Genomic DNA, 72,089 nt, shown 5'->3' with positions numbered 1-72,089 from the left:
AGAGAGCAAGGTAACTAGCATGGGCAGCTATGGCCCCAACTAGGAGTTGTGGTGTTTATACAAATGGCCTGTAGATGTCACTGTGCCCAGACTTATACTGTGCATACTTCATACAGCTTAAAAGTGAAAGTTACTGTTGTGTAATGCCTGCATGACTCTGCTAATAAAGCAAACCCAAAACATAACAAATGGCGACAAGGATACCTCTGCAGCAGCCGTCACCTTTTCTTCCAAACCCTGGTGAGCCTACAATACCTTTTACTGCTTGGATCCGTATGTTTGAAAATTACATTATTGCTGCTGACCAAGAGGAGATTTCTGCTGCTAGAAAGCGTGCTTTACTTATTCACTGCCCGGGAGCAGTGAATAAGTAGCATTACCTGATGATACTTATGAAACTGCTCTTACTGCTATAAAGAACTTTTTGTGCCAAGAGTAAATGTTGTTGCTGAAAGATATAAATTCCATCAACGTGGACAGCGTAATGGCGAATCCACAGACCAAATTGTAGCAGCTTTGAGAGAGCTGGTTATTACCTGTGAGTTTGGGACTCTAACAGATGAAATACTAAGAGACCAAATAGTGGAAAAAACAAACTCAACTCGCATTAGAGAGAGACTTCTCTTAGAGCAGGATTTAACCCTTGCAAAGGCTATTACAGTTGCTAGCCAAATTGAAACAGCAGTGACAGAGGCTAAAACTCTCAGTCATGGAACTGCTGGGAATGTACAGACTGTGAATTCAGCACTGTGGCCTAATAATGCACAGCCACAGGCAAAATACAGTGCTAAGAAAAGGGATTCACCTACACTGCAAAACCATACAGCAAATACAAATACATAATTCTGCTTTCGCTGTGGTTCAACACAACACACTGCAAATCATGTTACATGTCCTGCAAAAGCTAAACAGTGCCACAAATGCACAAAAGTAGGACATGTTGCTAAGATCTGCTGTAGTTCTGCTAAAGATGTTCATGAAGTCACTACTATAAATGTTACAGTATTAAGTGTGGATAAAGCTGGTACATATTCCAGACAAGTTTATATGCACTGTCAGTGTCAATACTGTTTCTGCTGACAAGGGACACTCCATTAACCTGATGCTTGATACAGGTTCAGCTGTTTCTATACTACCAAAGGATATTTTCTTGAAATACTTTGCAAAAGATCTGCTTGTTGCACCTGCCCTGGTCAGTTACTTAAAGGATCCAATCCCTGTGCTTGGTTGCTTGCCAGTGACTGTACAATTTGAATCAAATACTGCAAAATCTGACTTTTACATAGTGAATAAGGGTACTGCTATACTTGGAAGGGATCTCTTTGCTGCATTAAACCTACAATTAGTTGATGGTCTCATTACTACAGCACCAGTGCCTGCCACACAGCCAGAGTCTAAAATTTCACCACAAAGCAACACTTCACTGGGTTGTGCAAAGAAGTTTGTACACAAAGTTAAGTTGAGACCAGATGTAAAACAAGTATGCCAGAAATTGAGGCAATTTCCCTACTCTATAAGGGAGACTGTCTCACAGGAACTAAGGAAACTGGTAGAGCAAGATGTGATTGAAAAACCAGAATCCTCCGAATGGGTTTCACCAATTGTAACAATGAAGAAAACTGGAGGTATTTGATTGTGTGTGGATCTCCGTGAACCTAATAAAGCAGTTGTTATGGATAATCATCCCTTGCCACACATAAAGGAAATATTTTCAGAACTCCGAGGAGCAAACTTCTTTTCTACTCGGGATCTTCAGAGTGCTTATCATCAAGTATTACTACATAAGGAAAGTAGAGACCTCACTGCATTTATCACCCATGATGGTTTGTTTCAGTTCAAGCCTGTAACCTGATGGACTAGCTTCAGCACCGAGTTGTTTTCAAAGACTGATGTCTTCTATACTCCATGGCATACCTGGTGTAGAAAGCTACTTGGATGATATAATGGTCTACGCTCCAACTATGGATCTTCATGACAAGTACCTAGAAAAGGTTCTGGAATGCATGGATTCTGCAGCACTGAAACTGAACCTTTCCAAATGCCACTTCAGACAAACTCAGCTGTCATTTTTGGTTCATATAATCTCACAAGATGGATTACTGCCTGACCCTGACCATGTCAACGCTACACAAGCACCTCCTCCGTCTGACTTCCAGACCTTACAAGCTTTCTTAGGTCTTACTTGACGGTATTCTAAGTTTATTCCCAACTATCCTTCAGTTGTGGAACCACTTAGAGCACTACTACATGGAAATTTAAGTCTGGTGTGGTCAGAGTCTGCTCAACATAGCTTTGAAATAGTGAAACAGCTAAGTGTGAACAGTCCATCGCTAGCTTTATTTGATCCTGCACTACCCACTATGGTTACTATAGATGCTTCAGACTATGGCGTTGGTGCAGTTCTCACACAGATCCATGCTGATCATACAGAGAAAACTGTTGCATTTGCATCCAGAACACTTACAGAGACAGAGCGTAAGTATTCCACTGTTGAAAAAGAAGCTCTAGCATGTGTTTGGGCAACAGAAAAATGGAGAACCTACCTATGAGGTAGAGAATTTACCTTATGCACTGATCATAGCCCTTTAACTACATTGCTTACAACAAAGGGACTAGGAAGAGCTGGAGAACGTACAGCTAGATGGTCAGCAAGGCTACTGAATTTCAACTACAAAATGCAATACAAACCAGGTTTGAAAAATGTTACTGCTGATTGTTTGTCACGTTTACCTTTACCTGCAGCTTCTGATACACTGGATGAGGACATAGAAGTTGTAGCATTGACTGATTTACTATCATCTACAGTTACAGCTGCTGATTTTAAGCAAGCTTGCCTCACATGTCCAATTCAAGTAAAACTACGGGACATATTACAAAGCAAATGGCCAAATGCTGAGAAGAAACTCAGTCCTGATCTTCAACCTTACTTCAGGATTAGACACGAACTGTCCTTAGTAGAGGGCTATGCTGTCCGTGGAGCCCATCGTTTACTGGTACCAGAGACCTTGCGAGAAAAGCTCATGCAACTTGCACATGAGAGTCATCAAGGAATTGTACATACAAAACAAAGACTTTGAGAACTATACTGGTGGCTAGCAATGGATGCTAATGTGGTAACTGCCATTCATTCTTGTGTTACTTGTCAGAATCATGACAAAACAGCTATCACACAAACACCACCACTTCAGTCAGTACCATTCCCTGATTCAGCATGGGAAAAACTTGCTATTGATATTGTCAGTCCTTTTACAGATGCTCCTATAGATTGTAGATTTGCTGTAACCTTTATAGACTATTACAGTAAATGGCCTGAAATTGCATTTGTTTCTCACATAACATCAGCTACAGTAATAACATTTCTGTCTACAGTCTTCAGCAGAGAAGGTAATCCAAAGTAGTTAATATCAGACATATTTTTGTGGTGGAGTCCAAAAGACTTTTTAGGATGTGTTCTAACCCCTCGGCCAATAATTTTAATACAATGAGGTAACACACAGAAATCCTTCTTATGATCGCTCACCTTGTAACTGGGTGGGTCCAGGTGCAAATGCCCGGACCAGTCGCTTAAATTGTTACTCTCATAGGCATTCAAGTCAGGTTACTCACCACTCCACGACTCTGGTTTGGGTGCAACGACCCGAACCCGTAGCTTAGGGAGGCCTGGCCGTCAGTCGAAACATAGTCATACGACTACGTGTTAAAGGAAAACTATACCCCCCAAACAATGTAGGTCTCTATAAAAAGATATTGCATAAAACAACTCATGTGTAAAATCCTGCTTCATGTAAATAAACAATTTTCATAATAATATACTTTTCTAGTAGTATGTGCCATTGGGTAATCATAAATAGAAAATTGCCATTTTAAAAAATAAGGGCCGCCCCCTGGGATCGTAGGATTCACTGTACTCACAAACATACCAACAAACCATACATGTTAGGTCACATGAGCCAATTAACAGACAGAGTTGTGTCTTTTGCTTCCACACTTCTTCCTGTTACAGTTAGAGTTGAAGTATTTCTGGTCAGGTGATCTCTGAGGCAGCACAGAGACCATCACAAAATGGTGGCTCAAGGCAAGAGATGTAAAAGGGCAAGATTTACTTAAATATATATTCCAGTTTGATAAGATTATTTAATATGCCACTTAATATGATATGAACTATCTGTTGCTTAAGTGTTCATTTTGGGGGTATAGTTTTCCTTTAACACACGAAACGCGCTAGGAGGAGAAATGTTGGGGAAATAAAGTTACTTTTTAATCCACCCCTGGCCTCTGGTTTGTGAAAGTGCACACAACAGTTTTGAAGCGATTGGAGTCCAAAATAGACAATATTTTGGTAACATATTAACACTAAGGCAGTTATTTGCTAAACTTGATTTTTTCTGGTCAAGGCTTTTTGGGCAAAAATCTTTAAGAGGAAAAACCCCTCCATTTTTTGGAGATTTCGTATATCGTATACCCCAAAGCTGCAAAAAGTCCAAACCCAAAACTCCGCTATCTCAAACCTGTTGAGGTCATGTATAAGTCAATGGGACATGTCCCATTACAATTTTAACATATTGCGATCTGCGATCTGATTCAGGGGTTTTCAGCCAATAACCCAAAAAGATTGAGCGATTCACGTATCAAATATGAAAAATTAATACGATTCGGGTTTTCTCTCAATTTTATTGAGGTTTTTTTCTCCACCTAACTTTTTGAGTTATTTTATTGATGAAAAAGATAACATCATGGATGGGAGTTTGGTCGAGCTTGATTCAATAAAAATTTGAGATGATTTTGAGTTTTAGTTAATAACCCCCATAAATGAATAATAGGCTTTCACCTAGTTAAAGATGCAGCAATAGCATTCTTAAATGCTAAAATCATACAAGGGACATTAAAAGAATTGTTTGGCACTCTCTATAGACCAAGGGACAGATTTATCAAGGGTCGAATTTCGAAGTAGAAAAAACTTCGAAATTCGACCATCGAATAGAATCCTCCAACATTCGAATTTGAAGTCAGAGGATCTTATACATCGTACGATCGCACTCCGATCGTACTTCGAATTGAACGATTCGAACGATTTTATCATGGGATCGTATGATTTTCCCAAAAAATCCTTTGACTTAAAAAAACGTAGCAAAACACACAGGAGGTCCCCCACAGGCTAAACAGCAATTCGGCAGGTTTAAGTTGGGAAGTATTGAAGTGGAAGTTTTTTTTAAAGAGACAGTACTTCGATTATCGAATGGTCGAATGGTCAAATAGTCGAACGATTTTTAATTCGGATCGAAGTAAATTCGAAGTCGTAGTATCCTATTCGATGGTCGAAGTATCCAAAAAATTACTGCTAATTTCGAATTTTTTTACTTCAAAAATTCTCTTGAATTCACTTCGACCCTTGATAAATCTGCCCCTAAGTGTGCCATAGACTTAATTAGTTTATAATTCAGGAATGTGCACACTGCATTTTTAAAGATAGGCTGAATTATTAAAAATGCATCTTCTGCTGCTGGAGCCCTTCTGCCTACATGAAACATTTATATTGTACAAATATAGGATCCTTTATCCGGGAACCCGTTATCCAGTAAGGTCAGAATTACGGAAAGGCCGTCTCCCATAGACTCCATTTTATCCAAATAATCCAAATCTATAAAAATGATTTCCCTTTTCTCTGTAATAATAAAACAGTAGCTTGTACTTGATCACAACTAAGATATAATTAATCCTTATTGGAATCAAAACCAGCCTGTTGGTTTTATTTAATGTTTACCTGATTTTCTATTAGACTTATTAGACTTATTAGACTTCTATTAGACTTAAGGTATTCCAAATTACGGAAAGATCCATTATCTGGAAAGCCCCAGGACCCGAGCATTCTGGATGACAGGTCCCATATCTGTACACCATTTCCATCACATTTTCTCTGACCAGTTACATCACCGATTGGGCACGGAAATCCTGTCTCCTTTAAAATATCCAGTGGCAATAATTTTGGAATTGTGACCTACAAAATCTGCCCCTGCAATTTTACAGCACATTAGCTTAGACTTGAGTAGATTGATGAATTGCAGTCCACTCAACATTAGTATTAGGGATGAGCAAATTTTTTTCCACCCAGTACGGTTTTGGAAAAAACTGTATGCTTCTAGCGAATCTGTGCTAGAATTTTGCCATGCATTTCGTTTTGCTGGAAAAAGAGATGTATTTTTTTGCATAGGAAAAAAAACAGATGAGAAAAACACTAATAACAGTACAGAAACCTGTTATCCAGAAAGTCCAGATTATGGGATGTCCATCTATCATAGACTGCATTTTATCCAAATAATCCACATTTTAAAAAAAATATTTCCTTTCTTTCTGTAATAATAAAACAGTACCTTGTACTTGATCCTAACGAAGGTATAATTAAACCTTTTTGGAGGCAAAACAGTCCTATTGGACTTATTTAACATTTAAATGATTTTATGGAGATCCAAATTACAGAAAGACCCCTGGAAAACCACAGTATTCTAAATAACAACTCCTTTACCTGTGATGAAAAAGTTTTTTGTGCAAGAAAAAATGGCAACAGCATTATTAGAATTAGAATTTCTCCATGTATTTTTAGGTGAAACATTTTTTTTTCACCAGGAAAAAATGCCCATTGGCTCCAATTTATTAATTTCTAAATATCCAAACCGTGACAGGATTTAAAGAAATGGTGACATTTTGGCAACATTTAACTTTTTAAAAAATTTGTACACAATTTTGATAATTTTTTAGGGAAGTGAAATAGGGGAAAATGTTGCTTATATTTAATTATATTTAATATTCAGTGATAATTGCAGAATTCCTCATGGTTCCACCTTTGTTGTTTCCTCTTCCAACATATTTGTTCCTCACTCCAGATTGCTGAGAGTTGCATAAAATAAAACTGGTTTTAATATATGAATTCTTAATTTATGATATATTTAACAGAACGATTACAGTTAATAATCCCCTTCAGAATTGAGATTTATTTGTTGAGATTTGTGATATTCAGCTTTCAAACAAGAAGGCTACTTTTAAAATAAGTAGGAACACAGAGGGGGACATAAAGACTGTAAAAAGACAGTTGTCCCCAAAATTATCAGAAAAATACCTGTACTTAAAATGCCATTACTGCACAAATTTACTGGATGGTGGTATCATTTCCAATGAACTCAGTTGAGATACAGATATTACATAGGTTGTATTTGTATTAAAATGTATAAAGAAAATGTTTACAAATGCACTCTTTGACAGAGGATACATATCATAGTCTATCTCTAATGTCTACCTGTAATGTCTACTTTCTATGCTTTCATTACTGTGAAATGTGATTAAGCAGGATTACACTCTGCCCTTCTTGAAATGTTACTGAAAATGGCTATATATATAATGCTTCCAGCAAGGAAAAATTGTATCCCATTCCTTAAGGTTGTAAAGGAATTAGGTTGTATTGTTTCATCCTGTTTGCTAAATGATTGCCCCTTGTTTGTTATAATATTATTGTACCATAGCTTTCTGGCACTGTATAAATAATACTGATGATTGAAATGGAGCCTAGTCGGTTAGAAAGGCATCTGAACTTTAGTTGGGAAATTGCAGCTTGTTTTAATTTTCTAGTTCATTAGGTCTTACAATCAGTTTAGAGACTCCAGACGTTTGCTTTAAGCACAAGGAAAAAGGCCCAAAGGAGTAGAATAATTCTACTACATTCACAGAACCATTTCTTAACTTTTCACACTAGGAAGAAACTGCCCTACACTACTTTACCATTTCTAGCCAATGACCAATGTTTTAGTTCTGCATGGGAACAGTTCCAGAGTCATCTTTGTGCAACAGACAAGAACTGGATGTTTGAAATATAAAATCTAAATTGGGCATCTTTCAGTAATATTATTATTATTATATTTATTTATAAAAATAAAAATGTATTTATGAAACTACTGTGAATGATGAATAGTAGCTAAACAAGGCTTATTTTACATAATATGCTGTTTGTTAACTATTGTTGCTTAACATTTATTAGATATTAAGATTTAAGTCAAGACTCCATGTATCAGTGGTTTTTAACAGTATAACTACAACTGGTGGATAACAAGTCGGACTACGCTGATCTACATACTGTAGTTTTCTCTGTTATAGCACAATCTTCCCAGGCCCCTTTTCTGTAATTCCGGATGAGAGGAAAATAACTTGGCAGTATGTTGTTCGATTACAAGTATAAAAAATAATAAAATTAAACCAGGTCATTTAAAAGGTAGTTTAAACCTTGATTAAATAAGTCATCTGTAATATATTGCTTTGTCACCTTAAAGTCATACTGACACATTCCTAGAAAAATAGGAATGTGTTGGAAGAAGCTGCACCCGAAATATAAGCAGCTAAAAGCTTGCCAAAGCCGTCCCAGCCCGGTGAACCTTAGTAAAGACAACCTTTCGACACAGTTAAATCATCTTCCTGAGTTATTTCAGTCACGCTGGGCTGGGGGCAGCACAATCCCTCCATAGGCTGGAGCAGGCCCGGACTGGCAATCTGTGGGTTCTGGCAAATGCCAGAGGGGCTTCCATAACATGCCATAGAAAGTCACTATTTAGTGGGCTGGTGTGGAGCTGATTGGGCTTTTCTATCAGGGCCAGAACTAGGGTTAGGCAGAGTGGGCGCCCGCTTGGGGAGCTGCTTATAATTCGCATGCAGCTTCTTTTCACTGATACCGACAAATTCCTATTTTTATAGTAATGTGCCAATATCACTTGAAGTTTGGAACATTTTAGTGGTTTTAGATACCACAAAAAAACTAATTTCTCTTTAAAACTATGAATGCCATGTTATTTACTAAAAGATTTGAATATAAAAAGCATGAATGCAAAAAAGAACACTGACCAATCCGAAAAAAATATGAGCACCTCGAAAACCTTTAAAAAGCAGATTCGGACAATTAAAAAAAAACCCTCTAAAAGTCTGAATGGCTAAAAAAAAGTTCCAATAGGATTAGCACAGCTCGAATTGACTTCTATGGTATCGCGACAACTTTTAATTTTTGCGTTTTTGTGGTTTTTACAAATGATAAATATCAAATTTTAAACATTTTTAGAGTAATAAAACAACACCAATTTTTTCGAGAAAAAGTTTGATTCATGAACATTCGAATGTTATTTAATAAGCCCCAAAGACGTACACACATTGCATTAAAGGGATTCCACTTAAGCTACAAATCCTCTGTATTCCAAAGCGCCTTCCTGATCCCTGGAGCAGTGAAAGGTCACCTCAATCTGAATTGTGTCTTTAGGGTTATCAGACAGCAGACAGTAGTTCCCTTTCCAGAACAGCTCAGGTCTTTAGGTCAAATGTCAGAGGTCATCAGCCACCAGAACTTCATGTGGCATGGATTTAATCAAACATTATCTGTAAGGGGCACAACAGCAGTCTGCAGAGAACATTCATCACAGGCCTCGTGTAAATCAGGGCTGACATAACATGACTTCTAACTCTGCCTTTTACACTGATTTAATACACAATAAAAGTGAAACAAGCAGTGGCCTGACCTTTTTCTTCTGAAACCCAATTATTAACATGTATTTATATAGCGCCAACATATTGCGTAGCACTGTAAAGTAACTGTGATTATACAACTACATCACATGAATTACATACATAGAATATATGGAGTAACAAACATCACAATCAATACAGGTACAAAGAGGTGAGGAAGGCCCTATGCATAGGCATACAGTCTAAAGGGAAGGGAGTAATACACAAGGTGTGGGAGTGGGCAAGATCGAAGTAAGTGGGTGAGAAATGTGGTGTTGTATGTGGTGTTGCGTTTGGTAGTTAAGCAGAGTGAGGGTAGGCTTCTCGAAAGAAGTGCGTTTTCAGAGATTTTTTGAAAGCAGAAAGGTTGGGAGAAAGTCGGACAGATCGTGGGAGAGCGTTCCAGAGGAGGGGTGCAGCCCTTCCAAAGTCTTGAATGCGAGCATGTGAGGAGGTAATGAGAGAAGAGTTGAGTAGCAGGTCAGTAGAGGAGCGAAGTAAGCGAGTGGGTGAGTATATAGAGATGAGTTCAGAGATGTAGGGTGGAGCAGAGTTGTGAAGTGCTTTGAAAGTCAGTGTCATTAATTTGAATTTGATTCTGAAAGGTAACGGAAGCCAGTGCAGGGATTGACAGAATGGCGAGGCAGAGGATGAGCGGTTGCTGAGGTGTATGAGCCTCGCAGCAGTGTTCATTATGGACTGGAGAGGTGACAGTCTCTGGAGGGGGAGGCCGATTAAAAGAGAGTTACAGTAGTCTAGACGCGATATGATGAGAGAGTGAATAAGAATTTTGGCAGCGTCTTGGGTGATAAATGATCGTATTTTGGATATGTTCCTTAGGTGGAAGTGACATGATTTAATAAGTGACTGAATATGAGGAGTGAATGACAGGGCAGAATCTTGGATAACCCCAAGGCACCGGGCCTGGGGAGAGGGGGTGATAGTGGAATTGTTAACTATGATGGATACTTCGGGGATGCTACTGGTGTTTCAATGCATCAACTCTCCAGCGTTGCACTCTAATGGCCAAATTACACCTTGGGTCACACTGTGATGAAAGTAACTCAAGCAATATAAGTTTTTTTGTTTTAATAAAAATCTTCAAGCATTCAACTAAATAAATATAATTTGGTTTAGGAAAATCAGACAGCAAAAACTAATCAAGGCGTATATGGTTCTTTTTTTGTATAACACTGTGGTTTAATAACATATAATACACTGTATTATATGGATGATTATACAACTATATTGGTCTTGAATATATGGAATATTACAACAAACAGCAAAGAAAAAAAGTATACTTAAATCACTATTTTAATATTTCAGTTGCAATGTAATGCCTAAGGCAAAGCATGCATAGATCAGCTGTTCAGTGCTACACGTCATTCCCTGAATCTGCCAGTTGATGGCAGTAGTTGTTTTTTTCCCCTTGTAATGTGAAATTCTAGTCATTTTTGTTGAAGCAGTAAAAAAACTTTTAAAAGTATTTGTAATACTGAGCTCTAGCAAAGTGTACGTGAAGAGGTGAGACAAAGACAGTTCCTTTGTCTCCAAGGAACAGAAAATAAAACTTCCAGCATACTGTAGTACTTCATACAATACTTTGTGAAATCCACTCAGATCATTTGCGGTCTATTCTTCAAATTAGCGATGATAACTGCTGCCAGAAATGACATCAGACTGACTAATTTACAATGAGTAACCACAGCAGGCAATAAAATAAGATTTTATAAGCAACTAAAAGCCTATAGTTTAGTGGCTATTATTTCTAATGCAGTGTTTTTGTTTTAATAGGTGTTTATAACCAGATATTGGCAGAACAAGGATTTGAAGAGGCCCAGTTTATATCATACACCAACTAACTCAATATATATTTAGTGTACTTGTCGGGATTTTCACGGAGAAATAGAAAGCTTGCTGTAATTGAAACAATTAATTATTCAAAATGCTAGGGGAATTCAGCAGCCATTTTGATTTCTTCCTCGTGAGATGCCATGACAAAGGAAACACAAATGTTATTTACCACCATTGTTTGTCCCTTTATCTGTAGCCAGCATTGCCAATCCACTGCATTTGAATAAACCATACGCCTGTAGTAAACACATGGAAACAATACACCTTCATTCTCACTCACCAGAACTAGAAAGAGAAAATGATTGCAGGGTGCCAGCTATTATATAAAGGGTTGTATGTTTGCGTACAGCAGATATATATTTATATATAAGTAGCTTCCTTTAGTATCACAGTTATGCCAACAGAAAAATACCGCACACCTTCCTGTTGTCGACAAGCATACACAAAATGGTGGCACACATATACAATAACCCTTTATTTGGAATAATAATATGCAAGTTTTAGAATTTGCCTATTAAAATAAAATATTATTGCCCAATGAGCCCAACATTTATTAGTTATTTTCTAGTTACATGTTGCATTGGATAATGCCATATTCAAAAAATATACTAGTCTGCCCTCGTATGAGGCACAGCTTTCACACAAACTAAGTGCAGACATACATGCTAGGTTACATAAGCCAATGAATGGACAGAGTTGTGACTTCTACTCCCACATCTCATCCTGTTGCATTTTTTCCTGTCAGGTGATCAGTGAGGGGCACACGGAACATGACAAAATGGTGGCTCTAGGTAGAAAATGTAAAACTGTCTGGATCAAGAGAAAGGGGTGTAGCATGTTACTATACATCAAGTGGCAAATTATTCAAAGTACTGTTCCTTACACAAGAAAAGGATGGTTGCGCAGGCCACATGTTTTCACAGTGTCTGTTACATTATACGATGTGACATCAACCCTCTGTGTTACAGCCTTAGAATTAATTTGCTAAAACATGTTCTTAAATAATATCAGCATTTATATATAATAATTTTATTTTATATTTTATAATTTATATAAAATCTTCTTGAAAAAAAAAAACAAGAGAATTTTCAAAAACAACCGGAATTTCTTTTGTTCAACCTTTCTATTGAACTCTATGGTAAATGATTTTGGCTATGTGAAGTGCAGGAATGGTTCCACTGCAACACATTGATGTACCCATAATTGGATTTTGGAAGGTTTCAGTTAATAAATCTTTGGTTGCAACAACACACCAAAATACTTGAAAAACGGCTAAATACTAATAAAGTGGAGGATTGTGTCATTTCTTTGATGTCGAACATTTGGACCTGCTCCATTGTTTTCTGTATGCTTCATAATATGTGTGTATTGGTGTCATAATATATGTGTGTGCCACACTCAGAAATGCAAATCTTAGAGGGAACAATATACAGCAAGCTCCCTGGAAACGGATGGTTCTTAACATACAAGTGCAAAGTGAAATAATACATGCAAGACTAAGCATACAAATAGTATTTACAGTGGTACCTGTGCTCAGGGCCGCCATCAGAAATCACGGGGCCCCACACAACAAAATTTTCGGGGCCCCCCTCACGACACCTCCCCTAACCACGCCCCTAACCATGCCCTCACCTTAACCACGCCCCCTCACCACAAAGGTCACATTCACAAACTGTATGGTGGCCCTGCAGTATGGGGCTCAGGGGCCCTGCAGTATGGGGCCCAGGGGCCCTGCAGTATGGGGCCATGGGGCCTTGCAGTATGGGGCCATGGGGCCTTGCAGTTGCAGTATGGGGCCATGGGGCCCTGCAGTATGGGGCCCAGGGGCCCTGCAGTATGGGGCCCAGGGGCCCTGCAGTATGGGGTTCAGGGGCCCTGCAGTATGGGGTTCAGGGGCCCTGCAGTATGGGGCTACGGGGCCCTGCAGTATGGGGCTACGGGGCCCTGCAGTATGGGGTTCGGGGGCCCTGCAGTATGGGGTTCGGGGGCCCTGCAGTATGGGGCCCGGGGGCCCTGCAGTATGGGGCCCAGCAGTATGGGGCTAATGGGCCCTGCAGTATGGGGCCATGGGGCCCTGCAGTATGGGGCTCAGGGGCCCTGCAGTATGGGGCCATGGGGCCTTGCAGTATGGGGCCATGGGGCCTTGCAGTTGCAGTATGGGGCCATGGGGCCCTGCAGTATGGGGCCCAGGGGCCCTGCAGTATGGGGCCCAGGGGCCCTGCAGTATGGGGCCCAGGGGCCCTGCAGTATGGGGTTCAGGGGCCCTGCAGTATGGGGTTCAGGGGCCCTGCAGTATGGGGTTCAGGGGCCCTGCAGTATGGGGTTCAGGGGCCCTGCAGTATGGGGTTCAGGGGCCCTGCAGTATGGGGCTACGGGGCCCTGCAGTATGGGGTTCGGGGGCCCTGCAGTATGGGGTTCGGGGGCCCTGCAGTATGGGGTTCGGGGGCCCTGCAGTATGGGGCCCGGGGGCCCTGCAGTATGGGGCCATGGGGCCCTGCAGTATGGGGCCATGGGGCCCTGCAGTATGGGGCCATGGGGCCCTGCAGTATGGGGCCCAGGGGCCCTGCAGTATGGGGTTCAGGGGCCCTGCAGTATGGGGCTAATGGGCCCTGCAGTATGGGGCTAATGGGCCCTGCAGTATGGGGCTAATGGGCCCTGCAGTATGGGGCTAATGGGCCCTGCAGTATGGGGCCATGGGGCCCTGCAGTATGGGGCCATGGGGCCCTGCAGTATGGGGCCCAGGGGCCCTGCAGTATGGGGCCCAGGGGCCCTGCAGTATGGGGCCCAGGGGCCCTGCAGTATGGGGCCCAGGGGCCCTGCAGTATGGGGCCCAGGGGCCCTGCAGTATGGGGTTCAGGGGCCCTGCAGTATAGGGCTATGGGGCCCTGCAGTATGGGGCTATGGGGCCCTGCAGTTTTGGGCTATGGGGCCCTGCAGTATGGGGTTCAGGGGCCCTGCAGTATGGGGTTCAGGGGCCCTGCAGTATGGGGTTCAGAGGCCCTGCAGTATGGGGCTCAGGGGCTACATTGGTGGCTCAGGGGCTACATTGGTGGCTCAGGGGACTTACCTGCTTGTGCTGGTGTCTTCTTCTTCGTCCAGGAGGGTCTTCTTCGTCGTCTTCACCGTCCGTTCGCTGTCTCCAGGAAGCACGTCCTCCTCCAGCGAAGTCCTCGATCTTCTGACTGCAGGCGGCAGGCGGCGGCGGCTTAAATAGAGTTGCGCCCGTGCGTACTGACGTCACGCGTACGCACGGGACGCAGCTCTGAGAGGATAAATGCAGGGCAGAGTCAGGTCGCGTCCGGGCCCCCTGGAAGCGGGGAAATCCACCGGGCCCGGGAGGACTGTCCCCCCAGTGACCCCCTGATGGCGGCCCTGCCTGTGCTTATGCACAGTCCATGCAACTAGTGCCAATCTGCTAGTTCAGCCTATTTTGATGCATGGTGTGCAAAGTGTAAAGTACAGGGTGCATAGCTCCCAACATTTCGAAAATAGAAAGTGGGACAAAAAGATTTGTCTCATGGAGCGTAGCCACACCCCCTAATTACCATGTTCATTTCACTAAATTTGGTATGTTATGAAAGTTTGAACACATTTCTGTGGTTTTTAGGTGTTAATGCAGTTTTGCTAATGAAAGTGAATTGTCCTTTAAGCTGCAAGTCACAGTTTCCAAGAGAGCTGCTTTTTTAAACTTGTTACAAATGTTTCTTTGCTTATCTAAAATTGTTACAAAAGTATCTAAGTGCACCTGCCATGAATTCTGGGCTCTCCGCCACAAGCCAATTAAGTTAGAAAATTTGTATCTTTTTCAGGCTGTTCAGTGCAGGAGATCAAAGAGAAAGTCAGGACATTTCAGTAACAATCCGGGACTGTGGGTTGAGCTGTCAAAAACTGGACAGTTGGGAGGTATAAGGGTGTACAACTACAAGGGAGCCTTCCAGGGCTTTATTTGCATTTTGTGCCTAAACACCCAACTGACAGCTAACAGATTCTGACAGTTTGGGCATCAGTAAGAAAACATGGAGCGCCAGCAAGCAAGTGATTAACCACTGGGGTACTTGGCAAATCTTGTGATAGTTGGTTATTTTTCTGGGTATTCAGTACACTATTAAAGTGGAATGGTAATAAAATACACTGTCCTGTGGCTAAGACTTCATGGTGAATGTTGTGCATATAAATGCTTAGCATTTACCACTTGCATTTTAAAATGAATCCTTTAGGGATGAAACATGGGACACATTTCTATAGGAAATAATTAGCATTTGAAAAAATATATTATCAGCTACTTTTTCATCTGAAAGTATTCTGTCAATTGTATTTCAAAATTTGCTGGCATTCAAGATACATACTGTATACACAGTACAGTATGTACAGTATGTACATATCTTATTTACATGAAATAATGATTTAAAGGGAATGTCAACCCAAAAAATATATAAAATCATGACAAATTTTCTATGGTTATGTATATATATTGCTATTGAAAGCAGTGTCTGCCCCTCTATTCTCTGCCCTGGTGGCTTACAAATAATGTAAGACAAGCCAGCTGATGTATCATGTAATAATATCTGTAGAGATAATAGAATCTGGGGAACTATATGGACACGCAAAAACAGAACATCTGGATTCCATGCTGGCTTTATCCACCCTACTAGAGGAAAGGTAAATGTGACAACAGAGCCATTTTATGACTGCAGACAAAGTAATTAGACAGCATCTGGATTTAATTAAGCTTGGAGTCGTCTGCCAATCAGAGCAGCATCCTTATCAAACTCTCTAGCCAGGAGAAAGTCAGTAATATGTCTGCTCCAAGCAAGCTGAGCTGAACTAATTAAATGAAAGCTCTTTAATTACCAACATTATTACCAGTTTAGGGGATTTGCTACATAAAGTTTAAACCCCATAATGGAAAGGGGAATTTATTCTAGGCAGTTAAGCTTTTATTGGGCCAGAGGTACTCCCAGGGTCTTTAAACATCAAAATATGTTTTATTTAACATATAATACCATGCCTTCTATTCAGGTTGCTATTATATTTTTTGAGAGAATTTAAATACAATAAGTGATATATATATATATACTTATTTATATTATTACCCACCATCTTTTTAACACAACAGAATTAAGACCTTATGGGGAGAATGCATAATTTGGTTGCAGGTGCAGAAAAGGTCACACTCTATGCTCTTTGTAGAGCTCACCCGCATATTCACAATAGGTTATATGTGTCTGCTTGTGATGACCCATAACGCTCTGCTGTCAAATAAGATTAGTCTAGTGGTAAACTATGTTAAGCAGAGGTTCCCAAACTGTAGGGCTGGTGCTAAGCAATTAAAAGGGGGTCCCAGCATCAAAGCCAATTAAGGTGCAATGTAGGGGTAGAAGATTATTTGCTCTCAGCAAAAACTCAAATACTTATTGGTTGTCCTATATATTAGCACAACTACTGCAGGGTGATATAAATGGCAATACATCAATAATCTTGCTCTGTCAATATCAATATTATGTCTTTTTTTGAGAAAATACATGAACTGCTACAAACATAAAGGCTCATTTACAAACACAGTTAAGGTGGCCATACATGGGCCGTTAAAAGCTGCCGACAGACCGTGTCGGCAGCTTATTGGCCCGTGTATGGGGCCCCTCGATGGGCTTCACCGATCGAGATCTGGCCGAAAGTCGGCCAGATCTCGATCGGATGGGACAAAAAATCCCGTCGGATCGCGGCCGCATCTATTCATTGATGCGGTCCCGCGATCCGACCGATCGTTGGGCCCTAGGGCCCACGATCGGATCAGCCCAATATTGCCCACCTCAAGGTGGGCATATCGGAGGGAGATCCGCTCATTTGGCGACATCGCCAAACGAGCGGATCTCTCCATGTATGGCCACCTTTACACTAAAATGGATGCCAAATTGCACATGCATTAGCACAATTCACGAAAGGTATTTGGGCCCATATGCACCCCTTGCACTTGTGAAAACTTGTGAGGAGCACCACAGCAGCTGACCAGCTTGCTCAGATGAATACTGACAATCATGTTCAGTGATGCAAGGGCACCCCGGAATTGTCACCAGCCTGGATGTGATGGTAGTTCCAGGGTTCAACAAGAGTGTTTTTTCAATAGGCCTACTTTTTACCAGACAGACTCTACTTTTGTTTGGTGCATTGGATGCAACTGTGGCGGACACAAAGTGCAGGGTAGTCACAATAATGTTGTATGTGAAAAAGTGCACTTTGCATCATGGTTTGTCTTGATAAATTAGACTTCTAATTAGGGATGCACCATATCCACTTTTTTGGATTCGGCCGAACCCCCGAATCCTTTGTGAAAGATTCGTCCGAATACCGAACCAACCCCTAATTTGCATATGCAAATTAGGGGTGGGAAGGGAAAACATTTTTTACTTCCTTGTTTTGTGACAAAAAGTCACACAATTTCCCTCCCGCCTATAATTTGCATATGCAAATTAGGATTCGGTTCGGCCGGGCAGAAGGATTCGGCCGAATCCGAATCCTGCTGGAAAAGGCCGAATCCCAAACCGAATCCTTGATTCGGTGCAACCCTACTTCTAATGTCATTCTTTTGAAACCAGTCATGAAAAGAAACCTGTTCCAAAGATTTATGAATATAATGGATATAATGTGAATCAGAGATCTAAAACATCAACAATAAAGTGTATGATACATTTTACAACATTCTTATTTATTGTCGGTTATATGGGAGAAAGATATTGTCATATCAGTGGAGACATAAAAGTGTTTTGTATAAATTACACCAACGATGACCTCTGCAGAATTCTAGAGCTCAATGTATTGATAACCAGGATCTTCATCCAATTTCGCTTTATTTAACTTTAGTCAAAGGACAAATCTTGTGGTTCCAGAATATATACATAGAAAAGAGACTCTGTAGCCACTTCAGGAATTGGAATATTTTGGGCATTCAAGTTATCTATTGTTTTTTTTTTCATGCTGTACACTGAAAAATGAAGCTCTTCAGTGTTCAGTTTAGTCAAGAGCTTTTAGTTCTTTTGTTTAATACCCTTGTAATAGCTGATGGTTTGCTGCTTTCAGCTGGCAGTGTAGTGATTGATGCATCCAACTGGTAGTCAAGATCTTTTGAGGTCACACAGTGCCTTAGTGGTGGTCATACAGGGGTCACCCAGAGGCCTGCTACCTTCTTATCAGCTAAAGCAATGTGAAAACCAAAATACCATTTTCCGAGCTCCATGATTTTACTTACAATATGGCACAATATATATGAATACAAAGCATTAAAGGACATCATACTAAATATATATGGTTATCCAGAAACCTGTTGTCCAAAAAGCTCCAATTATGGGACAGTAATCTTCCAAAGACTCAATTTTAATCAAATAATTCAAAAGTTTTTAACATATATCCTTTTACTCTGTAATAATAAAACAGTACCTTGTAATAGATCTGAGATAGGAAATAAATGTATCCTTGAAAGCAAAACAATTATATTGGTCTTAATTTATGTTTAAATTATTTTGTAGTAGACTTAAAATATGGAGATCCAAATTATGGAAAGATCCCTTATCCAGAAAGCCCCAGGTCCCAAGTATTCTGGATAACATATCCCATACCTGGATTCAGTGTCCGGAAATAGGGGTACGCAGAAGAGGCACTTGCTATGGGCGAAACGAAAGGGGGGGCGTTGAGCAGATTCCTGTCTTTTGCCTATCCCATGTTCACTGCTCTCCCCTGCCTCCGGCGCTCTCTCCTGCCTCCCTCCCCTCCGGCGCTTGGTGCATGCATGCTCGAACTGCGCTCTGGGCCATGTGTACACAGCACATGCGCACACGTGCGCACGGGGGGGGGGAAGCATGGTGGCAGGCTGGGTCGTCTAGGGACCACTTTCTGATTTGCCTGGCACTGCCTGTATTTCACTATAAATAAATTGTTTTTTGCATAATTTCCAGTGATTCTCTAGTGATTTGTATTTTTAAAGGGATTGCTTGTTAGACTGAACTCTTATCAGTCAAAACAGATGGTGTTTTACATATAATTCACCTACATTGTACCTTTAATAATGCATTCATAATAAATTAATAAAGGTTGCATTATTTGCGTTATTTATTCCAGGTTTGTTGGTGGAACAAACCAGTTTTATGAAGCTGAAAAAGGAGTCCTACACCACATATACTGTAAAAAGATATATATACTGTAAAAAGGCCAACTACCTGCTCTGGGTCCCTATAGTTGTATAGCCCAAAATAACTGTAAATCACGATTCCTAAGAATTTAAAAATAGCTTAAAAAAAGGTAAATTATTGCAAATCTTTTCCATTGCCCAATCCCCATACCTAACTAAATGAATTGTGCTTGTGCAAAGATAAATTCCTTACAGGAGCATGAATTCTCAAATATTAGCTTTCCTCCCGAACAAAACTAACCAGACACAGAGAAAATACTTCTCTGTTTTTAATAGTTGATGCAGGGAAGCTATAAAAAACCTGCAGGCAAACCTGTATCCACCTTGTGAAGGAATGAATGTGACCTTTTGTAAAAAAAAAAAAAAACAGTCCAACAACAAGGGATAAAAATTATCATTTTTAAAGAAATCAAATACTAAAACTAAAATACTTGTGTATGGCAATATCTACTTTAATGTCAATGCATACATTCATGAGTACATTTTTAAGAAGATTTGCACTGAGTATATGTACTGGGTTTCTATCAATATTGCAGGCATGGCCTCCTCCTCTGGCCACCCACCTAATCTCGCTTTCCAAACAGCATCTGTCATGGTCTTAAACCAGCGTAAGGGAGTTAAATATGGATTGGGTCCAAAAAAAGGAGGAGGATATGTTACGCTAAGATTATTGAAACAAAATCCTCTAATCAAGGAGAAATTGACATGAATGGTTACAAAGAAAATCTGTCTTTTTGGCTTTTTTTACACTTCATCTTCATCTGTCATGGTTTTTGGATGATGTTTGATCTTGCAGTCCCTTTTCCTCAGTTTTGTTAATTAATAGCCAATCCTTTACTGCAAATTAGAAACGTGATTGGTGCTGCACAAAATATTTACATATTTTGAGCTAATCAGTAAGAAAAATATTGTTAACACCATGACAGCTGTCAGGTCATGTTCTGAAGTTCTACAGTTCTACAGTTCCTTGGCAGTAAGCATGGATGGGGATTAACCCTTTCATGAAGTGTTTGTTTAAAGAGATAAAAGCATTTTTTGCACAGAAATTGTTTATATTAATTTGCCAAGTGCATGAAGGCAGTTAATGACATGCCCTTCTACTGTAGTCCTCATCTCTCACACCTCATAATGAGGACCACTGTTATTTCAGCTCTTGCATTTGCAATAAATCTCACATTGCTATAAGGCAACTACAATTCTGAATATTTTTGATCAACTACAAATGAAAAAATAATGAGTAAAACCGAATAATATTCAAATGATATTTACCCTTCTGCACCACAGGAGGTTTCTGTCCTCCTTGAGCTTGCCTTACGAGTATGCAGTGCCATTACATACTAATACTATCAATGCCAAATTCAAGTTAAAACAGCAATCAAGGCCCTTGCACACATACCTCCCATGCTCATCAACGTGTGCACAAAACAGCAGATGCTTTCTCTGCCAGTCTTCCGCAAGTTCTCCTGGTCAACCAGAGCCTGGACTAGAGGTATACAGGCAGAAGAAGCATGTGCCTTGTTTCCCAGCATTGCTGCAAGAGCTGAGTAAAAAAGGTCTTCATCAGATGAGGAGGCTAAATATGGTACCATAACATTTTTTCAGACTGGATTTACCAGGATGGACTTTGGTACATAAACATTCACTTTTTGCTGACGCAGGTCTCATTTTCAAACAGACTGAGGAATCAGATGAACTTTTATATGAAAACGCTTTAGACCTCAGTGGTGCTGACATAACAGTTTGGGCCATTGCAGGTATACTAAACCAAATATACAGTTTACCTTATTAGTTCCACTGAATAAAATCCATTCCATATTTCCCTTACTAGGGTCCCATTTAGTTGCAGGCAGTAATGTATTCTGACATTAGTGCCTTTCATATTAAGACAGAGATATAAAAAATATCAGAAATTTTAACTGGTGAGATAATAGCATAGATCAAAGGAGTCAGAAGTCACCACAGTGCCAATATACCTACATACCTTTAGAAAAAAGAATACATGTATCTACTTTGATAGATCACAAATGAACAATTAACAGCAGTCACAACATGCATACTGTAGATGAGTATATTTACAAGCATTATGCGTCATTCAGAAGTTAGCATTATAACAACTGGAGGTTGGAAAACAGACACAAATCAATCATATTCTCCAATTCTAATCTGTGTAACGGTTCTATGTGGTATAAGATATTTATAGTTACATAGGGTTATTTTCAATGTAGCATTTTTCAGAATCATTAAATAATCTAGGGCAAGCTTCATATATGATCTGGGCTTATTCAAATATAATTCAAATCTAATTGGGTAATTGCCGTATAAGACTGTGGCTAAGGTCCTCAGATGACAGACCTGCAAAAGTCCTGCGGTGAAATCAAACTAAAAGCCAGTGGAGTCAAAAGATTAGATAATTCTGATTTGACGCACCATCCATTGGGTGGCAATATCAAGCAAATATCTGCTCACTTGGTGATAAGATAGGTTTGCTATTTTAACCCACAGGACAAAGTAGGAACCAGAGGTCAAGGCAGAATTCAAGTATCATAGTCCAGAGTCAAAGAAGAGTCAAAGAAGAGAAGACAAAATCCAAGTTTTTGAAAGGACTTCAGCAGATCCAAAATAATCTATTGGCGCTGCCCCTCCGACCTCCCTCACGGCCCCTGGTTGCTGCCATGAACAGGAAAAAAGGTAAGCGCAGGGGGAGGGAGGTTGCAGCTGTGGAGGGCTTGCCAACGCGTCTTCGCTGCTGGGGCGATCTGATGCTGGTTAGAGAATCTAAAGGCTAAAAGTGCTTTTTGGATAAGAGCAATAGTCACTGAGAGAGAATACTCTGTTGTAAAGCTAGCTAGAATTTCAGCCATAAAGTACATTAGCACTGTTGGATCTTAAGAGTAAATATAAATGTTTTTATATAGGGAAGTACATATGCTGGAATACAGACATTTCTCTGTACAGGCTATGATAAAACCTGAACTGTCCTTGTGTTGGAGAGTTCAATTGGTACCATGTCTCACCCAAAAATCTGCTAGGTCATGCCTTCTTGTAATGACTTTATAACATAAAGCAGGCTCATGGTAGGTGATAAGAAAGAATAGAAATGTAGGACAAAACAGCAAGCTATGTCACTAATATTGCCATAAAGACTATGGGGATAACCAAAGGAAACTATATTTACATTTAGCATACATTACATATACACTGACCTTTTCATTTTTCAATTAGAAATTTCATAGGCCAAATTAAACTCTTTTAAAGAACTAGTAACACCAAAATATATATTTAAAGGGAAACTATACCCCCCAAACAATGTAGGTCTCTATTAAAAGATACTGAGTAAAACAGCTCATGTGTAAAACCCTGCTTCATGTAAATGAACGATTTTCATAATAATATACTTTTTTTAGTAGTATGTGCCATTGGGTAATCATAAATAGAAAATTGCCATTTTAAAAAATAAGGGCCGCCCCCTGAGATCGTACAATTCACTGTGCACACATACAAACCACATGTACGGTCACATGAGCCAATTAACAGACAGAGTTCTGCCTTTTGCTTCCTCAATTCTTCCTGTTACAGTTAGAGTTGTAGTATTTCTGGTCAGGTGATCTCTGAGGCAGCACAGATAGAGTCACGAAATGGTGGCTCAAGGCAAGAGATGTAAAAGGGCAATATTTATGTAAATATATATACCAGTTTGGTAAGATTCTTTAATATGTCATTCAATTTGATATAAACTCTTGCTTAAGTATTCATTTTGGGGATATAGTTTTCCTTTAAACTCTAAAAAAAGATTGTTAACTCTATTGAGCAGGCAAAAGATGTATAGGTTTTATCATATTTGCCATTTGCTTATCTGATAAATAAACACTCCAAACAATTCTTTCGGATCATCCTGGTTTGGCAACTGTTCACCATCAAACAGCATATTTTCAGTCCTTGCCAGGCGAGATTTAAAATTTCCAAACACATTATTAACTCCAAGTGAACAGGGCCCTCATTAGCTCTAGTTTTGGTTATAGGCTGTGCAAACACATATATGGTGATTCTGAATATGTTGGCACATAATAGTTGTTATTATTATTACTAGTAGTAGTATTGTAATCATTATTCATATTATTAATGATAATAACAATACTACTTCTATTATTACTAATAAATAATAAGGGGGTTATTTACTACACTCAAAGCAAAAATCTATTTTTTTTTTTAAATAAAATCAGACTTTTAAAAAAATCACGAATTGATGGGAATTTATTATGGAATTTATTTAAGTCCGAATCTGAAAATCTGGCATCTCAGACCTGTCTAGGTTGCATATAAGTCAATGGGAGAAGTCCCAATGATTTTTTGATGTGCGCTGGGTTTCGTGCAATACCCCAACGTTTTTAGGGGAAAATTCCAAACAAATCGTGAAAATCGGAAGAAAAATCCGAAAAAATCTTGAAAATTTGTTTTTTTTCCCCGCAAAGCAAATTTTTGGGAAAATGTAATAATAAATAAGTGTAAAAAACCTGAGCGGATTTGATAGGAGTTTTTAGCAAAAAATATTGAGATAAATTTGGACTTTGATAAATAACCCCCTAAGTATATTCTGTCCTTTTTTAAATGGCTGTGTTTATTATTCAATCAATGTAGATCCATTTTATTGGCCTTAACAAAGTCCCAATATTTATTTATTATTTCTACAAATCATACAACTTTTTACGTAAACTAAATTAATACTACATATAAATATATACAGAGAATTATCATTTGTATGGTGTTACTAGCAACACCCATGAAAACAATGTCTACAATTAATTTAGTGCCCAGTAAATCTAAATTGGGAAGTGGTCAGTGGTGTTTTATCTCAGAGAAAATGTGCCTGCTAATGAAATCAACAGACTATTTAAAGAAACAGCAGAAAGTTATTGTAAAGCAAATATATTTAATAAGGGATGCTGCATGGAGGATATATTTCCAGAAGACAGAGACAGTCAAGAAACCCACAATGTAATTTTAACTAATAAAGCAATAAATATCAAAATATGTCTATAATTCTGTTAATTTCACAGACCACGGGGCCAAGTGACATCTGTAAAAAAATAAAATCTTACTTCAGTTACTGTATAATCATACAATAATTCAGTGTAAAAATAAAAACTGGGAAAAATAAGGGTTTTTTTTCTAATATAGTTAATTAACCAAAAATGTCATCTATAAAGGCTGGAGTGACTGGATGTCTAACATAATAGACAGTGCTTGAATTGGGATATAAAAGGTGGAGGGATGGTTGAATTGCCGCGCGCAGCGCGGCGGAAATGTTTTAGGCCACGCCCACAATTATTGGCCACACCCCTTTTAAAATGCCTCGCCCACGAACGTTTTTTTTGGCTAATTCCATGTTTATTAAAAAATTTTTTTAAAATATTGCATTATTAATTTTTTTAAGTATTGTTATTGCTACTTTTTATTACTCCTTTCTGTTCAGGCCCTCTACTATTCATATTCTACACTATAATTCAAATCAATGCATTGTTGCAAGGGTAATTTGTACCCTAGCAACCAGAGTGTTGAAATAAAAAAACACAAATAATAAAAAATTAAAACCAATTACAAATTGTCTCAGAATATTGCTTTCTAAATCATACAAAAATTTAACTCAAAGGTGAACAACCCCTTTAATATTTATGTTTTTCCAATTAATTGGCACATCAAAAGATACAATTAACACATTGTTTAAGGCATTTGTGTTAAAATTCAAATCAATGCATGGTTGCTTGGGTAACTGGGACCCTAGCAACCAGATAGCTGAAACTGCAAACTGGAGAGTTCGCGAATAAAAAAGCCAACAACTCACACAAAACAACTCCTTACATCAGCAGGAGGCGAGGCAGGGAAGGTAAATAGAATAGGGTGCAGCAGGGCAAAGGGTCTGGTGCTCTGCCAAACTAGTTACAACGATTGCAAGCCCTCAAGCAAGCCCCTTTATCTCTATCTATCTCTCTTTCTATCTATCATCTAATAATCCTCTATCCATCTGTCTGTCTATCTCACTATCAGTCTATCTCGCTGTCTATCTATCTATCTCTTTCTTTCTATTTAGTAATCTATCAGCTATCTAGATGATAGATAAATAGATATAAAGAGATAGATGATAGATAGATAATAGATAGAAAGAGATAAAGAATAGATAGATAGATAGATAGATAGATAGAGATGACAGATGGATAAAGGATTATTACATGATAAATAGAAAGAGAGCTAGATCGATGAAGATAGATAAAGGGGCTTGCAATCATAACTAGACTGAGAAGCATTGGCACTATAACAGACAGAAGTTGTAGTTTTTAGAACAGCATTAGGCATATTAAGAGGGGCCCGGAATGACAGCTTTGCTTTAGTGGCTTAGATCTTCGTGAGCACCTGCTGGTGCTGCTGTGCGCGGTAATGTGCACCCCAGGCAGCTCTAGCCGAAGTTTTGTTCCACAGCTGCAGCTCCGCAGCTGCCCCGTGTTCCCCCGAGCGACTGGCCGATCCCCGTGTGCAGAGTTGGTGCGTGCGCCTGGGTGTGGCTGCTGCCCGGTGTGCGCAAGGCTGGAGGGAGAGTCGTGCAGGGCCGGGGTGTACACTGCGCGATGTGCCGGCAGGGGCCTGCTCCGATGTTCTACCCCTGGCTGCAGGTGCTAGTCTTGGGAGTCGGGGACCGGGAACTTGCGGAAAGACCAGGAGCAGGAGGAAAGACGCAGACTCTCAGAGTATGGGAGCAGCCAGGAGCAGGTAAGCGCAACGTGGGCTGCCTTGGCATACAATGGTAGCGCGAAAACAATAACTTTTTCAATAAAATTATATTATAATAACGTGGAATCCACTTTACGCTAACCTGTTCCCCGATCAAACTACTAGGCCTTTGCATTTTTTAGGTATGTATTGCAAAAACCCCTGGCCCCTGCAAAGAAAAAAAGAGCGTGCAAATCATGCTATGAAACAACTAGTAGCTAGGAGCCTAGGGCAGCAAAATATAACTTATATGATTTACTTTGACGCGACAGGCCTGCCCAGGTCCAGCCCTTACACTCCGAGTCTCCGACTGCCTTCCTACGTACTAACCAAGACGCTATTTGTTACTATTTAAGGCCTGCACAGCCAATACGCTGTTGTTTCATTTGGTGCGCTCTAAATAATTGGACATAGCATCTGTCAGTCATTAAAAAGAGCGCAAAAAAAAAAAAAAAAAATGTTCCGGTATTATTTATCTTACCATCCCGTCCCACGGGATGGAAACTATCAATTCTAAAAAAGTGTCGGGATGCCATCCCGCCGCATCCCGCCCCAATTCAAGCACTGATAATAGAACATAACACAACTTCCTGCTTTCAGCTCTCTAACTCTGAGTTAGTCAGCGACTTTAAGGATGGCCACATGGGACATAACTGTTCAGTGAGTTTTCAATTGATTCTTAGCATGCAGCTTAGATTCAAAAAACAGTTATGACCCATGTGCCCTCCTCTCAAGTCACTGATTGGTTACTGCCTGGTAACCAATCAGTGGAAACCAAGAGAGCTGCAAAGTAGGAGGAAGAGTTCTGCTCTGTTATGTTAGACATCCAGTCACTTCAGCCTTTATACATTACATTTTTGGCTAACTAACTATATTGAAAACATTATTTATTTTACACAGCCTATCCATTTATCCAGTTTTTATTTTTATATTGCTTTAAATGTTCCATAGTAATGTATGACATGAAGGAAGACACACATTGACTTGAGGAGTTGTTTTAACCTTATTTCGGTCAAATGTATGTATTCAAACCAAGCTCGAAACATAGAACATGAGGTCAAATGGGCAAAAGAAATGTGCCTTGCCATTGACAATGTTATACACATGGGAGATGAATCAGTCTTAAGGAGCAGTTGACAACTCTAAGTTAAGTGGTAGCATTAGTAAGGGCCTTAAAGTGCCTTCTGTGAAAAGTTAAGTGTATATGTGCCCCTTTGTCATAATTTACTAATTGAACTCTTGAATAAACTCCCTGCAGTGAGCCCAGTTCTACATGCACAACTCAGGTTGTGGATTTTATGTTACACATTCATAACAATGTTAAGTTGAAGGAAATACTGTATAAAGATGTTCTTGACAAATCTTAGTGCACAATATTTCTGTAGCTGCAAACTTATGGGGCTCATGTATTTTAATCAAAAAAGCTCTTCTTGGTGTGTTGAATTGAATAGGGGACATAGGATACTTGCTTTTAGTTAAAGCATAATTAGCCTGTTTCATTGGAGATCTACATGGATATAGGATGACAAAAGTAAGACACTCACAAAATCAAAGCATTATTGAGGATGAGCTGACCAAAGATATTTTAAAGGGCACATATCACAGCCAAAATAAAACACATATTAACAAAATGACCAGTACAAACCAAACAATATAGGTAGGAGGAGCGAGTGAAATCCAAGATGCCTGCCTCAGCTAGAACTGCAGTGGAGATAGGGGAGATTTTGCAGAAGGTATAGTGAACTGATGATTTACATTATACAAACAATTCTAAAATCAGATCTTGAACTTACACAAAGTGTCTTTACTTACCTTTAAAGCTTTGTAAAAAAATAAATGACCTTCCAAAATCACAGAAAATAAAAGCACCTATAGATTTTTTAAATACAGTACGTAGTTTATGTAATTTAGCAAAAATAACTTCAGCTAGAAAAGATTTGTCTTTGTAACTATTTTCAGGTAAGAGAGTTAGATTTTGGCACCAAAACTGTCTTGATCAAGTTACAAATTGTGGAGTAAGAGTTTGAAGAAAAACAGAGGTTATTTTCTTTCTTATTTGCGCCTGAAAGATTTATCTCTTTAATTCCACACTTCATGCCTGAAGCAACCTGGATATTTTCATTATCATGTTATCATTTCTGAGTGTGTCAGCATATTTGCAAAAACAAGATATTTTTTACCAGGAAGAGTCTATCGCTTCTTTTTAGTTAATTGCGTGTGATTAGTGGTTGCCGAATTTATCACAGTCCACTCAGCATCAATCACCTCCCTTGCCAGTCCTTGTTATCACTAATCACCTTGAAGCAGAAGTTGTCCTACAATACAATGCTTTCAACTTACTCCCCCACTGCCACCCTCAAACTGGTGATTAGATACTCAGATACACAGTACTCCTTTATTTTCAAATAATTCAATACACATCAGGAACTTTTTTTGCTTAAGACAAATTGGTACGTTTTTTTAAAAAAGATTTCTGATCTAATTTATATAGCTACTAATGAGAAGCTTAGCCATATGCTACAGAACTACATTGAGGCATATGATAAGATCTGGATACCTTGATTGGCCCATGAGAAAGATGCTTTATTGTTTTCAGCATTACATGTCTAAGAATGATGGACATTGAACATATTGAGAGATCCACAATCGCATTTTACCCAGCCGCCAATTAGGTTTTTTTTTAATTGATTTGTATTCTTTGGTGATAGCATTTTTTTATGTCAGTCTTTCTTTTTGTATGTTTAAAATTAATATAAAACATTTAAAAAAAGGATTTCTGAACAGTTGTCTGCCAGACAGTATGACCCCATTCATAACATTGGTGGTACAGGTATGGAATCCATTATCCAGAAACCTGTTATCCAGAAAGCCCTGAATTACATCTCCCATAGACTACATTTTTATGAAATAATTCAGAATTTAAAAAATGATTTCCTTTTTCCGTAATAAGCAGACAGTACCTTGTACTTGACCCCAACTTAATGGAGGCAAAAAAAATCTATTTCATTTAATGAATGTTTAAATTATTTTTTAGTACACTATGGGGCAGATATATCAAGAGTCGAATTTCGAATTGAAAAAACTTCGAAATTCGAATTCAAATTAAGTTGAAGGTTTTTTTTTTGAATAGGTCCGTTTTTGATCGAATAGGTCCATATTTGGCCGAATTGTAATCGTATGAATCGAAGGAATAGCGCATTCAATCGAATTCGATTCTGAGTTTTTCCCCAAAAAACTTTGATTTTTCAAAGTCCACCAATTGACTCCAAATAGGTTCTAGGAGGTCCCCCATAGGCTAAAACAGCAATTTGGCAGGTTTTAGATGGCGAACGGTTGAAGTCAAATTTTTAAAAGAGACAGTACATGATAAATTTCAATATTCAAATTTTTGAATTCTATTCAAATTGTAATATACTATTGGATTATTCCTTAGTCAAAGTACACAAAAAATAGCTCGGAATTCAAATTTCTTTCATTCGAATTTTCATCTCAACCTTTGATAAATCTGCCCCTTAAGGTATGGAGATCCACATTACAGAAAGATCCTTTATGTGGAAAACCCAGGTCCCAAGCATTCTAGAAAACAGGTTTCATACCTGTACCTTGACCGGGTGGTTAACATTGCTGTCCCACAGTGCTGGTATCATGGTTTAGAATGATTCATGGCTTTACTCCAAATTTTTTTTTCTGCTTAAAAAATAAAAAGGTGGAATTTTTTTCCCCTGAGGAAGTCAAAGCTTGATGAAACATGTGGGGTATTGCTGCATTACTGTTTGATGAGCAGGTATTACATTCCACACTGTAAGTGCAATTTCATCTATGGAATAAACTGTTTTAACATACTATACCAGGGAACACGCACTTCTTTTTGATTACTTTGTAGATTCTATTTGATTTGACCAACCTCTGAAGTGGCAGTGCCTACTGGTTTAGAGCAGTTGTGTTGGAACTAAGGATTTATACTAAGGATTTATTGCATAACCATTCAAACTGTTCCTTTTAATAGCTTGTGAATTACCCAGAAGCACCCCTTTTTAACTTTGGTACATTAGGTTGTAAGCACCATGAGTAGGACTCAGCCAAGAAGCCTGGTGTAATTCTTTCCCATAATGAGTTTTCTGGAAACTAGGGTCTGTTGTAAGTGGGTCCTAGGAAAAGTAAGTAGAGTACTTGGCAGTGCACATCAGGGAGTGAAAATATTCTTCAGAACATGTTGTTCCCAAGAATGTGTCTAAGCTCACATAGCAAGCCATATTTCACCAGCCTTATTTGGCTGGAAGCTAGAGGAATATATGGTTGAGTGAGGTGAAATGAATGTCCCCCCAGCTTATAAAAAAATATAATGCTATCATAAGAGTATGGTGTCCTCTGATGAAGGGCCCAGTGGTGTCAAACGTCTCAGGAAGGAATGGCTTACATGTATGCTGACAGAGGGATGACATTGCTTTGTGGTATGATTAATATAACCTTAAAAGTAAGGTGTCCTCTGATGAAGTGCCCGATGGCACGAAATGCATTAGGAGGGAGTGGCTGACGTGGTATACTGCAAGAGGGATGACATTGCCGTGTGATATTTTTAATATAATATAATACTTTTTTTGTTGTTGTTTGCTGCCATTGTATTGCACCAAAAAAAGATTGGAGTGAGTTACTTTGTCGAGTGTATATAGCATCATGGTTTCAGTTTCGACTAGTAATATTTACTGTCATTAACCTCATTGCAGAAGATCATTAAAAGAACACAAAGAACTTGTTGTGGAGTTCATACAAATGGCCTGTAGATGTCACTGTGCTCATACTTATACTATGCATACTTCCTGACAGCTTAAAAGTGAAAGTTACTGCTGTGTAATGCCTGCATGAGCCTGCTAATAAAGCACTTTTATACTCCATCCTCGGCTACCCAAAACATAACAAATGGCAACAAGGATGGCTCTTCTACCTCTGCAGCAGCCTGCACCTTTTCTTCCAAAAACCTGGTGAGCCTACCATAACTTTTACTGCTTGGATTCGTATGTTTGAAAACTACATTATTGCTGCTGACCAAGGGGAAATTTCTGCTGCTAGCTAGAAAGTGTGCTTTACATAATTACTGCCTGGGAGCAGAGGGACAGCGTATATTCTGTACATTACCATTACCTGATGATACATATGAAACTGCTCTTACTGCTATAAAGAACTTTTTCATGGCAAGAGTAAATGTGGTTGCTGAAAGATATAAATTCCGCCAACGTGGACAGTGTAATGGCGAATCCACAGAACAGTTTGTAGCAGCTTTGAAAGAGCTGGTTGTTACCTGTGACTCACCTCGCATTAGAGAGATACAGGTCCTAGAGCAGGATTTAACTCTTGCAAAGGCTAAAATTGAAAGCCAAATTGAAACAGCAGTGGCAGATGCTAAAACTTTCAGTCAGGAAACTGCTGGTAATGTACAGATAGTGAATTCAACACTGTGGCCCAATAATGCACAGTCACAGGCAAAATACAGTGCTAAGGAAAGGGATTCACCTACACTGCAAAACAGTGCAGCTAATACAAATAGAAAATACTGCTTTCACTGTGTTCAACACAACACACTACTACAAATGTTACAGTATTAAGTGTGGATAAAGCTGGTACATTTATTCCAGACAAGTTTATATGCACTGTCAGTGTCAGTACTGCTTTTGCTGACAAGGGACACTCCATTAACCTGATGCTTGATACAGGTTCAGCTGTTTCTATACTATCAAAGGATATTTTCTTGAAATACTTTGCAAAAGATCCTCTTGTTGCACCTGCCCTGAAACTGGTCAGTTACTTAAAGGATCCAATCCCTGTGCTTGGTTGCTTGACCGTACAATTTGAATCAAATACTGCAAAATCTGACTTTTACATTGTGAATAAGGGAACTGCTATACTTGGAAGGGATCTCTTTGCTGCATTAAACCTACAATTAGTTGATGGTCTCATTACTACAGCACCAGTGCCTGCCACACAGCCAGTGTCTAAAATTTCACCACAAAGCAACACTTCACTGGGTTGTGCAAAGAACTTTATACACAAAGTTAAGTTGAGGCCAGATGTAAAACCCAGTACCATTTCCTGATTCAGCATGGGAAAAACTTGTTATTGATATTGTTGGTCCTTTTGCAGATGTTCCTATAGACTGTAGATTTGCTATAACCTTGATAGACTATTACAGTAAATGGCCTGAAATTGCATTTGTTTCTCATATAACATCAGCTACAGTTATAACATTTCTGTCTACAGTCTTCAGCAGAGAAGGTAATCCAAAGGAGTTTATATCAGACAACGGACCACAGTTTGTCTCATATGAGTTTGAATCCTTTCTGAGAGAGAGAAATATTGTGCATAAGAAATCTTCATTGTATTACCCACAAGCAAATGGAGAAATCGAGCGATTCAACAGAAGTCTGAAAGAAGCACTACAGACAGCGAATCTTACTGGGAAATCTTGGAAAGTATTTACAACAGAGTTCCTACATAACTACAGAGCAAAGCGTCATGCAACAACCCAATCATCTCCAGCTGGATTATTACATGGCAGACAGATGCACACTAAGTTAAATGTTGCAGACATCAAACTTCCATGAAATACTATGCCTGCAAAATCATCTACTGCTGACATTGTGAAACGTACAAGCCAAATGCAAGGCTTATACTGACAGAAAACGTGGTGCCAGAGAAGTACACTTTCAGCCTGGATCTTTAGTCTGAATTAAGAAACCAGGAATACTGAAACAAGGACAATCTAAATTTACTACACCACTTGAAGTGAGACGCCAGCGAGGACGATACACATATGAACTGTCTGATGGACACATATGGAATGCAAGTCGTCTTGCTCCTGTTAGATATGACTTTGGAGAAGCTCCATTTGATGAAGGACATTTTCCTACTCCTGATGTCAACTGCAATAGGCCTGAGGAAAGTGAACCTATAAGGTGTACTGAATAATGTATATTATTGCTTTAAAATGCATACTGTTTAATGTTGCTGTTTATTATAGTTGTCCAAATGCTTTCCTAAGCCCCCCTATAAGATTGGATCATTCATCTGACACCCAACTCAAGAATGAAGACAGAATGAGGAGAAACAGATGCTGAGAGAGGAATAGTGAAGATAAACATGATTATTTCAGAAACGGTACAGGATTTTTAATTGATTGTGTTTAGAAAGTTTCTTTGTTGAAGCTATACATTACATTTTCATTTTCGTGATAGTTCCCCTTTAACTTTAAATCTTGCATATTACGGTAGATGACCAATAACACTTGTATGCATCTAAATAGGAATTGCTGTTATCCTTCACTGATAACAATTATATGTTTGTTAAAACTACTAAAAGTATTATTACCAGTGGGAAACATTAGTGTCCTTCCCCCCCCCCCACAATTTTTTCCAGGCCCCCATGACAAAGTCATGGCAGAAAGTAGACCCCCCCCCTACAGCTAATGTAGATCTCTTTAGAGTAGGGCCCTATTTTCTTCCAGTACCATTCAACATTTGTGTGTTAGCTGTATGTGTCTGTATAAATATGTGATAATAATATTGTTATTGTTGTGATAGGGGCAGCCAAGCTGAATTAGGGCTACAGAACTCACCGAACATAGCATTTACCTTACAAACTGTGCACAAACTTTAATGATTTATTTACAAATACAGGTGCTAAATTGGGCATTTACCAATAGCAAACAATCAACAATTAGTTTTAAACAGTCTTTTACAAGTCGAAAAAAAAGCAACAATTTCATTGATTACTATTGCCAAATGCACTTCTTCAGTTCAGCACCAATATTTGTAAATCAGTCCTTAAAAAAATAAATATGAGGTTTTTATGTATATCTCAAATTTGTCATGTTTATAGGCTTAAATACCTAAATTTTTCACGTTTATAGGCTTACAAACTTGAATACCTTGAATTTATCAAATTTTTTAACGAAAACCAGCATCAAATACCATAAAACACCTAATAATCGTCAAGGTAAAAAACATCTTCAGTTGGGACCTCTGCCATTGACTTTTACATGAATTCAACAGGTTTTAGCTGGAGTATTTACGGATTCTGAGGGGGTTTTTTTTTTGCTGCTTTGGGGCATAATACATTTAGAAAAATTCCTTTTTTCCCCCCCTTGAAAAATGTACGTTTTTAAGTAAAACATTTTTCAGAGAGGTTTTTAAAAAAAAACAAATCTCAGCCTTTAATAAATAGACATCTAAATGTGCATTATAGTGATGCAAGCAATGTGTTACCGTTACATGATAAGCCTTGTCAGATTTAATTCTACAAATAAATTTCACTTAATCCCATTATTAAACTGTGATTTGTATGTGGATGGTCAATTCATAATCTCCTGAGCACCCAGTACTGCCTGTAGGATGAAAGTGGATGACTCATTAGTGAAATATCCTGCCTTTCAACTTCCCAGCAGTTATCACTGCAATAATATATTTTCCTCATGCAATAATTATCACATAAAGAAGGAGTAATAATTAGAGGGTGTATGTTTGACAAGTCAAATGGAAAGTGTGTGGCACTACTTGTGCAATTTAGCTTAAAGATACTTTATCATTTTAATTGCCAATCGATTGCCAATCTTTTTTAAGCACTGCTTAAATAACTCTTTAAAAGCCCTATCTTCCTATCAACTATTTGCATAAATATTATATCTCTCAGCAAACTGCAATCGTTTTAAAATCAGTTTTACATTTATTATTGCAGAACTTTTGAGCTGACCTCATCTGTATGTATTAGCTAAACTAGATAGGTGTTATATTATATAAGTGTATATGAACCAACTACACTCAATAATTTAGGACATATGCTCTGAAGCCAAATAGTTATGGGATTTTTTTATTCTGAAAAAAAAGTTTATAATCATAAATACTGTTGTAGGTTATATTTATAGAGTTGCCTAATAAATAAATCCCTCATTTCCCCTGTCTAAGAATGAAAACCACATGTAAGACAAGGTGACAGTCCCAGGTTTAGATTTAGATACGGTAGTTTTTGTGGCTCCATCACACTAAACCATCAATACAATTGAAACTTAATAAGAAAGTATAATCTCTTATTAATCTGTTGGATTCTTCAGCCTGAAAATGTGGGGTACAATTGGTGATATAAAACCACTGCTCTATATAGCTGCCTTTTATTTAACATTTTTTTTACAGCAGTTTAGTCAGTTGTATGTACTACTTTTTTATTACTTTTCCTTAATAATTCTGTTTTTAATTATACAGAAAGGACTTTAAATGAAAGAATACTAACAATTTACACCCTTGCTAATATAGGGACCAATTGTCTTTCAAATATGGAACAGGTCCCTTTAAAGATAAGAATTGTACTTAGTGATGGATGAATAAATTTGCGAGGCACGAATTATTGCGTGCGTTTCGCCGCAGGCAAAGAAATTCACGAATCTCCCGTAAAAATTTGCGGTTGAAAATTCAATTTCTGATTTTCACAATTTTTTCGTGAAAACAGAATTGCTCGATTTTTTCATGAAAATTTTTGAATTGCTCGATTTTTTAGCGAAAACTTTCAAATTTCATGATTTTTTCATGAAAATGTTTGAATTTCACAATTTTTTTCATGAAAACGTTTGAATTTCACGATTTTTTTGTGAACTTTCCGATTTCATGATTTTTCGTGAATTTTCCGCGGTTTCGCGCATTTTGCAGGAGATTCGCAAATTTTTTGGTCGAATTGAAACGGGAGAAATCGCCCATCACTAATTGTATTGTATTGCTCATAAATAATGCCTTTGTGATTTTCTGATAAAGCACCAGTCAAAAAAAGGCAGACAATTAGTTCACCAACGCCATTCATCTAAGGATCATTTGAAATGTAAGGGAGGGAGATTGAACTTCTTAATTGTTGAGAAGAGATTCAGCTGATCAGATGGCAAAAGTACTGGCCTTTTTGACCCATCAGATCTGAAAATAGCTTGTGTAAAACATCATACTTAAACAATTAAACAAAAGGGATATCATGTGACCAGTTAAAGCAAAGTGTATACACTTGTAATCCGCAATGATTAATGTGTACTAGAAGTTGTACACAAATGTACAGTGTGTGGCAAATGAAATTCAAGTTCAACAATAAAGACTATGAAAATAATCAGGATAGTGACTTAATATTTATAATAAAAACACACTAAAAGCCTTCTTTCATTAAAATGCTGTTAACACTTATACCATCTGCATCCAGTTAATATTTATATGCATAGATATTTTTTTATTTTAACCATTGTCTTACAGTAAGAGATCAGTTTATATTCCTTGGCATTCTGAGAGTAGATAATACCAAATTGCTTAATTGCTAATGATGAGCAAATCTGCCCCATTTCGCTTTGCTAAAATATTTGCAAAAGTGCTGAAAAATGTGCAAAACACATCGAAGTCAATAGGTGTTTTTTGGTGCAACTTTTTTTTCTCTCACTCCAATTGCAATAAAGTCAATGGGTGTTTTTTCTCAAGTTTTTTCTCACTCCAAATGCATTGTCAATTGGACTTTTTTCTCACTCCAACTGCATTAAAGTAAATTGCTTATTTCTAAGTTGTGATGTTCCTAGTTTCTCAGCATACTGTATGGGTTCCTCCCAGGGGTAGAGCAACAAAAAAAGGTTTGTGGGTCAGTATTGACGTTGAACACTGATATTGTTTTATGTTAGCTCTCTATACAGGCAATAGGCAAACGCTGGAAACTGTTCATGCTGCTTTGCCTGGAGTTTTCTTCAACTGTCTATTTTTTACTCATCACTTACCACAAACATCACATCTAAAGGGCCTATTTACCAAAGGTCAGATTTTAGCAGTAATAGAGTTTTTTGAAACCGCAACTAAACTCAAACTCTAAGGGGGTCATTTGTCAAACTCGGAATTTATCTCAATATTTTCTGAAAAAAAACTCTGACCAAATCTGCACGAGTAAATAACCCCTGATAACTACGTATGTCATGGATTTATTTAAAGATCAGAATAAAAAAAGTACAAATGAAAAATGACACTAAAATTGAAAACCTCTAAAAAGAATTTCGCACAATTCCTAGTGAAAAAAAATCAGAAAAACTCTAAGGGAGTTATTTACTAAACTCCCAATGCCAAAAACTCGAAAAAATTGTGTTTTTTTAATATAAAATCTTAATTTTTAGTGGAAAAAAAAAATCACAAATCACCAGTGCAGATTTGGTCCGAGTTTCCTTCAGAAAATATTGAGATAAATCTGGACTTTGATAAATAACCCCCTAAGTCTTAATTGATTTAAAGCAGTCCAATAGGATCATCACAGCTCCCACTGACTTCTATAGAATATCGACAACTTGTACCTGGTGAAGTTTTGTATTAGTGGTTTTTACACTTAGGGGCATATAATTTGAAAAATTTCAAAATTCGAATTCAAAAACACCAACCGAATTAAAGTTGAAGTATTTTTTGACTGAATAGGTCAGTTTTTTAAATTCGGATCGTACGAATCGTAGCAATAGGCATTCAATCGAATTCTAAATGGTTTTTTGGAATTTTTTTGGTCTGTTTTTGATCAAAGAGGTCCATATTTGGCCGAATTGTAATTGTATAAATTGAGGGAATAGCGCATTTGATCAAATTCGATTCTGAGTTTTTCACCAAAAAAACTTTGATTTTTCAAAGTCCACCAATTGACTCCAAAGGTGGTCCCCCGTAGGCTAAAACAGCAATTCGGCAGGTTTTCGATGGCAAATGGTCGAAGTAGGAGCTGTACCTTCCTATTGGAAGTTTTTTTTTAACCATTGAGGCTTTTAGAGGTGTTTGTATATTTTTTCGCAAGTAATTATCCAAAAAACCTAGAATATTAATATTTTTTAGTGTTATTTTCCATCCACACATTTTCTATTCAGATCTTTTAATAACTTTCAGGGCATTCGTAGTTTTAGAGAAGGATAGAATTTAATCGTGATTTCAAAAAAACTCTAATACCACATTTGACCATTAATAAATGTCCTTCTATGGGACCTATTTACTAAAATATGGATTTAATTTTTTTCACAAACATTTTTTTCTCTAGAAATTCATGTTTTTGAATTTCTTTAAAACTCAAAAAATTTGAGATTTATTGAGTGTAAAAACCATGAAAATCTCTAATACAAAAACTTCTGCAAGTAAAAGCAGTCAAATCTTTGGGACTTCTCCCATTGACTTTAGGGATGCACCGAATCCAGGATTCGGCCTTTTCAGCAGGATTCGGATTCGCATATGCAAATTAGGGGCGGGGAGGGAAATCGCGTGACTTTTTGTCAAAAAAAGGAAGTAAAAAATGTTTTACCCTTCCCACCCCTAATTTGCATATGCAAATTAGGATTTGGATTCCGTTCGGTATTCGGCCCAGGATTCGGGGGTTCGCCCGAATTGAGAATAGTGGATTCGGTGCATCCCTAATTGACTTATATGCAACTGAGATGACGGATTTTCGGATTCTGATTTTTCCATCCTTGGGGTATAATATATTTGGAAAAATTTGTGATATTTTTTTCCACTAAAAATTCAGATTTTATAATAAAAAAACACAAATTTTTCGGGTTTTTGCCATTTGTAGTTTAGTAAATTACTCCCGAAGTGTGAAACTTCCCCAAGTAAAAGCAGTCAAGTTCCCATAGAAGTCAAAGGGACCTGCACTGATCCTATTTGACCTTTTATTAGTCATTCAGATTTCTTGAGGTTTTAGAGATATTTGTATTTTTTTCGGATAGTACAGGACTTTTTCCCATTCATACTTTTTATATTCGGTTCTTTTAATAACTTTTATTAAATTCGTGATTTTAAAGAAAAATGCCATATGTAATAAATGTAGTAAGTGAAAAGGGCTTATGCTTCTATATGGCATTGGCTTTATAATGTTTTATTGTTTGTATATTTATTTTAAAATAATTGTATGCAAGTTTGCAGGGGTTCAATTGGAATCCTAAAAACATATTTATAGCTTTACTATACCTACACCAAACCCAAGACAACACTATGGGAAATGGTTACATGGCTTTACTTCCCACCCTAACTGGAAGAGAAGGTTAAAGCCAAGGATAATCCAATGTTCACCCAGGTGAGCAGAACTTGTAGTAACGGACTTTCCTCAAATTGCCTTTACTTTGCAAATATTCAAAAGTGTAAAGCCTACTTTGTGAACAGAATACCCCTTCCCTATATATTTTATTTTTTATTTATAAGATAGGTATGCAAAATGACTTGCCTTAGATTTGAAATTTTCCATGCAAAAAGTAATAACAAATTTATACAGTAACTTAACTTCTCTGCTAGCAGTGTATATATGACTTTAAGCAAGTAATGTGGCTCCTTCCACTAACGTTTCATGTACACAAGCAGATATGCAGTAAAGGGCACTCTGTGCACACGTAGGAGTCGATTTATGAGAGTTTGTAGAATGTTTGTTTCTCCAAATCATATTTTTTATCACAAACAAACACATTTTTCATACAGTTACTTAATCCATGATTTTTTCATAATATATGTATATATATATATATATATATATATATATATATATATATATATATATATATATATATATATATATAGTGTAAAAACCATGAAGTCTATGAATACAAAAGTATGGCAAGTACAAGCTGTCGAGGTCATGTAGAAATCAATGGAAGTTCACTTCCTTTTCTTGCAAAGATCAGCCTTTCATTTATAGTTTTAGAGATTTTCAGAGATCAAAAATTTCATTGTCGTTCTAATTTTTCATTCGTTCATGAAACATTTGTGGTTTCAGATTTTTTTGGTGGATATTTTTCGTTCGTACTTTGTGTATTTGAATCTTTTAATAGCTTTCATGGCATATGTGGCATTAGTGAAATAGAGTTAAAATAACAGAACAATGTGTCTCAATAAAATCTGTAATAAGTTTACACCCACAAGTGATTGTATTGGCAGTGCACACTTGAACTGGGGTTATCAGTAAATCATATGCTTTTATTCAACAGTAATAACAAGTAGCGGCTGGCTGGCCTACTCAATGAAAAAATTCCATTATAAAAACAAATAAATATAAAAGTATTGCTAAAATCCTCAAATTTGCCAGTATCTAAAATTTGTGCTGCTCAATAGATAAATTCTTAAAAAAAATTTATTATACCCTGAGGATGCAAAAAATATGAATCTTAAAAATCCACCATCACAGAGCAGTAGAGGTTGTATATAAGTCAGTGGGAGAGGTTCCTATACTATTTGGAACTTTCTGTGGTCTGTGCTGGAATTTGGCCGAAATCTGACTATTTCAGAAAAAAAATTCAGGATTTTTGGGGAAAAACCCAGAAAAAATTGTACGATTCAGGAAAAAAATCTTATGATTCAGCTTTTTACGCAATTTTATCAAGTCTGTCCCTGATCCGATAAAATCGTTCTTTATTATTAACTAAGGTCACATAGTGGATTATAGTTTGGTTGGGCTTTTTTTGTTAAAATAATCAGATAAATTCAGATAAATAACCCTCTTAATCTGTAATTAACTTTAGTGGGCTAGTAAAAAAAAAAAACACACGGTGGAAGAGCCACAACTGGGTGGGTAATTGATTATAGTGCCAGAAGGCCAGCAGTGTCAGGGTGTCCCCTTTAATATGCTTATAGCACCTTAAAACAACATAAGTAAAGGTCCCCCTACCATTTTACTATCACTAACATAAATGGTCCTTTTCTAATCCACTTGTACCACCTGTCCTCTATAGGTATCCGCTCATCCAATCCATCACTCAATGATTCCTTCAAAAGTTCTTTCCCTTAGACTCTCCAATCCAAGATGCCAACCGTCAGGGTTTCACCTTATGTTACACAGTGGAACGCAAATCACTAAATGCAAAATTTAATATAGCTTTTGTGAACTGTTTAGTGACGACTTCAGACAGTGGAAGAAGGTTTGCGAATTTTATAGAAGATAAAGAAGCAGGGCTGACCGGCACTCAAACGGATCCACAAGACCAGAGATATTCAGTTACAAAATAAATTTATTGGTAGAAAAGTTAAAATTATAGCTCCATCTCCATCCACCCTATGCGTTTCACACCCCTCAGAACCCATGACTAAGCACCCTGAGGGGTGTGAAATGCGTAGGGTGGATGGAGATGGAGCTATAATTTTAACTTTTCTACCAATAAATTTATTTTTAACTGAATATCTGGTCTTGTGGATCCGTTTGAGTGCCGGTCAGCCCTGCTTCTTTATCTTCTGCTGTACCGCTCCCTGAAGCTGGGGATCTGGAGCTGGTGCACCTGGACCACCTTCACTGTTTGGTGAGTTACTTTATAACTAATTCTGGAGCACCTTGTCCTCCTCTTGCGAATTTTATAGTTTGCGCCAGTGCGCAGTGAATGTAATAAAACTTCTTACTGAAAAAGTTGTTCCAAAAGATTACAACATCTTCAAGCACTTCTTAAAAGTGGTCAATGCGCAATAAAATTTGCAATGCGAAATGAAAAGTCAATAACAGTTTAAGGAAGGATATTACATTATGAAATGCACATTTTATTCTTATTTGTGCAAATTGTTTTGCTCTTTGCGACTTTTATTACATTCCCCCAATAGAGTTTGACCATGGTTTAATACCACTAAAATTGACTTTTAGTAAAAGGGTCCTCCAAAGGGCCTATTTACTAACATTAACATTTTTTAAAATTTTCTCTAAAAAATTTGTTTTTTAAATTTCTCTAAAACGCAAAAGATTTGAGATTTATAAGGGGCCTTATTAATCAAAATCCGAGTATTTAAATTAAAAAAGTCAGACCAAACTAGAATCCACGATTGGACCTTATTTATTATTAAAAAAGCAAAATTTAATTGGAGCGAGTAAAAACCTGATTTATTTTTTTACTTTTTAGGATTTTTTTGGATTTTTCCTGAAAAGCAGGAAATAGTTGAATTTTTTGGCTAATTCCAGCGCAGACCACAGCAACTTCCAAATAGCATAGGGACCTCTTCCATTGACTTATATACAACTTTGGCAGGTCTGAGATGGAGTATTTTCCGATTCTGATTTTTTTCCATCCTAGGGGTATAATAAATATCTAAAAATTTGAGTTTTTAAAAAAACTCAAATTTTTCGAGTTTTTTGGATTCGGACTTTTATAAATAATCCCCTATGTGTTAAAACAAAACATCTTGACGTAAAAGCAGTTGAGGTCACATAGGAATCAATGGGAGCTTAGCTGATCCTGTTGGATTATTCAGACTTTTAGAGGAATTCCTAATTTTTATAGCTCAGCGTTTTTTATAGTTCATACTTTTTATATTTGGATTTTTTCATAAATTACATGGCATTCATGGTTTTAAAGAAAATTAGTTTATTTGTGGTTATTTGTGGATTTAAAAACCTCTAAAACTTCTTAAATGAGAATGTTGATAAATGGGCCTCCCCAGCTTAATTGTTTCTTAATACTTTACCATTTCAAGAAACAAAAAAGCTAAAATAAAATGGTTATATCCCTTTAAATGTAATTTATTCTGTGTTTATTTAGTTTTAGTTTATTACATTTCTTAACTTAGATTTATTCATTTCAAACCATAGGTCCATTAAAACTGAACAGAAGCTTTGGGCCATTTATTAAGTTGTATTCTGCTAGTAAAACGCTTCAGATTGGATACTGGCCTAAATAAACAGAGGAAAGGCAAACTTTTTAAAACAGTGATGATTTAGCAACATCGGCCTCTAGAAATATTATGATTTTCTTGTTAGTGTTCTTTTAAAAATTATAGAATCTATAAACTAATCCACTTTTTGTTTTTTAAATTCATGGTTAACATTTTCCAGGTCTGTTGCATAATGAACAATACTGTGTTGAATTAGATGAGCTTTTAAAATTGCATTCAGACATATATCATGGAATCAAATTAGTGTCTATTCAGAATTCCTTTAAAACTATATAGAAATGATGTGCATATGGCTAAAGTCTCTTACCAGTAAAGTTTTGATTTATTTATGCACGAACACGCTGACAAACCCTACACATCAGGTAGGGATGAGTGATTTTTTTTTACCAGGCATGGATGTGAGGGGAAATTCTGCATTTTTTTCTGCAACAAAAAAAATCGCCGCAAGAAAAAACACCCATTGACTTTATTGTATTTTGAGTGAGAAATAACTTGAGAAAAACTGCCCATTGACTTAAATGCGTTTGGACAAAAAATTGCTGAAAAGTCAGCGCATGAAAAAACCCCTTATGACTTTAATGCATTTGGAGGGAGAAAAAAAGTTGCTTCGTAAAAAATTGTCACACATCAGAAAAACGTTGTCGCCTATTGAGTTCAATACATTTTGCAAATTTTTATTCATTTTTCAAGAAGTGTAAAATGAGGGGTTATGTTAAGCCAAAGCCAAACAAGATTTTAGACACAACTGGTAGGGCATGTAGCTAGGATGCAAATAAAAAAAAACACAAGCACCTTTCGCTGAAATAGAGACTTCTCTGAAATAACGTGGTGTGACAGTTTTGGCATGCACAATAAGAAGATACTTGTACAAAAATGGGTAATTTCTGCACTAACTCCACAAAAAATCCTCTTTCAATACTCCAAATAGCACCTAGAGAAGCCTCAAAACTTCTGCAACAAAATCGTTTGGAGTGATGAAACCATATGTTATCGACCAAAAATGCTATTTTTGGAGAGGTTGTCAACAAGAACAATTAAGAAAAGCACACTATCTGATCCATGGAGGTGGATCGCTGCTGTTTTGGGGGTTTGTGAGCTACTGCGGCACTCAGAATGTAACATCTTTTCAGAAAATATTGGAGAAAAATTTGCATTGATTAGCCAAGCTGCACATTCTAATCTGACAATTATCCAAAACATAATGCAGAGTTGACCCTTCAGCACAAAAAAATGATGGCTCTAGAATGGCCATCACCATCTACATCTATAAATTCTGTAAATGTATAAGCCACATTTGTTAATATATAACTCTCTCTGTAGCGCAATGTCAGGTACTTACATAGGCGGATTTTCAATAAGGCTTGGGGAGGCTAAGCCTAATAAAATTTAAAAAAAAACTTGCTCCCTTACTGACCTGCGCTGCGCTGCTATTTTAAAAGGAGTGGAAAGCTTACTGCAGTCCTTCCCGGTTCTGCTGCAACCAGCTGTGCTCTGATTGGATCATTCTCCTCATGACTCCTCCAATCAGAGCACAGCTCTCTTGACAGACAGTAAAATGTACCAATTAAGGCTACAGATGTAGGTGGGGCTGGAGAGATCTTATCTTATTGAAGGGACTGTAGAAACGATGTGTATGCTGTAACCTTTGCCAAAGCACCCCACTAGCTCATGTGCTGCAGATTTCATCCCACTCTCACAGTTCTAAGGTACTATACTGTTTACCTTCTGAAAGCTGCCTCACTTGCTGGATTTAACATTTTGTCACCTAGCATCAGTAATATTCCTATCACCCTTGCAGTAGTCCTAAATGAACTCTTTTCCCCTGAAAAAATTTTTTTTGCGTTTTTTTTGTCATTGTTTTGTTAATTTTTGGTTAGTTAAGGCAGAGTTCTCATGAAACTGCATGGATGGGCTATAACCCTATGTTTCAGCGTAGCGTGACAATGTGTGTGTGTGTGGGGGGGGGATCTGAATGTCGGGCATCAGTACCCACTGTATATAATATGTCTGGGTGCCTACCTACTGCTTTTCACTGTATGCATCTCACTGCATATAAATGTATGGGGTGTCACTGTCCATTGCATCTCACTGCATATAATGTTCCTGGGGTATCTTCCTGTCAGTAAAAAAAAAATTCATTTAAGCTAACTTACCTAGGACACAATGCTAGGTGGTTCGCATTTCAATTAACTTTTAGTATGTTATAGAATGGCTAATTCTAAGCAACTTTTCAACTGGACTTCAAAATTTATTTTAAATAATTTTTTAATTATTTGCGTTCTTCTTCTGACTCTTTCCAGCTTTCCAACAGGGGTCACTGACCCCATCTAACAACAAATGCTCTAAGGCTACAAATGTACCGTTATTGCTACTTTTTATACCTCATCTTTCTATTCAGGCCTCTCCTATTCATATTCCAGTCTCTTATTCAAATCAATGCATGGTTGCTAGGGGAATTTGGACACTAGCAACCAGATGGCTGAAATAGCAAACTGGAGAGCTGCTGAATAAAAAGCTAAATAACTCAAAAAAAATGAAAACCATTGCAAATTATCTCAGAATATCCCTCTTTACATCATGTTAACAGTTAACTCAAAGGTGAACAACCCCTTTAATGTGCCAACAGTTTATACTTTTTTTTAGCCCTTAGGGTTAAAAAATATAGTAATTGTTGCAGTGTTTGATTTAGGCTGAGAACCCATACAAACAAACCAGATTTCAGTCTACAGCACATTTTCAATTTAAAAACGATTTAAATTTAATACTCCACAAAACGATGTCCCCTTTATTAGAATTAAGGGGACTAACTGTGAACAAAGACAGATGGATAACCCCTTTTATGTAACCTCAGTTGGAATCTCATGGAAGTGCACGCGTTAGTACTTTTACATCCTGAGCATTTTAGAAAAGCACTACCACTACCAAAAGCACTATCACCTGCACTTCTGCACAGTTTTCCTGAAAGTTAGTAGACACTGCTTGAAGTGATTTGGGGGAGGAACAATAATTTTTACGCCAACAGATCAATGTCTGAGATTAGCTTTAGGTCCCTCTTTAGCCTCCCCAAACAAAAAATTCACCCTCCGCCTATGGGTACTTACAGTTAACCGGAGCCGCAATGAGGAAAAGCCTCTCCTGCACCTCCCACAATGGAACAACATTTTGAGGTGAGACAGGACTGGCCACATGGAGGAATGGCAGAAGTGCTTAAAGGCAACACTTCCAGACAAGATACAATAAATGTCAGGCAGAAATCGTAGTCGAAGGACAGACCAAGGACCAGGACAGGCTGCAGAAGATCGTAAACCGAAGGCCGAAGGTCAGTAGGCAGCAAGCAAGCAGGAAGGTCCAAGGATCAGGCAGAGGTCAGTAACAGGATCAGAAACTGGTTTAAAGAGGGCTCAGAGTCATGTTGGTAGGCAATGATCACTTTGCAAGGAAGTGAAGGGAGCAGCTTCTATTTAAACAAATTGCGCTTGAGTGCTGAAATGCAACATGTGCCACGAATGTTGTGCCATGAACATCGATCATGCGTGCAGTAAACATCACGCCAGGTTCACATATGTGGCCGCCACACACACTGCCAGACTATGGCGTGCCTGCCGCCGACGTTGCTGGAGACATGCCTGCTCCTTCCCTTTACCTTACACAAGTAATTAATTGGTAATGTATTATGGATTGTCTTGTAATACATATTAGGAAACTGCAATGAGTATCTACAATATTGACCTGTGGGTCAAGGAAAACTCGACCTGCCTTCCCTCCTCTATTTATTCCCTAAACCCACGGGTCCCGTAGGTATTGAGCTGGCCCGCACATCACTAATCTACAACCCATTGTTTTTCATCATACATCAGGGTGCATGTTTTCATTATTTGTGGAACACAACCAAAAATATTATTTGGCATGACATGGAAACACCTATAAGGGTTACAATAATTAATATGTATGTATACAAAATACAGTGTACTTGTATTTTATATTATACTTTATATTTATCCAGTTATAGGATGTATTGTTTTCTCTTGCAAATTCAGTGCTGCTATCTTCTTCTTTGTCACGATAGTTCTAATGTTCTTGCTGTTTGTTCGTGGGCAAGTGGAGGACAGGACATTATCTTGAGATCTACAGTAGATTTATTCTCCAAAATTACCTCATTTTTTACAACATTGAACAAGTGTAACTACCCCTATGACAGACTACTGCTTTTACTTAAGTGTAACTACCCTATGACACACTACTGCTTTTACGAAAATATGGACATTTAGAGGACACTTTACAGCTAAAAAAGGCCATCAACAATGTTTTTATGCTGAATAGAATGCTTCAAACACAGTTAGTGCCACAGAGCTTACACCCTATTGTTTTGGAACTTGAGGCATGGAGAGATAAAGTTACTTCACCAAAATTATAAAAATTCTGCAGGGCTTTGAAGCCATGGGGGTATATTTATCAAAGAGTTAAGTTAGAGATCACCACAGTCCGCTAGAGTGAAATAACACCTCTCTCCATAAATTTCTATGGGATTTTTAACTTTCACCGTTTGATAAACACACCTTTAAAAATCCTATAGCAATGAATGGAGAGAGGCGGTATTTCACTCTAGCGGACTGTGGTTATCTCTAACTTCACTCATTGATAAATATACCCCATGGGCTGCACTGAAGTCCACATAATGGTTATTTGCCTTTAATATTTCTGGGTTTCTCATTATGCTATTCCCCCTCCTCTATAGAACTGATCTTCTTAGGAGCACCAACAGCAATTCCAATATTTACCTGCTCTAAACAACTACTACTGCATGATAAAAATAGTGAGTTATAGAACTAAGAAATGACAAAACAAATTTGAATACACATTTACCCAACTTTATTGTATTATAAAGCCTATTTGATAATAGAATAGAATGCCAGTTTTAGGTAACTAATATAAAAGGTTTGAAGTTAACTCATCTCTGCAATGAATTACCTCGTAGAGAGACATTTTCCCCTTCATGGTTAAGACAAATGACTCGATAAATGCTCTAATAGCAGTTAATTGCATTGTAAAATTGTATCCAAATCTTTAGCTGCCTGTAAAATAATTCCTTTGGGTTATTCAATGCAGTTTTGTCATTCTGCCAGGGTGCTTTATCAGCCACCTGACCACATTGGTGGTATACATTAAAATGTATCATTCATATTGCACAGCCAGTGCTGGAATGACTCAAATCCAGGCCAAAATATACCTTAATCATATGCATCTTGTAGGGGAGGCAGAATGATAAATCACATATATGCTATCAACAGAGGCTTAAAGGGCACCTATCACAGCCAAAATCAAACACATATTAACAATCTGACCAGTACAAGCTAAACACGGTTAATCAAACTACATATATAGTTTTTTGAAAAAACTGCAGGTTTTAAAAAAATCCCTGACTTTTTCAAATGGGTTCTTTCACTGAGGGAGGCCATACTGTGACTATAACAGAGACTCTAATATGCAAATTTCAGGAGCATGCTCAGATTGTAACACTGCTTTGAGTATTCTACCCAGAATACCTTGTTTAAGTAAACTCCTCCACTAGAAGTATCAGGAGATTTCCCTATCTTGTCCCCTCCTGGTAAAGTCATTATGCAAATGAAGGGCACACAGTAACTTCCAGCAGGTGGCAGCACTACTGAACAGCAGCTAACACACAGGTTTGGCTGATTTGAAAATAGCTTAGAAGGGTTGATAAGCAACAAGGAATTTCAACTGAGCATGTGCGAGATTTCAGAGCTACAGTTGGCTGGGAAGATATAGGTAGGAGGAGCCAGTGAAATCCAAGATGGCTGCCTCAGCTAGAACTGCAGGGGAGATAGGGGAGATCTTGCAGAAGGAATAGTGAGCTGATCATTTACATTATACAAACAATTCTAACTGTTTTAAAAATCAGATTTCTTGAACTTTCACATAGTGTATTTACTTAGTAAATGATTTTGGTCATGATTGGTGCCCTTTAAGTACTAGTTCAGAAAGGACCAGCATCCTACACAGCCATTGAGATGAACTCACAGGGAATGTCTACTGTTCATCAGATGTGCCCTTATGAGATATTGTAGCTGTAAGACTGTTAAGGGGTGAATTGATTTGTAAGTAGTCCATCCCAAACTCTATAGAATAAATATTTGATACTCTTCCCAATTATGAAATGGAGAGCAAATGCTCTCTCAAGTATCTTTGTACTGGCCAAATGCCTTATTCTACACAAAACTGAACATTACTCAAATTTCATAAACCTCTTGCTATTAAGTTATTTCATGCGTGAAATGGCTTTTAAATTTGCATGACACAATAGAATAGTTGCACAGATGTATTGAGATCAATGAACTAGCATCTGTTTGACAATGTGGTGTTCACAGAGCATACCATTCGCACAGTAAATCCTGAGAGATTTCAGTGTCAGCGGTTTTTAATATTGGTAAAGCTTTGTGGAATATGTTGGAGCTATATATATAAAAAACAATAGGAATAATAAATTATATTGATGGTTCCATATTAAATACTGGGGGAATGTAGTAAAAGTCAGGAATGGAAAAAATTGCAAATTTTATCATTTATGCCAGTACATAGGGGGTTATTTACTAAACCCCGAATGCAAAAATCCAGAAAAATGTGTTATCTTTTTTACAAAATCTAACTTTTAAAAAATCCCTAATTTTTCGCAATTTATTAAACCCCGAGGATGAAAAAGTCAGAAAATCCGGCATCTCAGACCTGTTGAGGTTGCATATAAGTCAATTGGAGAAGTCCGGATGATTTTTTGATGTGCGCTGGGTTTCATGCAATACCCCAGTTTTCAGGCAAAAAGCATAAGAAATCAGAGTTTTTGGGTGAAAAAATCAAAAAAAATCATGTTAATCTGATTTTTTTTCCCGCACAGCAAATTTTCGGGAAAATTTAATAATAAACAAGCGTAAAAAACTCGATCTGATTTGATCAGAGTTTGTAGCAGAAAATGTTAAGATAAAATCAGACTTTGATAAATAACAATAATATTTAAAGTCTAAAAGAGAAATAAAATTTGCACAATACATCACTGTTATTGCATTATGCACTTTTAAGGTGAGCTTAAAGGTGAAGTAAACATAACTATTTAGGAAAAAAATTATTACATACACTACACAATTGGTTGCTTCAGACGGACTGGGCAGCTTATCTACCCATGCATTGGGGCTTCCAAATGGCTTCCCCAAAGGAATATTCAGCAGATTTTAAAATCCTGATGAGAGAGGACCACATTGGCACATTGATACAATAATCTTCCAATAAGCCAGCATAGGCCCTTGCTCCTACCTTGTTTACTTGTAGACTACCATATTTGGAATATAAAAGACATGTAAGAGCTCCCGAAACGTCACGAGTGAGAATACACCAATAAAGGGTGATTGCAGACTAAGTACTGCCGGTTCCTGGTCTGTTTCTAATTTCTATAAATTGAATGCTTATCACATGATCGATAATGTGTGTTGAAACAGCAGGTCTACACTTATCTGATTTTTTTCACTCATCCTTCTCTGATCCTTGCCTGCCTATTCCTATTCCGAACTCTGCTAATCCTGACTCCTGCCTGCCTGACGATTCTACCGGTATTGACCCTTACCTGCCTGACCTTGCTTAAACTCCGCCTACACCAACCTTGCCTGTCTGACCTTGCTTGAACTCTGCCCACACCCACCCTGGACTGACTACGCTTTGTCTATTCCAAAGAATTGTGCCTTCCGTCCAAAAACGACTGTGTCCCTTTGCTTGTCCAGAACTCTTGCTTGGCTCCTTTCTTATTAAGACCTGGTGTCATCAGATTACCGGAGGGCTCCTCCTGAAGTGAAAGGCAGCTACTACAGGCAGAAGTGAAGCCAAGACCAGGGAGCCTAGCACCTGTTCTAGATTTTGGGAGTGGTCATGACACCACTTTTTTATATAACATAACTCCCATTTCAGTTTTGGTTTATAAAACATTTCTTGCATTGTTTATACACACATTTAAATGCAAACTGGATAAATAAGTGTAAAAATTGTAGCATTTTTCATAACACGCTTTCATAAATCTCTATCTATCATCTATCTATCATCTATCTATTATTAGCTAATGTTTACACCATTAAAGAACAACTTTTACATATTTTGTTTTGTGGTCCCTTAAATATCAAAGGTCAGTCAAAGTATAAAGGTGGCAAAATTGCAAGGAATTTGATATCCCACTAATGGGACAGTGGCACAGGGCTTAAAGTCTTTATAAGCATGTCTCTTAAATAAGTGCATGTTATGGTTTATAGTGATTTTAAACAATCTGAGGCCCAGAGTATTCCATTACTCACAACTGATTGAACTATATCCTCCCTTTTCGGTCCAGCATCAGAGATAAAATATGAGTGTCATGTACTATATGGCATTCTGTTTCCTATTTTAAAATCTATTTGCTTTTTGTGAGTTATTTTCTTATCTACTGCAATTTTCCCATTATCCATTCTACCTCCCATGCTGTCTGGCTCAAAGACTCCATGTTTTTCTAGTGTCTTAATGAAATATCAAATTACACTTAAAGGTAAAACTTATGACATTTGGAAGGTTCTGTGCTTCATCTAATACAAACAATTGTTAATGCAATTTATTTTATCTGTAACAAAAGTTCTTTCATTATTCTCTAGAGCTACAAGATAATAGGTACTGTTATTGGGTAACTGCTGTATAATGTAAGCTAATACAAGCCTAAGAGAATTCAAACTAAGCAGAAGATTTATTATTATTATTATTATTATTATTTGGTATCTTTTTAAGAGTGGTACCAATCTGCACTGCTCATATGATGATATTGACCTTTTTAACAATTTAACAATTTATTTTCAGAACTGGGATGATTCATTCCAACAAACATAATGCTAGTCTGAATCCTTTTCTCATAGCATGCAATATGAATAGGGAAGCAATGATTCAGACAGGTGTTAGTGCTCAGTGCTGCTTCTGAGAATCTCTAAGTGGTGAAAATGAATGTATCGGACTGCTCAAAGCAGTCGAACACATTCTGTCAACTTGCCACTAATCTGCTTAAATAAAAGGGTCAATTTGATAAAACTTTTCTAACTGTCTTGGAACTGTTGGGGATCTGTCTGAACTCCTATTTGGTCTTCAAATCTGCCCCTAAGTACAGTATCTACATAAATAAGTATGGGGCATTCACTTGTGCCTTGGGGTAAATAAAGTAAAGTGCCCCTTTTTTTGGTTACCAACTATAGAAAGGATGAGATGCATGCTAAACTGTGTATTCAGTAACTTGGAATATCTATCCCTTTTAAAGGTAATAAAGTTAAACTTTTGTTATACCTGTCTTTTAGAGCCTGGTTGCCTGTAATAGCAAAGCTTTTGAGTAACGGTGAAATGGAACATATTTGGCCATCAAGAAATTACACTTTATTCAGGTGAACTTTCTTTGTGAAGATTGGCAACAGAAACAACAGATTTCCATTATCCAATGCCTTCTTGATAAATCCACTCAAATGGAAAATAGGTGTGCCATGAATAAAATGAGTATTTGGTTACTGGCAATTTTACATGGACTATTAAAAGGTACTAACACTGGGTGATACAGCTAACAATTTGTTTATCATATGACTTGCCCCTTAGAACACAATGGGTCCTGTTTTCATATTACTAGAAGTAGTTAGATAATAACTGCTCATAGGGATATTATTTACGTCAGAAAGAAAATGTTTATGTTTAAGAGTAGACTTTGGTAAAAGTTCTATTAAAGTCATAAAATATGTTTGGCCACTGTTTACAATGGTCAACCTATGCCACTGACATGGCCATTCAATAAGGGAAAGTCATGCCAGTTGAGTAAATAGCCAGGCCTAACAGTGGATGATTGTTCATGTACAGGTATGGGACCTGTTATCCAAAATGCTCGGGATCTGGAGTTTTCCTGTAATTTGGATCTCAATACCTAAAGATTATTCTCCAATAAGGATTAATTTAATCATAGTTGGGATCGAGTACACGCTACTGTTTCATTATTACAGAGAAAAAGAAAATCAGTTTGAAACAATTGAATTATTTGTTTTTGTTAGATGACCTTCCCATAATTCGGATCGTCCTGGATAATGGGTTTCCAGATAATGAATCCCATACCTGTACCTTGCTTCACAAGGAAAGATTTGTTACATTGGGGTTATTATGCTGCACTTATTTGTTGCTCTGTGTGACACTGTGACACTGTATAATAGGGAAGCAGATTCTAGAGGAGGAGAATTAATGCTCTCATGCTGAATTTAAAGTCTCAGGTCAAAGAAAACGATAAAGTAAAATAGTTTTGCATTCATAGAGCAGAAGTATTCACACACTAATGACAAAACTGATTGACATTTAAAAAAAGTATCTTTGCTAAAGTATCTGTGCTGTGTCCATATTGCACGTGTGGCGTTACTGCTTTCTAATTTTTTGTAGTAGAAGTGAGCGGTATAGGCCTATTGTTGGTGCAGCACTCAGTACCATTTCCCAAACCCTAATAGCCTTGGTTCGTGATGCTGAAGATACACAGCACCTATCCCTGCTAGAAGTGAAGGATTAGAGCAATACACTGAATTTCCAAATTTAGAGTTCAGGAATCATTTAAGATAAACAAGGAGGGATTTTAAAAACGAGAGGTTACAAAGTGACTGCCAGAGAACGTTAGCCTTTGTGACGAAATTCCGTTACTTTGCAGCCAAGAATCAAACTTGCTGCTGGTGCAAGAGAACGAATACTTCCTGCCTGTCCACCCGCATGGGTGGTCGAGCTTAAAATGAAATATACAGGCTGACAAATGCCTTTACAAAGGCCAGATTACAGCCTGTAAACGTACAGTCAGCTGGGTAAGAAAGGGAAAAAAAAAAGGATTGCAAATGCCTCTTATACCATTTAAAGATTTCATTTGGCTTCAGCTTGAAAGCACTTTGTCTTAAGCGAGAAAAAGCTTAGGGTTTATAAATTGTTGTTTGAGATATAGTAAGCTAAGGACAGGGAAATATATCTGCAAGGAAACGAATGACCTTCTTTACATTTTGGGAGATCTGGGTATTGTTATGATAATAAAATGTTTTAAAAAAACACCCACGGAAGAGTACAGAATCTGAGATAGCTTTGTCATTCTCTCTGCATGCAGCTGTAAAAGGGCAAATGTTTTATGTCTTAAAAGATGGAGGATGTAAAATATGAAATCCTCTGTCTAAAAAATTCTTACCCTAGTGCATACCACAGTTAACTCTACACCATAAACATGTGAGTAATGTGAGCACAGTTACCAATCCCAAAAACAGGGGTATACCTTCTCAAAACAATGTACACACCCACATTTTCGAAAACTATGCTGATTGCTTTCTTGCTTACTAATGTTGAAACATATTAATTATAGTGATGGGTGAATCTGTCTGAATTTCGCTTTGCTGGAAAATTTTATATTCTTAAAGGGATACTGTCATGGGAAAATTTTTTTTTTCAAAATGAATCAGTTAATAGTGCTGTTCCAGCAGAATTCTGCACTGAAATTCATTTCTCAAAAGAGCAAAAAGATTTTTTTATATTCAATTTTGAAATCTGACATGGGGCTAGACATATTGTCAATTTCCCAGCTGCCCCAAGTCATGTGACTTGTGCTCTGATAAACTTCAATCACTCTTTACTGCTGTACTGCAAGTGATATCACCCCCTCCCTTTTTACCCCCAGCAGCCAAACAAAAGAACAATGAGAAGGTAACCAGATAACAGCTCCCTAACACAAGATAACAGCTGCCTGGTAGATCTAAGACACTCAATAGTAAAAACCCATGTCCCACCGAGACACATTCAGTTACATTGAGAAGGAAAAACAGCAGCCTGCCAGAAAGCATTTCTCTCCTAAAGTGCAGATACAAGTCACATGACATGGGGCAGGTGGGAAATTGACAAAATGTCTAGCCCCATGTCGGATTTCAAAATTGAATATAAAAAAATCTGTTTGCTTTTTTGAGAAATGGATTTCAGTGCAGAATTCTGCTGGACTAGCACTATTAACTGATGCGTTTTGAAAAAAACATGTTTTTCGATGACAGTATCTAAGTATTTAAGAAAAAAGGTTTGCACTCACAGGTCTTATGAAAAAAATAGAAGTGTTTATTGAGCAAAATGCAACTAACGTTTCGGCTAGCACTCTAGCCTTTCTCAAAGTGAGAGGTATGGTAAATTAAGAAATGCAATTTCTTTTACCTCATCCCCTAAGACATATACAAGATAAATTCAACCTGGAACTCATTAAATAAATTTTTTTATTTTTTAAATACATTTTCTCCTTTCACAATCACTCTGAATAACTAAAAAAACACAATGATGTGGTATAGTGTACAATGAGAATATTTTGTTAAATGCTGTTTAGTTCAATATACCAGAACAATATATATTTTTAAAGTATGTTTATGAATTAATGTTTGCATCCCCAGTTTATGCCCCTGTGTTGGTTTCCAGTGTGGCATGGGAATCCCCCGTGCGTGTTTCCCTGGGGTAGAAGAAGAAGTAGAGCTAGGACAACCCCATTAGTGATGTACAGATGGTGCACACTTTTTTCTAGACATAGTCACTCGATTTAAAAACATGACTACCATACCTTTTCCACTAAAATTAACATTAAGACATATTTTTGAACAAATATTTCTACATCTTGATTTGTAAGGTGACACCCTATGTATATGTAAGTTGGAAGAATTTAGTCGCACTCTGTCTTGAAAGCAGAGACTAAAAAAAGGACTCTGTAAACCCAGAGTTCAAGCTGGCAGCCAGCGTTGTGGCTAGGTGCCACACATTTGGGTGATTATAAATAAAAATTTTGATTTGTGTAGTTTAAGACGTTTTTTTAACCACAAATGAACTCACATTTAAAAAAAATGAATATCTACTTATTTATTAAAAAATCTGAATATAAAAAACACAGAACGAAAAGATCAAAATCCTTGTTTTCTTAAGAATGTAAGAACAGAAACCCCCCCAAAAAACTTGTAAAACCAAAAGAGGTAGGTGCACAACAGGTTCTTTTTAAAAAATATAAAAAGATTAATACTTTATTAGTTACATTTAAAAAGATTGTTTCAGGCCAACGTTTCAGTCTCCATTGTCAAGACCATAAAATCAATTAACAACCACTGATTAAATAGATAAAACTCACCCAATCAAGTGTGCTCTCTTCAATCATGTGACAGAAAACCCTGCACCAAGCAGAAAGAATACATATTCTGTTTCAATATATTTTTTATTATTTTTAATAACAGATACATTATCATATGATATATTCATATAATGGTTTTGGCACTGTATCCATATACAGTATATTTCAAAACATATAATATTGTTCAATGTAAATGTAAATGTTTTCTATTGTCTAATCCAGTGACGGTACAAAGTCCAGTTCCCTCAGATGTATACATATGGTAATGGTAGAACATATGACAAATAATAAGTAACCGGTTAAAACGGAAAGAAAAGCAAAAACAGAAAAAAACCCAGAAAAAATAAGATAAAATACTATAAATAGAAAGTTTATTATCCGAGTACGGAATTCCTCAGTTTTATATTCGGGTGGTTAGAGTGTCAGCAAATGGGAAGGGAGGGTCCCCCCATACCTATAATCTATCCAAGGTTGCCATACTTTTAGAAATGTGGGAAATTTGTCTAATGCGATACTGGTTAATTTTTCGTTTATGGATATCCAATCTATTTTGGGCTTAAGTAGGATGTAATTTATTTGTGGAGATTTCCAGGACCATGCCAGGACCAGTCTAGCCGCCAAAAATATGTGATTAATTAACTTTCTCTGTGTCCCTGTTACGTATTGTGGCGGAGCACCAATCAACGCTTCATAGGGGCTTTTCTGTAAACTCATATTTAGTACTCCGCATATCAGATTGTACACCCGAATCCAGTACCTAGTTGCTGTAGGGCAGTTACACCATATGTGAGTCATGTCCCCAGGAGTGTTGCACCCTCTAAAGCAGCCATTATTAAGGTTTGGATACATAGGGGCCGATTCACAAAGGGTCGAATATCGAGGGTTAATTAACCCTCGATATTCGACTGGGAATATCGAAGTCGAAGGATTTTAGCGCAAATAGTGTGATCGAACGATCGAAGGATTATTCCTTCGATCGAAGGATAAAATCCTTCTAATCGAACGATTTGAAGGATTTTAATCCAACGATTGAAGGAATATCCTTCGATCAAAAAAACTTAGGAAAGCCTATGGGGACCTTCCCCATAGGCTAACATTGAGTTCGGTAGCTTTTAGATGGAGAACTAGGGGGTCTAAGTTTTTTCTTAAAGAGACAGTACTCTGACGATCGAATGGTCGAATAGTCGAACGATTTTTAGTTCGAATCCTTCGATTCGAAGTCGTAGTCCAAGGTCGAAGTAGCCCATTCGATGGTCGAAGTTAGTGAATCGGCCCCATAATAATCTGTTGGGTGTGAGGTACCAACAAAAGAGAACCTTATATCCAGATTCAAGCAATACTGTATTATTAGAGCATCTCCTAAGATTATCCTATAGCTTATTCCACTGTATGAAAGAATACATATTCATTTACACTTGTATTCAAGTTTAAAAACATACTACAAATAATGTTAAAGACATGGAAGACTTCATATTAACTAATTGTTTAAAAAAAAAAGTATCAAAAAAAGTTTATTGGCAAATCACAGAGTAATCAATCAAATATGGAAACAATTAAATTGTACATACCATTCTATGGTACATGTATATATATATATATATATATATATATATATATATATATATATATATATATATATATATATATATAGATATATAGATATATATATATATATATATATATATATATATATACAAATACAAGAGGTCCTCTGCACTCAACCCATTATCAATATACAGTATTAGGGACATTGAGACATTTTGTGCCTTAAGCCACTAAAAATGACTTACCCTTTAAACAAAACAGGGATTGTTTCTCAATATATTGTAATATATTTAAGATGGCCTACTACATCAAAGTCATCCCTGGTCTGGCCAGTCCTACACTCAACTTGCATCTGATTCATTAAGAATTCTATTGCTTCATTATACATTTTATACAGGGACTAAGATTTACCTGCAACTTACTTGCTGCTTTCAAGGTTAAAACTCCAAACATGGTTGCCCTTTTATTGGCCACCCTGGGATCATCTAATTGGAAAGGGTGGGAGCTACAACATGGCGCTGGCTACTGCTCCTGTATAAACTATAACAAAGGAAGGTGTGATGGGGAGAGGGCAGGTTAAACTGCAGTTTGCTATTGAGGCATCTCAGGAGCTTTCCACAAAAAAAATGGAGAAAAGCACCCAGTAGCATCTTATGGTCAAAAGTGCTAATGCATACTTCCGCAAAAGCTAAATGTGGCATAAGAAATGAATATGGCTTTAGATAAAGCATTTTATTCAGAGTTTCTTAAATGAGAACTTATCCCCCTTGCTAATAAAAACACCTACCCCCACCCCACCCTGCTCCCCCCGCACAGGTAAGTAAATGCCCCATAGCAGGTAATTACCGCTCATTGCTGATTCAGTGCAGCAGAGCTCACACACGCCATCTTCCGGTGCTTCGGTAATCTTCGGGTGTTCTTCCGGCACTGCAGTAATTTTCACATGCGCAGTTGTAACGAACTGGAAAACTGCTACAACTGCACATGTGCCGATACAGTGCTCACTTGCTGAAGATTACTGAATCGCTGAAGATGGCCCTTGTGAGCTCCGCTGCGCTGACTCTGCAGTGAGGGGTAATTACTGGCTTAGAGGCATTTACTTGTGTTAACACCTGTTTTTTTTTTTTTAGCAAGGGGGTTTAGTAATTATCCATTTGACTCACAAATCAACCTGGCTCCATTAGTATAGTTATATTTCCACTTTACATATACTGTCTGCATTGAGCAAACCAGCATTTCCACATTTCCATATTCAACAGAAAAATGCAAGAGTAGCTACAATTACTCATTAATGTTTCAGCCTTGGCTCCAAAGTTCCTGAGCTGCTATCAGCACATTTTTCTCCCGGAAGGCCTAAATGTATATTCACAAGCATCTAAATTGTGCCCACTTCCATATTTATATGCAGTTGTATATACGACCGGCAGCTCCACAGAACAGAATGTAAACTTGGCGGCTCAGTGGCTTACTTTCTCTGACAATATTTACATGCTGTTTAAGTTTCATAAAGTGAAATAAAATAATAATTTGTATCTCATTATAAAGCTAAAAAATAACTAACTGAAGAAAGCGAATGATCGGATACCAGTGGACCCAAACTTTAGTGGTCTCTCTCAGCCAGTTGATCTAAACTGCATGCTGGTACCATGACTCTCTTCCCTTAAATTAGGAAACACATGAATTGCAAAACTGGACTCCTGATGTATATTGAGGAGACCTATGGCTTATTGAAAAGTTAAAATATTGCTTTTCAGCTATACATAGTATCCATATAATGGCTGAGAGAAAGAAGGACATTTCGAGGCACATTTACTAAGGGTCGAAGTGAATATTCGAATTGAAAAACTTTGAATTTCGCAGTAATTTTTGGGTACTTCAACCATCGAATAGGCCAAATTCGACTTTGATTCAAAGTGAAAATGCTTAGACTATTCGACCATTCGATAATCGCAGTACTGTCTCTTTAAAAGACTTCGACACTTCGCCACCTTAAAGTGGACCAATTTCTATTTTTTATTAAAGCATTCATAGCTTTTATAAACTCATTTAAAAATCTCAGCTGTCAATCAAATATTGTCTGCCCCTCCTCTATGCCTGTGGCATAGAGGCGGGGCAGACAATTACTTTCACTTTCCATTCAGCACTTCTTAGATGTCACTGCTCTCCCCATATTCCCCTGTTCTCTTTACAATTTAATTGTGTAGCCAGGGCATGGAATTGGACATCAGGTCCCCCATTCTGGTGCACAAACAAGATTCTGAGATGATGCAAGGCTTGCCTTAATAACAGTGTCCACAAAATGGCTGCTGCCTGCTTGCTATCATTTTGAATTCCCAGACTGAAGGAAACAAGATTCAAATAAGTCGAAGTGAAATCGTATGATCGTACGATTAAATCATTCGAATCGTTCGATTCGAAGTACGATCTTAAAAATCCCACGAATTCGACTTTGAATGTCGAACTAGCCTATTCGATGGTCGAATTTCGAAGATTTTTGCACTTCGAAATTCGACCCTTGATAAATCTGCCCCTTAATATAAAATAAGAGGAAAAATAGTGGATGAGAAAACAAACACATATCAGAACAGAAAAAGATGAGAAGAGAAATAATAAAAGGGTAAAAGAAAAAAAGAAAATAAAAGGAAGAAGAGGAAAAAAGAATGAACCAGACAAGAATACAATTATAAAGAAAGAGGAAAAGGGAGATAGTGTAGGAAAAAAGGAGGAGGGCAGATGTTTCAGTCCCAGACCAAACCTGAAATAGAACATGGTTCTGCTGCATATACTGTAAAACTCCCAAATGACACTAAAAAGTCACCTGATTTCCCTTCCCGTCCCTAATTTACATATGCAAATTTGGATTTGGTTCAGCCTTGCAGAAGGATTCGGTCGAATCCAAATCCTGCTGAAAAAGGCAGAATCCGGAACTGAATCCTGGTAAGTTCATCCCTACTTAAAAGCTCTAATAAGGTGCAGTTACACCTGTATTCAGAATAGGAGGTATACTAAGGGGCCGATTCACTAAGGGTCGAATATCGAGGTTCAATTAACCCTCGATATTCGACTGGGAATTAAAATCCTTCGACTTCGAATATCGAAGTCGAATGATTTAGCGCAGATAATACGATCGAATGTTCGAAGGATTATTCCTTCGATCGAAGGATAAAATCCTTCGATTCGAACGATTCGAAGGATTTTAATCCACCGATTGAAGGAATATCCTTCGATCAAAAAAACTTAGGAAAGCCTATGGGGACCTTCCCCATAGGCTAACATTGAGTTCGGTAGGTTTTAGATGGCGAACTAGGGGGTCGAATTTTTTTTAAAGAGACAGTACTTCGATTATCGAATGGTCGAATAGTCGAACGATTTTTAGTTCGAATCCTTCGATTCGTAGTCGAAGGTCGAAGTAGCCCATTCGATGGTCGAAGTAGCCCAAAAAACACTTCGAAATTCGAAGTTTTTTTACTTCGAATCCTTCACTCAAAGTTAGTGAATCGGCCCCTAAGTATTCTAATTATTTTGAAGTAACAACTAAGGAGCTTGTTATCATTGCTATTACATATTGCATAATATTGTATATAGGCTTCCTCCAAGAGACATTCGTGCCAAGTAACCTTGAGGGCAAGCGGAATTGAATAGAAGGGGAAAAACTCCAAATTAAAAGTCACACTGTTGTTTTGTCTCATACTAAAAGATAATTTTATTTGAATTAGGCCTTTAAACAATCTATATTTATAAAGTGCCATCACTGGCCATTTTCAGCTCAAAATTTGTTTATCCTGCTTTTTCAGACTGAAAAGACACAGTTTTTGGGCTATTAGCCATATTTCATTTAACTTAAGGGGAGCTGAAAATGTACCTGAAATCTATCCTTGTGAAAGCCTTGGGAGATGACAATTTTCCTGAAGAAGCAAATTTGCTTCTATATTATTTGCTTTCTATATATATACACAACAGATGTATTGTCCTACAGTTCAACATTTTTTAGCTAAAGCCTCCATATAAAAATTGTCTTTGCAAAAAAAAAAAAAAATCACTGCATATACCTACTGTATAAATAAACAAAATTAAAGTTTATATTCAAGTACACACAATATTGGTGGTATAGTTCAGGTATTCTTTAAATGATTATTTCAAAATCTAGTCTTCAAATATCGATTAATGAGGTTTATGTGTTTTCAAGTTATTTTGTACTGACCTGCCCATAACACTGTGTCGTAATATTCAGCATAAATATCCATACTACCTTTACCACCCTCTACCTTAAAGCCTTCCTCCAACTAATACCATTAACATCCCGGAAGTATCCATCATAGCTAAGATTCCACTATTACCCCATCTCCCCAGGCCCAGTGCCTTGGGGTTATCCTAGATTCGGCCCTTTCCTTCACTCCTCATATCTAGTCACTTATTAAATCATGTCACTTCCACCTAAGGAACATATCCAAAATACGATCATTTATCACCCAAGATGCTGCCAAAATTCTTATTCACTCACTCGTCATATCACATTTAGACTACTGTAATTCTCTTTTAATTGGCCTTCCTCACCAGAGACTATCACCTCTCCAATCCATAATAAACACTGCTGGGAGACTCAGCAATCGCCCCTTATCTGCCATGCCATTGCCTACACTGGCTTCCGCTACCCTTCAGAACAAGATTCAAATTAATGATACTGACAGTCAAAGTACTTCATAACTCTGCCCTACCCTACATCTCTGCAAGTATTTCTATAAACTCACCCGGCCGCTTACTGTGCTGCTCTACTGACCTGCTTTATATGTATTTATTACTCACACGCGACTGGTCCGCATCTATCCTCGTGGTGGCCCTCAGTCAGCCGGACTCCGCACCTGGCAAATTGGCAACATCCAAGAAAGTAATAGATAGACTGGGGCCAATAACCACGGGATATTAGAATAAAAGAAAAAAGTCTTTATTTCCAAGCATCTTTAAAAACACAGACAGGCATTCTCCTGGGACTGCACAACTAAACCATAGCGTGTCTAGTCACCTGACGCGTTTCGTGCCTCTCTTTGGCACTTCATCAGAGGTGGAGTCTGTTCCTAGCTCTCTGTCTTATATAGTGAGTACAATTAAAACAATACACCCATTAAAATTAGCATATTACACTCATGGTTTGTTTTCAGGCTATATTTTTTCTATTTTCTCTATACATCTGTGTGGGAACATTTAGTCAAAATTTATATAATAATCAGAATCTCAATAAATAGAAATTATTCCAGTAATTTAGGTTCTACTGACCTGCTACCCAACTCTTCTCTCATTACCTCCTCACATGCTCACATGCAAGACTTTGCAAGGGCTGCACCCCTCCTCTGGAATTCTCTCTCATGGTCTGTCCGACTTTCTCCCAACCTTTCTGCTTTCAAGAAATCTCTTAAAACGCACTTGTTTAGAAAAGCCTACCCTCACTCTGCTTAACTACCAAATGCAATACCACATTCAGTACTACATCTCTCACTCACTTAATTCTGATCTTGCCCACTCCCACACCTTGTGTCTTATTCCCTTCCCTTTAAATTGTAAGCTCTTTTGCACAGGGCCTTCCTCACCTTTTGTACCGTTATTGGTTGTGATCTATGTAACTCCATGATGTATGTAACTAATGTGATTTAGTTGTATAAACACGTTTACTTTACAGTGCTGCGAAATATGCTGGTGCTATATAAATAAATGTTAATAATAATAATAATAATTGCATATCCATGCTACCTTTACCACCCTCTACCTTAAAACCTTCCTCCAACTTATTTTACTTTCAGCTTTAGCGCTCACATACATACACTCCTCCAAAGGATTCCAATGGGGTCCAAATATGAACCTACAAATATTTTCAATGGGGATACTCTGAAATCCATGATTTCGCCCCACAAACTTATTCTCAGTGTTGCACATATGAAAATGAATTCAGAGTGCGAGGAGGGTAGGGTAAGAGAGAAGTAATTCCATTTATTGCAGGGAGCTGAAAGACAACAGGAACATTCTCTTAGTCCTGCACATCGGAACAGGTGCATCAAGTAAAAGTTGCTAAACTAAATTAACTTATTTCTATACAAGTAATCCAGTATACAGGTACATAATACTGTTTTAGCAATACTGTTCTGGAAATATAAATAACAAATATCAATCCTATAAATATACTAGTGTGGCTTTTATAAAACAGTACACTTTATATTAGGCAACATAAAGTTTCTGTAATCACCATTAATTACTGTGCACCATGTGCACTGATTTTGCAGGTGTAACCGTCTGTCTGCTTTAGTTCACTGCAGGCTGTGTGTGCTGTAGACCGTATAAAACTAGTTTGCAGTGGCATATAAACAGTTTTTAACAAGTTTGTATAACATTAGACTATGGATTGCTACCTGAAAGACAACAGGAACATTCTCTTAGTCCTGCACATGGGAACTGGTTCATCAAGTAAAAGTTCCTACCATGACTGTGCACATTAGTTCCCTCTGCAGTAGCAGAGCAGGAAGTGTTCCTGGCAAATACAGTCTTACAGGAAACAAATATAAGAAAGTGCTGAATGTGTTTTATTGCACAAATTTTATTAGGGGGTGCTTTACTTTGTACTTCTTACACTAGGATTGAAATCTATAGCGTTCAGCCAATCCAAACCCGAACCCTAAAACTCATGTCAGTTTAAAGCACTCAGCAGCTAAAAGCAATATTATTTTTCCATAATATTATGCAAGGTTTGGAGTCTGTTTTCTATGGAGTATTTAGCTGAATTTAAAAATGTTTGATCTAGCACATTTCTAATTTTAACTCCCCCAAACATACACACTCTAATCATCCTTACTCATCCTTTCTGGCACACATAACATCACTTTCACCATCACCATACTACATTTCAGTGAAACTGTGATCCTATACCGGTAAGTTGAAAAAAATGCTCTTATTGTTCTATTAATCCCCAATTTACAATGATTTAGATGTTCTATCAATCCCCATTCTGTATCATAAATATTGTTCTGCCTGGCAAAAACCTTGTTGATTGTGAAACAGCACCAGCTATATAGCTGGGTCATATGCAAAGAAACAAGTTTCTCCCATCACTTTAACCTTGTAATATGGCTTACTTCTGTCTGTTAATAGCAACTGGACAGATTGATGGTGTTGAGGCATCTGGAACAAATTTTGTATATTTGTTCCAGATGCATTGCAAGAGAAACACTAAAGCAATTGTACTTTATTTTGTCACATTATATAATCGAGTTGAAGATTGTCCTTTCCCCATACAGAAATATGTAGACTTGATAACAAAATGATAAACAGTCTACTAAATGATACCAACATGTACTGTATAAATCACATCTAAGGCAAAAGTAGTTAATAGGATATTGCTTGGAACACCAAGCCTATACAACATGTGTTTTATCATTTTGAAGAGCAGTCATGAGTGAGTCATGCAGTTATTACCCACTCTTTAACACGGGCAAGGTTAAATGGATAAAGCAGGCTTAATTTATACTGTACTCCTCATGTTGTTGTCTGCATTTAGACATGTAGCTTTAGTCCATTGATGTCAAAAAAGTTGGAAGGATTCTAATGTGCCTTTTCCAGAGAACACACCACATTACAGTCTGGTCTGTTAGACAAATCTGCTATCATACTTGAGCTGCCAAAAGACATAGCACTAGGTTACTGTAACTTTCAGAACTGGCTACAGAACTGAAATTGAGATGCCTTGTCTGAAGAACTGCACAGACTGAAAAATAACGTATGCACCAAATGGGCCCTCTACTTCTACTCCAAAGTCAAAATAATAACTCACCTAGTTACATTTACCTTCCGCTGTCAGATTACAAGTGATATCATAAATCAAAAATGTAATGTAAAGGCTGGAGTGACTGGTTGTCTAACATAATAGCCAGGACACTACTTCCTGCTTTGCAGCTCTCTTTATATATATATATATATATATATATATATATATATATATATATATATATATATATATATATATATATATATATATATATATATATATAAATGCACATTTCACCAGCATAAAAACCTCTTTTCCTGCTCTATGTAAAAGTTTTTTGGCCAATATGTCAAAGTACCCTGTAGTCCTAAAGTTGTCTTTCACTCCTATTTACAGTAGCAATAAGTGAACTTGTGCAGCCATGCCCAACCTCAAGCTCACTGGTGCATTCTTCCCTTACATTACCTGTAATATCCATTCATTGCTACTAAAGTTTAGCAAAGCAGCTCTGAATGTGGTAGGGCCATTGTGGGTCAGATCTCTAGGGGGCAGATTTACTAAGGGTCGAAGTGAATTCAATGGAATATTCAAAGTAAAAAAATTCAAAATTCTAAGTAATTTTTTGGATACTTCGACCATCGAATGGGATACTTCGAATTTACTTTGACTTAGATTCAAAGTAAAAATCATTCGAATATTTGACCGTTCGATAATCAAAGTACTGTCTCTTTGAAAAAACTTCGACTTCAATACTTCGCCAAATTAAACATGCCAAAGTGCTATGTTAGCCTATGGCGACCTTCTACAACATTTGTCTTTACACATTAAGTCTTTACACATCGAATAAAAATCCTTTGATTCGATCGATTGATTGATTTTTATTAGATCACAGGATTGCCAGATTTGTTGAAAAAACCTTGAATATTCGATATTCGAATTCAAAGTTTTTTAATTCGATGGTCGAATTTAGAAGTTTTTTGTACTTTGAAATTTGATCATTAATAAATCTGCCCCTAGGTGTTGCAAATGTTGATTCTAAAACTGATCCTGCAGGCATATAAAGCTTCTACATTCACTTTGCAGTCTTACCATGCCTGTGAATTAATTTTTCCTTTTTTTTAATCACAGTATAAATATTCACAGTATTAAATATACAGAAGTAAATGTGATTATAAGTTATCTCTTTCCTTTGTGAATCTGGAGAAATGTATTAAGGAATTTGATGTAATCCATTTACATGTTTACAGCTAGATGCCAAAACATTAATATTATAAGAAGCAGTCTTATATTACACTTGTGGTTCTTCACCACATTTATCTCAATCTTGGAACTTACTGTGTATTAAATTCTTGGAGTGCTAGGAGGTCACCCTTTATACATATCATTTTCCAATCACTTTTGCCAACCTTAAAATGATAAATGTCTCATTTTGAGGAAGGGTTATTTAAAGCATAACATCAATCAGCTTCTCCTTAAAAATTATCCTCCTGTCCTGTGTAAGGAGAATTGGGAAAAAAAATGCATAATCGATCATTTAAGGTATAGTCTAAACCAGGGATCCCCAACCTTTTGAGCCCGTGAGCAACATTCAGAAATAAAAGGAGTTGGGGAGCAACGCTAGAATGAAAAATGTTCTTGGGATGCCAAATAAGGGCTGTGATTGGCCATTTAGTAGCCCTTATGTGGATTGTCAACCTAAATTAAGGCTCTGTTTGGCAGTGCACCTGGTTTTTATGAAACCAAAACTTGCCTTCAAGCCTGGAATTCAAAAATAAGCACCTGCTTTGAGACCACTGGGAGCAACATCCAATGGGTTGGAGAGCAACATGTTGCTCACGAGCTACTGGTTGGGGATCACTGGTCTAAACTATACTGAGTAGAGCTGAAGTTATGCTGTCCAGTGCACAAAGTGTATTCTTCATTAACTTCCCCAATCAGACCTACAGTTTTAAATCACTTATTCCCAATATACCAATATACTTGCTGTTTTATTAACAACTGGGATTATTTTATATTTAACAGTTTTGACAACTTTAGATATAATGGCTATACACTACACTACTCATATAAATCAGAATAGCAATTTAAAGGTAATGAATCATTAATTCAAAAACAAATCTAGTCCCAAATATGGCTGCCTTGCTATGCAATGAAATTATTATTGTTTCAGTAAACATGGTTTCTTAACATGTTGTGGGGGCACTGCTGCTATTTCTTCATGGCTTATTCAAAACTGCTTAGCTGCTTGGTGTGAGGAGTTAGGGCTTGGTAAATGTTAGAGGTTAAGTGTGTTCTGGGGAGGTTGTTAGCTAGATTGGCGTCCTGGAGTGTGTATTTATTTATTTTGTAACCTCTCGTTGCTACTAGTATTCTTAAAACACTCAAGACTATTTTATAATAGCCTCATTAGACTCAGTCAAAGAACAGACAGTTATTATCTTGTAGGAACTGCATGTGAGCAAGCCAATCGTGTTTAATTAACAACAGCTTGTAATTCTAGGCAATGGTACCTGTACAAATGCTTACACGGATGATTGCTGGTCATTTGTTATGCTGTGTGTGCTAACACAATGTATTCATTGCATTTTTTACTCCAAAATGGTGTCTGGACAAAAAGCAATTTACCTACCATAATTCTACTCACATGTTAATTAATTACTATTATTATAATTAATGCATTTACTTATAACGTTTACTTATACCATTCCTTTTTCCTTTGTTTTTTAAGGGGATCTGTAACCCTAAATAAATAAATAAGAAATATTTCCAAATTATTTTCTATTGTGTGTCAAGCAAAATAGACTTTTCTTATAAAAATATTCAAATTTTGTTTCCTTCATTCTTGTGGAATCAACAATTAGAGCACATGGGCCGGCACCATCTTGTGAACATTGTTATTAGGGCAAGCTTTGCATCATTCCAAAATCTTGTTTAGGCACCAGAATAGGGGGCAGACAATATATGATTGACAGCTGAGATTTTTAAATATCTTTATACTAGGTATGGATGTGTTCATAAAAAATTGGGTTTCGTGTTTAAAATGAAAAAAACTTTTATTGTACAGCTTTTTATGTCTTGATGACAGGTCCCCATTAATAATTTCCATAGCACCTTTGACAACAATATTACTTTTTACACATATTTTTGGTGGGAAAGGCAAAGGCACTCTAATGTCCACATTTAAAATAATCATTTGGTAATGATTCCACCATTTTTCATGAATCTAGGCATTGAAATGTTTTACTGGAGTCGGTGGGTAAAATATAAGTGATTGCTCTAGCAAATGTCAATATGGCATTTGGGTAGAATAAAATATGGCAATATGTTTAACTGAACATTTTATATAAATATACAGTGAATGTAAACCCTACTTAGGGTTAGGGTATAATTTGCTTTTTAATTGCTATGCAATAGCCATGCAAGTACTGTTAGAATAAGCTTAAAACATTGGCACATTTAGGGGATTGTTTATTAAAGGTCAGTTTGTGTTTTCTCAAAAAATTTGAGTTTTTTGAGGGCAGTTTCACAAAAAAAACTTGAATTCTTCAGGAAAAAAGACCTCAAATTTTCGAGCTTTATTATGCCCTGAAGTTGCTAAAAGCTTGAATTGAAAATACTCCAGCTAAAACCTGTTGAGGTCACGTAGAAGTCAATGGCAGAGGTCCCTTTAACTATTTGAAGATGTTTTTTGCCTTCATGATTTTCAGGTGTTTTGCTGTGATTTGCACTTGAAAACTCGATAAGTTTAAGGTATTCAAGGTTGTTTAGCTTATAAACACGAAATTCAAGTTTTTTCCCCCTATTGCATTCAGTATTTTACATTCTGTTTTTTTTTCATAAATAAGCAAACATTCAGTGGCACATTTACTAAGGGCCGAATATCGAAGGTTAATAAACCCTCGAATTCGACCCTCGAAGTAAAATCCTACGAATTAGAATATCGAATTCTAAGGATTTACCGCAAATCCTACGATCGATCGATCGAAGGAAAAATCGTTCGATCGAACGATTTGAAGGATTTTAATCAATCGATCAAAGGATTTTTCTTCTATCAAAAAAACCCTAGAAAACTGATGGGGAAGGTCCCCATAGGCTAACATTGTACCTCGGTATGTTTAAACTGCCAAAGTATGTAGTCGAAGTTTTTTTAAAGAGACAGTACCTTGACTTTCGAATAGTCAACCGATTTTTAGTTCGAATCGTTCGAGTCGAAGGTCGTAGTAGCCTATTCGATGGTCGAAGTACCCAAAAAAATACTTTGAAATTCGAATCCTTCACTCGAGCTTAGCAAATGTGCCCCTCATTGTTTTTGTTGTTGTTCAAGTTTATTTGAGGTAGAAACAAACTTGACTTTGATAAATAACCCCATTATTCTAGACCCTACCGAGGACATAAAATATTATTTTATTTTTAACTGGAAATCCAATTCCAAATGCTGTTGATTAAGGTAATGGGAAAATAGGTCTAGACTAAGTTCAGCCATGGTTTCTGTACCACAGTAACTGTAAATATAGAAAAAGATTCTACAGTAGGAAAGGACATAACTGTAATATTGCTCATCTTGATGGATAACACATCATTTACAAACTTAGAGCAGGCACGTTGTTTTTAAGTTCAGCTCTCATCTATGTTATTCTAAGAACAGAAGAACATTAAGTAAGTGTGAATATTTTAAAATTGGTAGCAGTAAACAAAAATAATTGGGGAATAAAAACAATTTAATATGCGCATGTTAGGGCTCATTTACAAATATAGGTGCTTAATTGCATTAGTGCAATTGTCAGGTCTTTGATTTGATCTTCTAGCTTGTAGTAGAATGTTCAACATTTCTAAACATGTAGTACAAAACAAAAGTTTTCAATATCAGTTATTCTTCAAACTATTTTTTGTGCTCCCACACCCCTCTGTGATTCATTATTTACCCTAGAAGTGCAACACAGAGTGATAGAATTTGGGAGGCCTATTTATCAAAATTTAATTTGTAAAATTTAAAAAAAAAAAATTCTAATTCAAATTAACTAGAAATTTTATAAAAAATAATTTGAATGTTTGTGTTTTATTAAAAAATCTGAAACTGGAAAAAACTGAAATGCATCAAATTCCTATTCTACTCGTCATCTACTCTAGTCATCTATAAAAATTTGAAAATCTCAAATTAAAAAATCACAACATTTCAACTCCCATTGATTCGCAAGCTTTCAGGTGCAAAAGTTTTACATTCCAGTTTTGAGTTGTGAGTTTTAGAGCAAAAAAAAAATCAAATTGCAGCAAAAACTTTAATCAGCACTTTGATAAATCTGACCCATAGTGTTTATACCCGGTGTTGGTACAGAATATTTGCACTCTGCTCCCTTTGCCATTTACACCTATAATGATGCCTTTAGCAGAAGGCACAGATCACAAGTTGGTAAGTTCAAGGCTCCAAAGCACCCACATCTCACTCATATTCTGCCTCTCGTTGTATGCAGCACCACATATACAGAAGGGAGCAACCCTTTAATCTCCATTCAGGGAACACAAACAATTGTGCCTGTAGATGCCACCTGAAATTTGGAGGTGGAAAGGTGCATTGTGAGGACAAACATGGTGCTTTGTTTTTTTACTTTTTAACTGCTCCCTTCTTCTTAACAAAATGTAAATGTTGCCCACCAACCCCTTCGATGTTGCTTCCAGTGGTCTCAAAGCAGGTGCTTATTTTTTAATTCTTGGCTTGGAGGTAAGTTTTAGTTTCATAAAAAACAAGGTGTACTGCCAACCAGAGCATCCTATACACTGCCAGTCCACATAGGGGCTACTAATAGCCAAACACATACCTTATTTGGCACCCCAGTAACTTTTTTCATGCTTGAGTTGTACCCCAACTCATTTTACATTTGACATATACCTGTTGGCTGGGGCTTAAAAGCTAACTGCTTTCTCACTAGAGCTCCTGTGCTAAGGGTAAGTGTGCAATGGTCTTGCTACTCACATTGGTTGCTGGGGGACTTGATTTTAAATGCACTAAAAACTTGAATGCTCACAAATAGTGTAGGACTCATGTACAATGAGAGGCTTTGACGTGGCACATGAGCTTACATATTTTGGCCAAAGTGTGGAACTTACACCTCATTTTTTGTAATAATTATTTTATCTTTCTCTTTGTGTACACTTATTGGCTTTTTATCATTTGTAGCAGCTGGTCAACTCCAGAAAGTGTGTTTGACTGACCGCTGGCACAAGGGTGTTTAAAGCAGCTGGTCAATGCCGTAGCGTGAGTTAGACTGGACCTTTGCCATGTACCTGTGGCACTAAGGCCACTTATCAGCTATAATTTTTTTCCCCTAATGGAGGTATGAGCAAAGGTCTCTGTCAAGCACTCTGGCTCCCTCAACAGTAAGGGAACCTGCTATGTGTATGTGTATGACGAAGAACAGTTGATGCATCCAGAACCCCCACAGGTCTGGTGGAGGTCAGGCTGACTGTGGTACACCATTGTGAGTAAAAGCGGATTCTGGTTGAGCTCTTCCTGCTATCCCCACCCACGACCTTACACTGCCTGCTTCCGGTTTTATAGGTGCGCACCCATTCCTTTTTGTGACGTCACCGGTGGGGCAGGTCGGCGTGGGTCTATAAATATAGGGGAGAATGAAGGTTCAGCTTGGTTGCTGGCGGGTTCAGGTC

The sequence above is a fragment of the Xenopus laevis genome, chromosome 4L (assembly GCF_017654675.1).
Source record: "Xenopus laevis strain J_2021 chromosome 4L, Xenopus_laevis_v10.1, whole genome shotgun sequence".
NCBI classification, from domain to species: Eukaryota; Metazoa; Chordata; class Amphibia; order Anura; family Pipidae; genus Xenopus; species Xenopus laevis.
The sequence above is the reverse complement of the archived record's forward strand: the minus strand, read 5'-3'. Positions refer to the sequence as shown.